Here is a 72,089-nt window from a genome sequence, read left to right as displayed (position 1 = left end):
TTTACCAGCATTTGGCCCGTATCCCTGTAAACCCTTCCAATTCACATGCCCAATGACCTAGTGGTATTATTGTTGGATTGTTAATCCAGAGACCCAGATAAATTTCTGAGGAAAAGAGATAACAAGGTGTAGAGCTGGATAAACACAGCAGGTGAAGCAGCATCAGAGGAGCAGGAAAGCTGATGTTTCAGGACTAGACCTTCTGAGGACCTGGGTTCGAATCCCACATTGACAGTCTGAAATTGAGAATCTAATGATGACCATGAATCCATTGTCAATTGTCAGAAAACCCCATCTGATTCACTAATGTCCTTGAGGGTAGGAAACTGCCATCCTTACCTGGTCTGGCTAACATGTGACCCCAGACTCACAGCAAAGTGGTTGACTCTGAACAATTAGGGATGGACAATAAATGGTTCCTAAGCAGCAATGCCCTCATCTCATTAATGAAAAAAAAACCCAGACGCCTTTTAAATGTTGTAATTGCACCAGCTTCTTCCACTTCCACTGGCAGCTCATTCCATACATGCACCACCCTCTGCATGAAAAAGTTGCCCCTTAGGTCACTTTTAAATCTTTCCCCTCTCTACGCTCTCTAGTTTCAGACTGCCTTACCCTGGGGAAAAGACCTTAGCTATTCACCCTATCCATGCCCCACATGATTTTGTAACCATCTACAAGTTCACCCCTCAGCCACTGATGCTCCAGAGAAAACAGCCCCACTCTATTCAGGCTCTCTCTGTAACTCAAACCCTCCAACCCTGGCAACATCCTTGTAAATCTTTTCTGCACCCTTTTGAGTATAACAACATCTTTCCTATGGCTCAGTCTTAAGTTTTGAGCAGTCCTGTGAAGGTCTGCGGAACAGGACAGACGTGTAGACCAAGGCTTCTGAGAAAGGAATATTTATGAACTGGGAACAAAACAGAAGTTGCTGGGAAAGCTCAGCAGGTCTGGCAGCACCTGTGAAGAAAAAAATCAGAGCTATCATTTTGGGTTTGGTGACCCTTCCTCAGAACTGAGGACCTGAAATGTTAACTCTGATCTTTACTTTTAATTCCTGAATTATAGCTTCTGCGGTTCTTGCAGTTTTTATTCAGGGAAGTAGGTTGCCTTAGCATACAGAGTTATCGTTAATCCCAGGCCAGCAGCGTTGACATGAAATCCTAATGTTACTTAAAGCTGAGTTCATTTACTCAAGTGTATAATAGCTCAGGGCTAAATCTGTTCACAGTTCTGGTCTGAACCTTGAAGTCATAAGTGATTGAAACTGACTAAACCTTAGGAGACAGGGACACTGGTGTGAGTTTTGTGTGAGTGATGTTATATAGGGGTGTATCTTGGATACTGTACAAAAGCAGTTTTATTTCTTTTTGATTTCTGAAGGACTCTTTTGGGATTACAGGTAATTCTGCTATAACGCGTTTCGTTAACACAAATTGGCTGGAACACAATTAGAACATAGAACAGTACAGCACAGGACAGGCCCTTTGGCCCATGGTGTTGCGCTGACATATTATCCTACTCTAAGATCAAACTACCCTGCATACCCTACATTTTACTATCATCCATGTGCCTATCCAAACGTTTACTTGGATAAACTGCAGAATTGGGCCGAAAGGTGGCAAATGGAGTTCAATGCGGATAAATGTGAGGTAATTCACTTTGTGAGGAATAATAGGAAGGCAGAATACTGGGTCAGTGGAAAGATTCTTGGTAGTGTGGATGTGCAGAGGGATCTTGGTGTCCATGTGCATAGATCCTTGAAAGTTGCTACCCAGGTTGATAGTGCTGTTAAGAAGGATTACGGTGTATTAGGTTTTATTGGTAGAGGGACTGAGTTCCAGAGCTGTGATGTCATGCTGCAACTGTACAAAATGCTACTGCGGCCTCATTTGGAACATTGCGTACAGTTCTGGTCGCCCCATTACAGAAAGGATGTGGAAGCATTGGAGAAGGTGCAGAGATTTACCAGAATGTTGCCTGGTCTAGAGTGCAGGCCCTATAAAGAAAGGCTAAGGGATTTGGGTTTGTTCTTATTGGAGAGAAGGAGGCTAAGAGGGGATTCAATAGAGACATACAAGATGATCAGAGGATTAGATAGGTTGGACAGTGAGAATCTTTTTCCGAGGATGATGACTTCAGCTTGTACAAGGGGGCATAGCTACAAATTGAGGGGTGACAGATTTAAGACAGATGTCAGAGGCATGTTCTTTACTCAGAGAGTGGTAAGGGCGTGGAACGCCCTGCCTGCCACTATAGTGAACTCAGCCACATTAGGGGCATTTAAACAGTCCTTGGATAAGCATACAGATAATGATGGGATAGTGCAGGGGGAGGGGCTTACATTAGTTCACAGATTGGCGCAACATCGAGGGCCAAAGGGCCTGTTCTGCGCTGTATTGTTCTATGTTCTATGTTGCTTACATGTCCCGATTGTATCTGACTCCACTACCACTGCTGGCAGCACATTCCATACATCCACCACTCTCTGTGTGAAGAATCTACCTCTGACATCTCCCCTATACCTTCCTCCGATCACCTTAAAATTATGCCCCTCATAATAGTCATTTCCACCTTAGGAATATAGTCTCTGACTATCCACTCTGTTTATGCTTCTCATCATCTTGTACACCTCTACCAAGTCACCTCTCATCCCTTTTTGTTCCAATGAGAAAAGTCCTAGCTCCCTCAACCTTTCCTCAAAAGACCTGCCCTCCAGTTCAGGCAGCATCCTGGTAAACCTCCTCTGCACCTTCTCTAAAGCTACCACATCCTTCATATAATGAGGTGACCAAAACTGAACACAATATTCCAAGTGTGGTCTAACCAGGGTTTTATGGAGCTGCAGCATAACCTCGCAGCTCTTAAACTCAATTCCCCTGCCAATGAAAGCCAATACACCATACATCTTCTTTCCAATCCTATCGACTTGGGTAGCAACTTTGAGGGATCTATAGACATGGACCCCAAGATTCCTTTGTTCCTCCACTCTGCCGAGAATCCTGCCATTAACCCTGAATTCTGCATTTAAATTCAACCTTCCAAAATGAATCACTTCACACTTTTCTCGGTTGAATTCCATCTGCCACTTCTTTTCCCAGCTCTGCATCCTGTCAATGTCCCGTTACAGCCTACACCAGCCCTCCACAATACCCACAACACTACCAACCTTCATGTCATCAGCAAACATACTAACCTACCCTTCCATTTCCTCATCCAAGCCATTTATAAAGATCACAAACAGCAGAGGTCCCAGAACAGATCCCTGCGGAAAACCACAGATCACTGAGCTCCAGGCTGAATACTTTCGATCTACTACCACCCTCTGTCTTCTATTGGACAGCCAATTCTGTATCCAGACAGACAAATTTCCGTGAATCCCATGGCTCCTTACTTTCTGAATGAGCCTACCATGGGGAATCTTAGCAAATGCCTTGCTAAAATCCATATACACTGCATCCACTGCACAACCTTCATCAATGTGTTTTGTCACATCCTCAAGAATTCAATAAAGCTTGTGAGGCATAACCTGCCTCTCACGAAGCCATGCTATTTCTAATCAAACTATGCTTTTCCAAATAATCATAAATACTATCTTTCAGAATCCTCTCTGATAATTTGCCCACCACAGAGGTAAGACTGGCTGGTCTATAATTCCCAGGATTATCCCTATTCCCTTTCTTGAACAAGGGAATAACATTTACCACCTTCCAATCATCTGGTACTACTCCAGTGGACAGTGAGGACACAAAGATCATCACCAAAGGGGCAGCAATCTCTTCCTTCACTTCCCGTAGTAACTGTGGGTATATCCTGTCTGTCCCAGAAGAGTCTCGACCCAAAACAGCAGCTTTCCTGCTCCTCTGATGCTGCTGGGCCTGTTGTGTTCATCCAGCTCCACACCTTGTTATCTCGACTTATCTGTCCTCATGTTTTTCAAAATTTCTGGCAAATCCTTACATCAACCTGTTGGAGCATATCAGCCTGTTTCACACTGTCCTCATAAACGTCAAGGTCCCTCTCCCTGGTGAACACTGAAGCAAAGTATTCATTAAGGACTTCCCCTACCTCCTCTGACTCTGCACACAATTTCACTGCACTATCCCTGATTGGCCATCATTCTGGCCATCCTCTTGTTCCTCACATAAGTATAGAAAGTCTTGGGATTTTCTTTCATCCTACCTACTAAAGTTTCCTCATGCCCCTTTCTAGTTCTCCTAAGTCCATTCTTCAGTTCCTTCCTGGCTACCTTGTAGGCCTGTAGAGCCCTGTCCAATCCTTGCTTTCTCAACCTTAAGCAAGCTTCCTTCTTCCTCCTGGCTAGGTGTTCCACATGTCTTGTCATCCAAGGTTCCTTCGCTTTACCATCCCTTCCTTGCCTCAGTGGGACAAGTTATCCAGTACTCGTAGCAACTGCTCCCTAAACAATCTGCAACTTTCTGTCATGCATTTCTCTGAGAACATCTGATCCCAATTTATGCTCTGCAGTTCTTGCCTCATAGCATTGTAATATCCCCTCCTCCACTTAAATACTTTCCTATACCCTCAGCTCCTATCCCTCTCCATGGCTATAGTAGAAGTCAGGGAGTTGTGATCACTGTCACCGAAATGCTCTCCCACTGAGCGATCTGACACTTGGCCTGGTTCATTGCCAAGGACCAAATCCAATATGGCCTCCCCTCTAGTCGGCCTATCTACACATTGAGTCAGAATGCCTTTCTGGACATTTTGTCAGGTAACAAAATCTGCTCCATCCAAACTATTTGCACTTAGGAGGTTCCAGTCAATATTAGAGAATTGATGAATAGTGAATGCTGTTTGGACAATGCAAACTTTCTACAGTACAGGGACAGTGATTTTCCTCAAGTAATTTTCCTCTAAGGTGATTTTCTTTAGAATGAGGTCACACACGAACGCAACTATAACGTTATAGGAGAACTGCCTGTAATTAGCTTTTACGTGCGTTTAAAAATTTTTGAATTGTTGTTATAAGTAAAAGCTTTGGTTTATTCTATTTTATCTTCATTTCTTTTCGAAATAAACTTCTGTTTTATTGCAAAATCTGCAGCACTGCATGCTTATTTTTCAGCAAAAAGTTGTTAAAATCAAAACAACTCAGAATATGGTCTATCAAGCCAGTTTCCTGTCTGAGGTCTGACTTGTCCAGTAATAACATCAACATCATTACAGCCAGAAAACAGAATCTTGTCTGTATCCCTGGAGAGAATGGGCACTTGAAGGGGATGCTCAATAAGCACATGAGGGAGAGCGGAATAGAGGTTCCTGTTGATAACTTGAGATGGACAAGGTTCAGGAAGAGGCTTAAATGAACAATAAATGTGAGTGTAGACCAGAATGTTGATGTAGCTTTGAGTTCAAAGACTTGACTGTTTGAAGCAGTCTTTGGACTCGAAGCATTAACTTGTTTCTCTCCCCATCAGACATGTTGAAAGTCCCCAGTTTTTCACAGAATCCCTACATGGTGGAAACAGGCCCTTTGTCCCAACAAGTCTACACCAAACCTCAGAGCATCCCACCCGACCCATCCCCCGAAACCCATTTAAATCTACACATCCCTGAACACTACAGGCAATTTAGCATTGCCAATCCGCCTGGCCTGTACATCTTTGGACTGTGGGAGGAAATCAGAGCACCCGGAAGAAACCCATGCAGACAGGGGGAGAATGTGCAAACTCCACACAGACAGTCGCCTGAGGGTGGAATCAAATCTAGGCTGCTGGCACTATGAGGCTGCAGTGCTAACCACTGAGCCACCGTGCCATCCAATTTCTTCTATTTATTCCATACCAGTGCTTCCCAAACCTTTTTCCATTGCTATGCCATTTTAACACAAGAAAATTATTCAACTCTAAATGCCAACAGAATCAAAACAGAATTAAAGCTGTGTAGTGACATTTGGTGTGATAATAACATACATAAATGATAAGTAAGCTCGAAGGGCTGAGCGGCCTCCTCTTCTTCCTTGTTTGCATATTTAATGTGGCCTGGACCCATGGTTTGGGAAGCACAACTCTACTTCAGACTGTGTCCAGTATTGTCCTGAAATCTCCAGGAATTTAGTTATTAACATTGTGAGAAAGTCAGGAGTTTATTAGCTAAATATTAAAAAAGAATTGGAGTTGGGGTTAAAGGTTGTTTGCTTGAACAAGAGGCAGGAAATGATATGATGAAACCTCCAGGAACACATCCAAGCAGAGCTGGCAATCCCAGCTCCCCTTTTAAAAGCAATGCTATCTATACCTGAAATAATAATCATGTGTGTGATCTATCGATGCTTAATGGGCCGTCTGAGTGCTTCCAGATGTTCCTGTTTTTGTTTCAAATTTCCTGCATCTGCAGCTTTTTATTAGAAAGCCTTGTATTTAAATAGTACTTGATTGCATCTCTCAGCAATGTCTCCAAGAGCTGAATGTACAATCCATTATGTTGAAAAGTAGTTTTGCTACGCATGGCAGCCATTTTTCACAGAGCAAGATCCCATACTCAGCACCCAAATTAGATAAATTAATCTTTTTTGTGGGGGAGGGGCACATTATTTATTGATTGAGGCAAGTGACTTGGACAGTAAGCTTGGTTCAGTTAATAGTAGTGGGTTCTTTTCATAGTCATGAATGTAATGATAATATGCTGTTGGTAAAGAAGTCAGTTACTTGGATGGTTGTTTTGTGATACAGAGTGATGTGTGGTTCAATTCCCACACCAGCTGAAGTTACCATGAAGGGCTCTCCTTCTCAGCCTCTCCCCTCAACTAGGGCGTGGTGACCGTCAGGTTAAACCACCATCAGTCATCTTTCTCTAAAGAGTAGCCCTTTGGTCCAGTAGGACTATGGTCATCTTACCTTTAAATACAGGTAAAAATCTATAACTCAGAGGAAGGACTGTGCCAATGGCATTACAGGACCCTTCTGAGCTTTTGTTTTGTTGTAAGCAGCTGGTTCATTAATGTCCTTCAGGACTGGCTAATCTGCCAGCCTTTACTTGTTTGATCTACATTATGTATGCACTCTACTTGGATGCAGGCACAGTTTAAAAGACATTTGAATAAGTACATGAGGGGCAGGTGACCTTATAGTTAATAAAATCACGAGGGACATTGATACAGTGAATAGCCAAAGTCTTTTTCCTAGGTTGGGGGGAGTCCAAAACTAGACGGCATAGTTTTCAGGTGAAAGGAGAAAAATGTGAAAAGGATCTGAGGTGCAACTTTTTCACGCAGAGGATGCTGTGTGTATGGAATGAGCTACCAGAGGAGCTGGTGGAGACTGGTACAATTGCAACATTTAAAGGTATCTGGAAGGGTTTAAAGGGATATGGGCCAAATTCCGGCAAATGGGACTATTGAGATCAGATTGGGATGTCTGATCGGCAGGGACGAGTTGGACTGAAGGGTCTGTTTCCATGCTGTATGACCGTATGTCTAAGACTTTATGAGATTCCAGACTCATACCAAAGTGATAGTTCCTTGTCTATCATCTGAACAAAGTTAGCCAGTCATCTCAATTGAGAATGGTATAAAAATCATTTGCTAGCACCATAAGCTGCAAAGCAACAGAGGTGGTATGGGATTTTTCTCTTATATACTGAGTGCTTATATACAGTGTGATGAAGGGTGTGATTTTATAGATAGGTTTTCTCTTTTCTGCTCACTAATTTTGCCCATCCAAGTTGCTCCTTGAAAAGACAGTAGTGAGCTGACCTCTTGGACTGTTTCCATCCCAATGCTACACATTGACCCACAATGCCATCAAACTTTGCAGGATTTGTGTGGTAACCCTCAGGTTAAACCATTACCTGTCATCTGTCTCCGACGAGAGAGGTCCTTTGGAACTCTGCTGACTTTAGTTTTACCTATTTTGTTGTGCCAATACTGCAGAGTCTAAGAAATTAAGTTTTTAAAAAATGTATTCACTCATGGGATGTCGGCATCTTTCATTGGCCAGCATTGATTACCCAATCCTGGCTGCTAGGCCATTTCAGGGGGCAGTTGAGAGTCAATCACAGTGGATCTGGAGTCACATAGAGGCCAGACCAGGAGAGGATGGCAGATTTCCTTCCCTGAAGGACATTTGTGAACCAGTTGGGTTTTTCCAACAATCGGCAACAGTTTCATGGTCATCAGTGGATACTTTATTCTGAATTTTTTAAATTGAATTCAAATTCCACCATTTGCTGGTAGGATTCGAATTTGGATACCAAGAACATTTGCTGGGTTTCTAGATTAACAGTCTAGCAATAATACCAACAGGCCATAACCACCACGCCCCCCCCCCCGCCACCCCGCCACCCCATCTATGCTTTTGTGAGGTGTTTTAAAAAAAAAATCAGTAAATCCTTTCAGAATACTAGTCTAATGCAGTGTGTATCAGAGAGGAAGGAATCCCAGCATTTTAAAAATTCTTATTTGTTCATTGGATGAGAGTGTTTCTGGATGATCAGCATTTCATGCCCATCACTAGTTGCCCTGAAGAAAGTGGTGATGAGCTGCCTTCTTGAACTCCTGGAGTCCATTTAGTGTAGGTCCATCTTTGAACTGAGGCTGTAATGAGGTCAGGAGCTGAGAAGTCCTGGCATAACCCAAACTGGGCAACACTGAGCAGGTTATTGCTGAGTAGGTGCTGCTTGATAGCACTGTTGATGATATCTTCAATCAATTTATTTATGATCACGAGTAGACTGATGGGGCGGTAATTGGCTGGGTTGGATTTGTATTGCATTCCGTCTACATGAATTACCCAGGCAAGGTTCCACATTGTTGGGTAGATGCCAGCATTGCGGCTGTACTGGAACAGCTGGGCTAGGGGAGCACAAGTCTTCTGGACTAATCACACATATTGTCCTAGCCCATACTCTTGTAGTATCTATTGGTACTTGGTATCTCACGGATTGAAATGAATTGGCTTAGGGCTGGTTTCTTTGATGCTTGCTACCACTGGAGAGTGCAAAATCAATCATCCACTCCACACTTATGGCTGAAGATTGTGGAAAATGGCTCAGTCTTATCTGTTGCACTGATGCATTGCCATCTGCCAGCTTTGAAGCCGGGGATATTTGCGGATTGTCCTTCATCACTGAGTTGTCCATTCATAACTGCATGGACTGCAGAACTGAGATCCAATTTGTTGACTGTGGAATCACTCGCTGTTTTGCACACAAGTAGCACAAGTAGATTTTGCTTTATCAGGTTGACATATAATTTTCAGGCATGCCCTCCTGCACCCTTCCTTGAACTAGGACCAATCCTGTAGCTTGATGTGAGAGTGGAGAATATGTTAGACCATAAGATTGCAGAAAACATAATGGAGGGTTTTTGTAGTGGAAATATGGGACTTTGTTGCTGCTCTTACTGATACTGTCCTAGACAAAGGCTTCTGCAACAGGCAGATTGGTAAGGATAAGGTCAAATGTGTTTGTGTTGGTTTCCTGAGTATCTGCTGCAGATCCAGTCTTGCAGCTTGAGGACCCCACTAGCTTAAGACCATAAGACAGAGGAGCAGAAATTAAGCTATTTGGCCCAACCAGTCTGCTTTGCCATTCAATCATGGCTGATAAGTTCCTCAATCCCATTCCCCCACTTGCTCCCCGTAACCACTGATCCCCTTGATAATCAAGAACCTATCTACCTCAGTCTTAAATGTAATCGACCTGCCCTTCAGCCTTCTGTGGCAATGAGTTCCAAAGATTCACCACTCTCTGGCTGAAGGAGTTTCTTCTTATCTCCATTCTGAAAGGTCTTCCCTTTACTCTGAGGCTGTGCATCTTCCCAACATCCACTTTGTGCAGGCCATTCAGTATTCTGAAAGTTTCAATGAGATCCCCCCTGACCCCCCAATCCTTCTAAACTCCAAATGAGTATAGCCCCAGAGTCCTCAAACTTTCCTCATATGTTAAGCTTTTCATTCCTGGGACCATTCTCGTGAACCTCCTCTGAACCCGCTCCAGGGCCAATACATCCTTCCTGGGATATGGGGCAGTGCTGCCAAGACACACTTGGTAATGGACATTAAAATCCCTTACCCAGGGCACATTCTGTTCCCTTGTTACTCTTAGTACTTCCTCGAAATGGTGTTCAAAATGGAGAAGTACTGATTCAAAGTGCAGAAGTGGGTATATGATAATCAGCAGGTGGTTTCTTTAACCATATCTGACCTGATGCCATGAAATGCCATGGGGTGCACAATCAAAGTTGAGGGCTCCCATGCTTTTATCAGATCCTTTAGTGCCAATCATCAAAACGAGTTTGCAAAAACAAGAGATAACAAAGTGTGGAGCTGATGGAACAAAGCAGGCCAGGCAACACCAGAGTAACAGGAAAGCTGACATTTCAGGTCAGGGTCCCGACCCGAAGCATCAGCTTTCCTGTTCCTCTGATGTTGCCTGGCCTGCTGTGTAACTCCAGCTCCACACTTTGTTATCTCGGACTCCAACAGTTCTTACTACCTCTGACCGAGTTATAACCCACTGCAAAGCCTCTTCCTAGGATGCCCACCTTGAAGAAGTTGTCTTCCTCCTTCCGTAAAGACCTCAGTTGATCTCTCTCCCACTGCAACCCTCTGGTAATCTCCTCCGCCCTGAAACTCCTTGACCACTTACTCAAACAAGCCAGATACTACAGCCACATCTAGAAGAAAGGTCCCAATATGAAACGTCAGCTGTCCTGTTCCTCTGATGCTGCCTGGCCTGCTGTATTCCTCCAGCTTCACACTGTGTTATCTCAGATTCCAGCAAGTGCACTTCCTGTAATCCTTTTGCAAAAACAAACCTGATTTCTTAAATCAAACTCCTTCCAAGATTCTGAATTCACACAAATAGTGTATATCACATCATCTGAATCCATAACAGTGAATACTCTCAGACTGAGCCTTATTGCCCGTAACATTCAAGTTGTGTCACAACAAAGTACTTAGAACCAAGATTTCGGCTTCTGTGCATTCATCTGCAATGCTTTCGTGGGAAGTAAGCGCTGCTGGCAAGACCCATCCCCAAGAGCCCATGATTACAGTGGGTTGCTCTGCCATTTTCTCGAGTATTCAATAGTCAACCATAATAGTGTGGGTCTGGAGTCTCATGTAGGAAATTTTCCCTTACAGCTATTGGACGGTTCACATTAGCCAATCAGCAACCACGTGCATTGATTTCAGGTTTTGAAAGCCACTGCTACAAATGGACTGTGGAGGCCCGCTGCAGGAAACATTAGGAGGAGTGTGGCACATAGAACATAAGGAAGGCAGACTGCCTTCCTCCAAAGGGTATTAGTGAACCAGACCAAGGAGGCAATGGCCTAGTAGTATTATCATTGGACTGTTAATCCAAAGAGCCAGATAATGTTCTGAGGACCTGGGTTTAAATCCTGCCATGGCAGATTCTGGAATATGAATTCAATAATAAAAAAAATCTGGAACTAGAAGTCTAATGATGACCATTATTCCATTATTGAATCTTGGAAAAATCCATCTGGTTCACTAATGTCTTTTTGGGAAGGAAACTGCCATCCTTACCTGGTCTGGCCTGTATGTGACTCCAGGCCCGCAGCAATGTGGTTGACTCTTAACTGCCCTCTGGGAAATAAATGCTGCCCAGTCCAGTGAATGAGTAAATTAAAAGAAATATGGGGTTTTCGTTACCAAGGCAAGCTTTCAACTCCAGGATTACTAATTGAATTTAAATACCACCAGCTGACTCAGTGGGGGATGTGAACCCTTGTCCCCACAGCATTAACCCGGGCGTCTGGTTAAACTGGCTGAGTGATGTTACTGTTCATGAAGGCGCCAGATGGACTGGCAGTGAATTGGAATGCATCAATACAATGAGTCAGACGATGTCACAAACAGGGAGAATATGATATGCCAGTTCACAGTTGAACAATTTAGAAGCTGCAGGACATCCAACTGATATCAGTAATTGTGACTATAAAGACATCGCATTGTCATAAAAATCCAGTGGGTCCTGTCTCGTTTGGTGTGAATGTGATTTCAGAGCCACACTAATGTGTGAAACCCTTAATTGCTCTCTGGTGGGGACAAGCAGACTCAATCTTCTCCTTAAAAGAAAATCCCGGTATCAGCCCAGAGAACCTTCTTGGGCTGCCTCCAATATCAGTGTAACCTTCCATAGTTAAGGAGATTAGAACTGTTCACAGTACTCCAGCTATGACCTGACTTGGGCCTTCAATAGTTCTACCAAGACCTCCATATTTGTATGCCCCATTCCCTTTGAAATAAAGGCTAGCAGTCTGTTTGCCTTCCATCTTACCTGCTGTGCCTGGTACTGGCTTTTTGACAGTCAATCACGAGAGCCACTGCTTCACCTCATCCCAAATCCCAGTGTGCTGCAGCTTTCCCCATTTATTTAATACAGTTCCAACTATTCTTTCTGCTAATGTGCATAACCTCACACTTTCCCAGATTAGGTTCCATCTGCCAGATTTTTGCTCATGACCCACTGTGGCAGCGGTGAGATGAGAATTCAATGAAATCTGAAACAAAAAGTTAACCCAAGGCCAATCATGTAACCATTACTGATTATTACCAAGAACCCATCTGGTTCACAAATGTCTCTTGAGGGGAAAAAAATCTCTCATCCTTAACTGTTTGAGTGACTCCAGGCCCCGATTCATTTGGGATAGTAAGAACTGCAGATGCTGGAGTCAGAGATAACACAGTATGGAGCTGGAGGAGCACAGCAGGCCAGGCAGCATCAGAGGAGCAGGAAAGGTTAACCTTCCTCCTCCTCTGATGCTGCCTGGCCCACATTGATAAGGGGTTGGCTGTTCTCTGGCAAGTAGGGCTGGGCGGTAAAAGCAACCTAGCTGGTGATGGTAGCCTCATCCTATGAACGAATCATTTAGAAAATGGCAAATTGAATCCAAAACTGGCTTGATGGCAGGAACCAGGGGGCAAGGGTTAAAGGTTGCATTTGTGACTGAAATTCGATAGAATACCACTGCATTCAGTGCCGAGTTCCGTGCTGTTTATTGTGTACATTAAAGATCTATACTCAAATGTAGCAGGTATGATCAGAAAGTTCACAGATGACACAAAAATTGGTGATGTGGTAAATAGCAAAGAGAAAAGCCTTAAACAATGGGACATTTTAGACTCACTAGAAGATGGGCTGAACAATAGTAAATGGAATTCAATCCTGAAAAAAAGTGAAGTGATGCATTTTGGGATGACTAACAAGGCAAAGGGGTGCAAATTGAACGGTAGGATCCTAGGAAGTACACTGGATCAGAGAGACCTTTGTGTGCATGTCCACAGATTCTCAAAGACAGCAAGACACAGAGACCAAATGGCTACAACAGTATATGGGATACTTGTCTTTAATAGGCAAGGCATAGAATACAAGAGCAAGGTGGTTAATGATGTCCTGAAAAAAAAAATGCTGGAAATCACAGCAGGTCAGGCAACAGCTGTGGAGACACAGCAGGCTAATGTTGAGTCCAGATGACTCCTCATCATTATGATGCAGCTGTACATAACATTTGTTAGGCCACAGCTGGGATACTCTGTTCAGTTCTGGTTGCCACTCTGTAGGAAGGATGTGATTGCACTAGAGAAAAGGATGCAGAGATTCACCAGAATGTTGCCTAGGCTGGAGTGATTCAGTGATAAAAAGAGACTAGATAGGCTGGGATTGTATTCCTTTGAGCAGAGAAAGCTGATGGGGACCTTGTTGAGTGGTACAATGTTATGAGAGGCATACATAGAGTAGATAGGGACAAAATATTGCACTACTTAAGAGGTCAGTAACCGGGGTCACAGTTTAAGGTAAGGATCAGGAGGTCTAGGGGATATATAAGGACAAGTACTTTCAGCAGGAGATGGTAACTGGAACAAAAACAGAAATTGCTGGAAAAACTCAGCAGGTCTGGCAGCATCTGTGGACAGAAGTCAGAGTCAACATTTCCAAGTTGAGTGACCCTTCATAGAATCCCTACAGTGAGGAAACAGGTCCTTTGGCCCAACAAGTCCATGCTGACCCTGAAATCATCCCACCCAGACCCATCCCCCATAATCCACCAAATCTACACATCCCTGAACATTATAGGCAATTTAGCATGGCCAATCCACCTAGCCTGCACATCTTTGGACTGTGGGAGGAAACCAGAGTACCCGGAAGAAGCCCATGCAGACACGGGGAGCATGTGCAAACTCCACAGTCACCCGAGGGTGGGAACCCTTCCTCAGAACTCTGATTTCTCACCACAGTGCAGCAGTGGCTCAGATTGGGTTTGATTCCATCCTCAGGCGACTGACTGTGTGGAGTTTGCATGTCATCTCTGTGTCTGTGTGGGTTTCCTCCGGGTGCTCTGGTTTTCTCCCACCGTCCAAAGATGTGCAGGTTAGGGTGGATTGGCCATGCTAAATTGCCCACAGTGTCTAGGGATGTGCACGTTAGGTAGATCAGCCATGGGAAATGCACGATTACAAGGATGAAGTAGATCTGGGTGGGATGCTGTCAGATGATTGGTGTGGACTTGATAGACAGAATGGCCTGCTTCCACACTTCTGGGATTCTATGAGATGCTGCCAGACCTGTTTTCTGTCTTAGTTTCTGATTTCCAGCATCTGCAGTCCTTTCAGTTTTTAGATGGTATCTCGATCTCTGAACCTAAGACTACTGTGGAGGCAGGATCCCTCAAGGTATTTTAGTCATATTTAGATCAGCACTTGAAATGCGATAACATACAAGGCTACAGGCCTGGGAAATAGGATTTCGATAGACAGGTGCTTGATGGTAGCCACAGAATGGATGGGCTGAAGGGCCAGTATCCCATACAATGAACATTACATGATGCAGAAAGCAGTGGAGGCAAGGTCACTGAGTATATGGGCCGATGGGCTCATTTGGCTGAATGCCACTGTGGGTTAGATGGCAGCGAACAGCACAGAGGTCAAATACAAACAAAAAATGATGTGATGTACTTAGGTTGGAAGAACACAAAGACAACATAGTGTGTGATTGTAAAGGGGGTGGAGAAACAGAGCGGCCTGGATGTATATGTGCACAGATCATTGGAAATGGCAGGATAAGTAGAGAGAGAGAGGGCAGTAAATAAAGCAGCGTTTTCAGCTTTACTATTAGGGGCTCAGAGTACAAGAGTCTTGAGGAGACATTGAATTTAGAATCCCGACAGTGCAGAAAGAGGACATTCAGCCCATCGAGTATTAACTGAGCATCCCACACCTGTAACCCATGCCCGTAGCCCAACATGGGAATTTTTTTTAACCATGGAAAGCCAATCTGCTTAGCTGTTGATAGATGAATGAGATAGTGAGAGTTAGGTTACAGATAATGTGATTTTGGATGAGATCAACTGTGACTAACAACAAATTACACACCTTTAATGTTGTTAAATGCCCCAAATGTATCAGAACCTAGATCACAGAAAGCATTCAAATGATTTTTTAAAATATCTAAGAGCTCTTGGCTATGCTGAGCTGGCACAAAGCAGCTGAGTGGGGTAGAATGGTGCTGAATGGCCTAGTCCTGCTCCTATTTATTATGCTTTTATGACTTAGAGTCTTCAGTAAAACCAAGGGAGCTAGACTTCAATCAGGTGGTCTCAGCACCGTAAGTCGAGGCAGTGTCGATATCTAACCAGTGCCTTCAACAGAGTTAGTTGGCTACTTGTGGTCGTTAGGGTCAGGGTGCCAGCATTCATAATAACCAGGAAGTTGGCTATGTCCAATCCTACAGGTCCAGTACCACTCACTGTGGTTAGAAATCAGAGTTCTGAGGAAGGGCTCCCACGCTTGGGCAACTGTCTATGTGGAGTTTGCACATTCTGCCTGTGTCTGTGTGGGTTTCCTCCGAGTACCACTGTTGGAAATCTAGATACACCACATCTACAGGGTCCCCGTTGTCCATCACGCTTGTAATGTCTTCACAGAATTCCGGTAAATTAGTTAAACAAGACTTTCCCTTCACGAACCCATGCTGCATCTGCCCAATGGGACAATTTCTATCCTGATGTCTTGCTATTTCTTCCTTGATGATAGGTTCAAGCATTTTCCCCACTACAAAAGTTAAGCTAATCGGCCTATTATTCCCCATCTTTTGTCGACCTCCTTTTGAAAACAGTGGCGTCCCATGTGCTGTTTTCCAATCTGCTGGAATTGCTCCAGACTCTAGCAAATTTTGGAAAACTACCACAAGCGCACTTGCTAAAAGAAATCCGTAATTTCTTTTTGTACTCTGGGATATATTTCATCAGGGCCAGGAGACTCGTCTACCTTTAGCTCTATTAGCTTGGCCAACATTACCTCTTTCGTGATAATGATCATTTCTCGGTCCTCACCTACCTTAGTCGCTTGTCATCAATTACTGGCATGTTAATCATGTCCTCCACTGTGAAGACTGACACAAAATATCTGTTCAATGCCTTGGCTTTTTCCTCATTTCCTGTTTTTAAATCCTCCTTCTCATCCACTAAAGGACCGATGTTTACCATAGCCACTCTTTTCCGTTTTATATATTTGTAGAAATTTCTGCTATCTGTCTTTATATTCTGAACTAGTTTACTCTCAAAATCTCTCTCACTTTTTCTTTCTAGCCTTCTTTGTGGCTTTCTGCCGACCTTTAACGTTTTCCTAAACTTCTGGTTTCCCACTGGTCTGCCACTTAGTGTGCCTTATCTTTCAATTCGATAACTTCCCTTATTTCCTTAGACACCCATGGCTGATTACCCTTTTTTCTACAGTCCTTCCTTTTCACAGGTATAAACTTTTGCCAAGCACTTTGAAAAATTGCTTCGAAAGTCCTCCACTGTTCCTTAACTGTTCTACCATAAAGTCTTTGCTTCCATCCTATTGTAGTCCCCTTCGTTTAAGCACAAGACCCTGCTATTATATGTTATCTTCTCACTTTCCATCTGTGGTCTAAATTCAACCATACTGTGATCACTCTTTTCAAGAGGATCCCTAACTATGAAACCATTAATTATTCCTGCCTCATTATACAGAACCTGATCTAGGATAGCTTGCTCCCTCATCGGTTCCATTATACACAGTTCAAGAAAACTATTGCAGATACATTCAATGAATTCCTCCTCAAGCCTGCCTTGACTGACCTGGTTTGACCGATCGCCATGTAGATTAAAATCCCCCAAGATAATTGCCGTACCATTTTTACAGGCATTAGCTATTTCTTTGTTTATTATCCACCCCAACGTGATTTTATTATTTAGGGCTTAAAGGCTACAACTATCAGTGACTTTTTCTTCTTAGAATTTCTAATTTCCAACCAAAGCTCATTCTGCATAGAACCTATATCATCTCTCACTTCTGCCTTGATGTCATCCTTAAATATCGGAGCAACACCACAAACAACACCAGGAAGACACTACAGCCCAGACAGGCTCATCACGCTACATTACATCAGGAACACCTCTGAACTGACCACAAGACTCCTACAACCACTGAGCATCAGAGTATCACACAAACCCACATCAACCCTATGCCAGCTGCTCACCTAAACCAAAGACTCATTACGGGCAGGATGTCATATAAAAGATTCCCTGCAGAGGCTGTGACAAACACTACATCGGACAAACAGGAAGGAAATTAACAAGAGCACACGAACATCAATTGGCTGCAAAAAGACACGACCAATACTCACTCATCTCCATCACATGGATAGGGAGAACCACTAATTAGACTGGAACAACACCAAGATCCTGGGGCAAGCAAAGCAGAGGCTGACACAGGGACTCATAGAAGCCTGGTACTCCATGAAGAAAGCCATCAACAGACAGAGCTCAACCCCATATACACTCCACTGCGAAGGAAGTGAGGTAATCCAGCTCAACTGACTCCAGAGTTCAAATATCAGACAGGAAAACACAACAGCGCTTCATTGGAGGCTGCACTTATGGTGTTACCCAGCAGGTAATGAAACATCTGTGGTCCAACAACGGATCAGCTCAGCGAGCCAACCAACCACAATGTCCACAACCTGAGCTACGAATCTACTCTAAAACCTTGAGCATCACCTCCATTACCTTTCTGTCTGTCCATCGAATAGTCTGATACCCATGGGTATTTAATTCCCAGTCATGACCATCCTGCACCCATAACGGCTACTAAACCATACTCATTTATGGTGATTTGTGCCCGTAACTCATCTACGTTGTTTTGAGTACTGCGAGCATTTAGGTAAAATGCTTTTATGCTAGTTTTTATATTTTTTTGAATTCTAACATCTCCATTAAAAATAACTTCTGAGTTTTCCTTCCTTTTAACTTCTTTCATAGTGTTCCAATGTAGTTAAACCCTCCTGTATATGTTAACCTGCTGCTTTCTTTTGTTTACCAGTTTTTTTTTCTATATTGATTTATAGGATATGGGCATTGCTGGCTTGTCAGCATTTCTTGCCTATCCCTACCTGCCCTTGAGAAGGTAGTGGTGAGCTGCCTCCTTGAACCGCTGCTGTCCTCCTGTTGTGGGTTGACCCACAATGCTATTAGGGAGGGAATTCCAGGATTTTGAGCCAGTGACAGTGAAGTGGGGGTATTTTGGTTTGAGAACATGGTTGGGATGGATTTGTTGGGCCAAAGGGTCTGTTTCAATGCCGTATGACTCTATGACTATGACTTTAGTCAGTTAAAGGATCAACATTACTTCATTCAACAACTACTGACCATATCAAAACCCCTAACATCGGACTACGGTGAAAAAAGGCTCTGTCCTGCAAGAAATAACTAACCAAAGCCCTGAATTTTATGCTCTCCACAAGTGAGCAATTTTGTTTGTTAAAACAGTGAAACAGAAGTAAAATTTTAATGATATTGTTCAGGTCGTCTTCATAAAGAATTTTAAAGAGAAGAAACAGTCTACAACTCCTGAACTGACAGTTCGCCAATCAATAGCCTCCATAAAAAAATTTGCAATTGCTAATTCATGCTTTGGACATATGGGCTCCATTGTAAAGGTAAGGTCAGTAATAAACTAATATCTGTCAGTTGTTTGTAATTAAGTTTTTGTTACTTGATTAACCTCGTTATCATTTTTCAATTTCACTTTGTATGATTGCAAGAGTCTCTGTTGAGAAGTACTTTCCCATCCTCTAGACATTTAAGAATGTATGGAATAAATCCTACTCCTGATTTAACTTCATAACAGTGTTTTTACAAAGTCAGAGTCCACAAATAGAGGAATGGGAGAACACGTCACCACTGTTTAAAACAGGGAAAAGTTTAATCTTATTCTGTTTATGGACAATTGTGAAAACAGGGAAGGAGATTCACTTTAAACCTCAATCTGTTTGTAACTGAAACTGGGGTCTTCATTCCAAAGTAAACCCATGATACTGAAAGATGAGATTTGACAAAAGTCTAAATATAAGAAACAAGTCAAATAAACTGATTGGAAGTCAAAAGGGGAAAATTGGATAACAGAAATGATTTCTAAAATAAAATCAACAACTCCAACTGAAACCTTCTTCTCTAACATTAGAAAATGACACATTTAGATTCATAGATATTGTAGTACAGTATAGTTTAGCCGCTGAAATACTAGCCACCCTGGTTACAGTCCAATTAAAAGTTGAAGCCAGAGAATTATGTGTGGAATTGTCCAACAAGGGACAATGGAATGAATTGCTGGCTGAGCACCAGGCACAGTTCACAATCAGATTAGATTGTTGAGGAATTAGAATTGGAAACCAATCAATGTCATGTTACACAACTAGAGCTGGAAAAGGTTAAAATATTGCTAGAGTTTATGGAGAGAGAAAGATAAGGGAAGAAGGAGTGTGAGAAGGAAAGAGGGAAATATAGTGAGAGTAACAGGGGACAGAGGATATTCCATCACTGGAAATTGGAATTTGAGTTACAGGCTCAGAAAGACCTCAAGTCAGATAGAAAATTGCTAGGGAAACTTGTCTCCACACAGTAACAAGCTAAAGCTACTTAACCTACACCCAAGTTTTGAATGTTATAGTTGAATACAAATGAGTGAGTAAATCCCTTCCCCAAGCCCACAAGGAAAACACCCAGTGTGTTCCCATGTCAATCAAGTGGGGCATTACCAAACAGATCTGGGAGCTTTAAAGGGAAGGCAGCAGAAATAGTGAAATAGAACACTGACTCAATCACTACTAAGGAAGTTATCCCAGGCAAGGGTGCAGCAAAACCCATAATGATCTATGCTGTAGAATCTAGTCACTTGGGAGAATGCCATTGGTGGATCAGTGGTTGGCACTGCTGCCTTTTCAACACCATAGACCTGGGTTTGATTCCAGCCTCAGGAGCTGTCTGTGTGAAGTTTGCACATTCTCCCTGTGCCTGTACAGGTTTCGTCTGGGTGCTCTGATTTCCTCCCACAGTGCAAAGATGTGCCTGTTAGAGAGACTAGCCATGAGAAGTTCAGGGGTTCTGGGTGGGATACACAGGGTCAGTGTTGACTTGATGAGCTGAACGGGCTGCTCTCACATTGTAGGGATTCTATGTATGGCCTACCAAGGTAAACTCTCCTAAAAGCTGTAGGGGTTTTGACATGATACAAACAAACAGCGTCCCAGTACACTGCCCTGAAAGCAAGCAACTCTATTGGTTTACCCAATCCCGAAAATCATGGAGGATTCTAAAACTTCACTCTGAGTTTGGCTCAGGTCAGGGAAGTAGGTAGAGGGACATATCTGATTCCCTCCATACAGTGTGGTTTAGTCTCAGGCACAGTGACAGTAGAAATAAATGAGGCAAGTGGCGACCCATTAAGTAAAGCAGATTCTGCCCGGCTCCCAAGGAAAGGAAGAGGCACTAGAACACAAGCTACTTCAGCAAGAGTTTAAAAAGGTGCAAAGAGCTAGGCAAGGTGCAGGGGCTCTACAGAGGGCAGTGGTGTCAAAGATGTAAGCTCAAAGAGCTAAATATACACCAAAAAAGGTATAAGGCGTCACGGAAAGGCTACAGAAATTAAGAGTTGAAGGCAGTAAGCCTGAACTGGCAGACCATTTCATGGCCCAAATTACACGATACCCAAAAGGGTTTCCATGACAACAAACAGTTGGGTGGGTGGACACCTCTCTAAGTCTGCTGATTTAATTTTAACTTTAAATTACTTTTCAAAATTAAACATTGGCTTTGGTCTGCAACTTTTCAAACTGAGCCCAGTAGCTCCATGTCCCCAAGGAACATACTCACAGATCTCTGTCGAATCCTAAGCCAATATACTCCGACCGATAAATCTTATCTGAGAAGCCAATATTAGACTGCTAGAACTGCAAACAGAAAAATGCATTTCTTGTTTTTAGTTTTGATTACAGCATCTGTATTAATTTGCTCCTACATTAGACTGCCAGACACAGGAATGGTGCAAGTGGCACTGAAAATGTTAAATACTTACAGTTTCCCTCCACGAACAGGCAGGGAAAATTATACATATCAAAAAGTTGTCCCTCAATGCATTTCTTAGTAGCAATTAATTGTTTACCTGGTGTCGTTAACCTTGAATTGGTTCTGACCCTGAATTGCATTGAAGTCTCTTTGTACAAGGCAATGTCCAGACAAAGAATGTTGAGTAAAAACCAAAAGAACTGCAGATGTTGGAAATCAGAAACAAAAACAGAAATTGCTGTTAAAGCTCAGCAGGTCTAGTCGCATCTGTGAAGAGAAACCAGAGTTAACATTTTGAGTCCAGTGACCCTTTGCCACAACATTCCTTTCTGGGAATGGAATGTTATGTGCCTATTTAACTGAGGAACATTAAGTGAAGGGTTCCAACAAATAAACAAAAGTACGCGATCTTTGACTGAGAACAGGAGAATGAATAAAAATCTCTATCTCATTCCTGACCTTTTATTGGGACTCATTAAAAAGAACTCCAAGGGTGAAAGGTGTCATAAATAGTTCAGAAAACAACTTTAATACAAATCTATATTAATATATTTAGTGACTGTTTAGAAAAAAAATTTCAAACAACCCAACTGTTATTGTAATGTCACTGGACTTAGCAATAAACCTCCAGAAGCTTTTCAGAAGATAAAGCCAACCAGACAATCATATACCTCCTGATGTTCTGGAAATGCTGACTACAGTGGGTATAAACAGCCATAGGGGCAGAGTCACTCTGAGGAGGATCCTTCTACAAAAGAATTGAGATATCCCTATACTGTAAGCTGCATTAATGGGCCACAGGCAACTGGCTATCTGCAATGCAACCCTTTGTCTCAATGGTAACTGTTTTCCTTCCCATCTCCCTTTAGACACATGATGTCCACAGTGCTAAACCCTTTTAGCCTTCTAACCATACAATTCTGATAAATTTGTCAGTTAAGGAGTCAATGTAACTTTTTATACCATCGACTGACAATGTAAAAACCTCTAGTTCTGGGCTACAAAGGAAAAGCCACAAAAAAGTCAACAACTTGCTCTTTGTACTTTATGCAAACAATCTTCAAAGCTTGAGTTTAAAGGGATCAAAGGATAAGGCTGTGGAGTTGGGATGATCAGCCATGATTACGACGAATGGAGGAGCAGGCTTGAATGGCTAAGTGGCCTACTCTCTCATGTTTTCAAGTTTAAGACTAAAGGAGAAGTTATATTTCAGCAATATTCTTCAATCAACCTTCAAAGGAATTTTAAAAATAAACTGTTAATGACTCCTGAACTGCTACCTAGCAAATCAATGACACCCATGAAAGAATTCCCAACTGTTTCTGCCAGCTTTGGACTTCTGGATTCCATCTTAAAAGCAAGGGATTTGAAAACCTGGCAATCCTCAGGTGATTTGTACTTAAATTGTTACTAATTGAATAACCTCTTCATCCTTTTCAATTTGACCGCCCCTTGCGTGATTCTAAGTGCAGCTGTGTTATAAAACAAAAACAATTTCTGAGTTCTATCGAAGAATTTATCTGTTTGGGGTCATTTTCAGATGCAGGAAGATCACCAAGTCAAGCATTAGCAGTGCTTACGATCTCTTTTCGTCTGGGGGTTGTACAATATTTTTCTTTTAGACCTCAACCGCATTATAGGAAAGAGACGAATATATTGAAGGCAGCGTAGAAATAATTTAATAGAATGGCTGCAGAAATGAGGAACTTCAGCCAGATGGACAGATTGAAGAAGTTGGGATAGCTCTCCCTTGAAAAGCAGCTGAGAGAAGATTTGATAGAGGTTTTCAAAATCATGAGCAGGCTGGACAGAGTGAATTGGGTGGAGCTGTTTCTGCTTATAAAATAGAATATAAAAGAGAATGGAACAAGCACAGACTTAAAGTGATGTGCAAACGAATCAACGGTGATGTCAGAAAAAGACTTCTCACAGCAAGTAGTTAGGATATAGAATACACTTCCCTGGGAATGTGATGGGAACAGGATCAATGCAGGTATTCAAAAATGCTTTTTCAGATAGTATAGTGTGCAGGGACATGGAGAAAAGGCAGGAGACTGGCACTAAATAATAGTCAGACTAGATAACAGAACTGCTGCAGACCCCTTCTGCATAATTCCACTAGCTTCTACAAAAGAAGGATCTAGATTTCTAGAAGCTACAGGTGGCAAGGTGGGGAGAGCACGTGAGTGTGACACTGAGATCGATCCCATGATCATGTTGAACGGTGGAGCAGGATGATTGGGCCGAATGGTCTAATGATGTTCCTACGTTCTATCACAGTGACACTGAAGCAGTACCAGCTGTGGTTATTCAAATATAATCTAACTTTCAAAGGCACACACCAGAATGTGACACATAAAAATTAATTTAAATGCAACTGAGATCATTTATTAGAAGTTAGCTGAAACAAACAATGATATGAAAATGATGTGACCACAGTACAGCAAATAATCCTGAAAATTATAGATACATCACAACGAACTGACAAGAGTACAAAACTAGCGAAACCATAAAAATGCAGGAATAGTTCTGCAGTTTTTAATACTAGCATGTAACAATTTCGAATGTGTTAAATATATAAGTGGGTGCGTCTTTACAGAGTGAAACTGTGTTATAACAAAAGGAAGTATTCCGTCACAACAACTGCATTAACCAAATAAGAATTTCACTTAAGGAGAGTACTGTGGAAGGAAAGCCCAGTCATAATAAATGAACTGTAACAATAAAGTCCTGTTAAAAAGAAATTAAATGAGTTCAGATGTGCTCCTTTAATCAGCATTATTTGCCAATGAAAATAAATTAGAAATACTGTAGTTAGTACACTCGTCCTGCACTGTAAGATTGGAACTGTATTCTAATTTTAATCAACTGAAAACTCAACAGTAGTACTTTTAAGTTTCAGCTTCCTCTGAACCTTTACATTGTTTAAGCAAGTTTGTTGGAAATTTCACAATTGAATTAAATTTAATCCGAAAAATGCATGTTTTATTCCTGCCGTGTTCCTCAAAAGTCAGTTGAATAGAAAGGCATTTAATATTTACAAGGGGCATACAGATAAAACACTGCAGATGCTAGAAACCTGAAATAATAACAGAAGGTCAGTGACCCAAAACACTGATTGTATTTCTCATTCTGCTGCCTGACCAGCTGAGAGTTTCCTGCATGTGTGTGTTACTTGTGGGTGAATGATACTTCAGTGTGACATCATCTGCAAAGCACTTAACATGAGCAGAACTAACAGAGGTGGCATATCAAATATCCTTAACAATCAATGGCTATTGTTTGGCTGGGGCATTGGAAGCCAAAATCTTAACGGGTTTTTGTGTACAGACACCCAACATATCCACATGTTTCCAGCATTTATTTCAGGTTTCCAGCATTTTCTGCTTAGCTTTTTCTTTTGGGTCTGCAGCCCTGTTGGAACCTGCACTAAAGTACTGGTGCATAGATACTTAAACTTGAATACCTGAAAAATAAATTTCCACCTTAACGTTAGCAAAAACACTAAAATGAAAACAAAGTACTGCAGATGTTGGAGAGCTGAAATCAGTTCAGAAAGTGCTGGAGAAATGCAGGTCTGGCAGCAACTGTAGAGACAGAAAGTTTTGAATTCAGTGAAGGGTTATGCTGGATTTGAAAACATTAATTCTGTTTCTCCGTTGATGTTGCCAGACCTGCCGAGTTTCACCAGGATGGTTTTCATTATAGCAAAAATGTTGCTTGCTTGTTGAATTTAGATTATCTTTCATAAACGTAAACCTCTGGCCATCAAGTATGATCAGAGGAAGGGAGGCAATTGAATCTTTCTAGAATGCTAGCTCTTTCTAGACATCATTCCAAATTTAACAGGTACAAAGCCTATTGCACTATATAGGATACTTGCTGTGATGATGCTTGGTAGCAAAGACTGCTCTGATTATTTTGACACACTACCAATTCAATGACTAGCTGAAATTTTCAAGGCTACAATTCGCAAATTCAAAATAGCTGGTGGATGTACAGTTTTCTGATACAAAATATTTCACCTGTTGGGGGCTACATTTCTTCAACATGTCTCAAAGTGTTCTTTTTAAACTAATGCCTTCTGTTTCCAGAGGCACATGATCCTTGCTGGGTGAGTTCTTTCAGGTACACCTTGTCCTCCCGCATTTAACCCAATCAATGTTTTAAGCCTCAAAAGTCTGGCACACTCAAACTGTAAGGGGCAGGGGTGATGACAAATTCTATTCTAACAAACCTTGCCAATGCAAATATCCTGCACGGCCTGGCCTATTTAGGTAGTGATCAGAAGCAGCAGTCCAACTAGATTTTACCTTCCATCACTCCAAACATCCCGTCTGGAATCAGAAAAACCAGGACCAAAGCAGTTCAAAGAAATTGCTTACTTACCACAAGACAGTAATCCGGAAAGACCAGAAAATAGGCTTGGGCACTGGGGAGAGAATGAAGTTTACTCTTGAACTTATCCTTGTTTTAAATTACAACAGAGGCTGCAAAATATAGTCAGCATCAAAAATGCAGAACTATACATTTGTGTAGAAAGAAGAGGGAACTATTTACATTTCAACTGTATATTCTACACGCAGCAGAGCACAATTAAATCCTTTTGGAAGAGACCAAAAGTTGATCTTTGCAGCCAAATCCTGGTTAAGTGATTACCGAATTAAACCAAGTGTAATTATGAAATTTCCCTAACCTTCAATGCTTCCTTATCCAGATGCACTTCAATCACTCAGCAACTAGCCCAACAGGGCCTGATTTTCCCAACTCCACAGTGAATACTTCAGAGCAAAGTGGTAACCATCAATTGTGTCACTTCAATGGGGCTGAATCCTTTGGTACACACATACCCAAAGTTTAATTTTCCCAACGAACCATTTCAAGAGTTTTGTTCTTTTTTGTCAGGGCTTTCCTAAGCTCTCTAACTGCAGGAGTGAAACAAAAATGAAATGGTTCATGTTAAGAAAAACTCACCCTTTGAAGAAATATCCATCAGAAAGTCAAACTTGCCTTCTGATATTCTCTAAGACCCAACTGTAAAGCTGCATTGTGAATACAACAGACAGTACAATTGGCACTCATAGCACAAAAGGTGTTTTGTTTTTGAAAATTTAAGTTCCCAAAGTTAAAAGAGGTGTCTCCTTTTTTTTCTTATCTCTCAACATCAAAGGGCAACATATGGCTAAGATTTCAGAGATGTTGACTTTTTTTTGTATCCCATGTCCATTTCTTAGCCACTTTCATTAAACTTCTCCATTAAAAAAATTTCTTCGATCACCATAATAAAAAGTATCGAAATTTACAATCTTGAAATCCCAGATGTATTAGGGCTCATGACTCAAAAATAAACAAAGTACAACAAACCAACAGTGTTTACGTCATATCTTCCTTCATTTGCAGTAAAAAAATTCGGATTCTGGTTCCAATCAAAACATGTCAGTACACATTACAGATGTGCGGGAGCTGACGGCACAGCAGTGTTGCTTTGCCAGAGATACTGTCTTTCGGCTGAAATGTCAAAGAGAGCTACTGTCTTCTTGCTCCAGTTTGTTAGGCTGGATGTGAAAGAAAATTTGACTGCTCTGCATTTCTCTTGCCCAGGTCAACATCCCTCTCTCACCCAATAGCATCAAACAAACCATTCTTCTTGTTTTTCCCTGGGGGAACTCTGTTGTAATGTTTTTGAGTAGAGCCTGCTATGCATAAGGCTGCTATGTTCTCCTATGTAAGGGACAGCTGCATTTTATGGTAATTCATTGTATGCAAAGCACTTTGAGATATTTGATACAAGGATCAGGATAAACGGAAGGGTCTTTTTATAAATCAGGTTTATTGCTCATATTAGCCCCCGTGTCTGTAATTTTTGTCTTGAAGACAAAAAGGCCAGCTGCATACCAAGCTCAAACTTGATGGCATTTGGTGAATTTATGGCATATTTCACTGTTGTTTCGGTTAGGTATAGCTGCCAATTCTGGACACCAGATTTTTGTAGTTGACTGAGGTTAAGTCATGATTTTAATGTCTGTCTTGCTGATTTCATGGCTGGATTTAAGATCATTTCAATGTTCTTAACTTGGATAGGGATGGGGGCAAAGAAGACGAAACAATTCAGTCTGACATAGCTGTAACTATCGATTCCAAAAAATCTGATCGATGGAACCTCGCTTCTCCTAACTGGGTAAGACTGGCATCGCAAGCTGGTTAAATGCCAGTGCTGTTTCCACAGGGCATCTGTTCATCCTTAGGGAACCAGGGAGACACAAGATGTCCATCAGTCGTTCAACGCTTTGAAGGGGCTTTCCTGTTAACTCAGTCTCTTTTGTACAACCATCGCATCCAACATGAGACAAGGCATTGTGTGAATGGAGGGAGGCATAAACTTCCAATGGGTTGCGACGAAAAGTGATCTGGACGGATGTTTGGTTTGATGACTGGCATTTAACGGCCAACTTGTTCTCACTCTGCAGCTTACAACAGTTTGAACAAGAAATGGGCACTGCGATTCCAGGTCTCTCTCGAGTGGTCCTCAGGTCATTACTATAAGTGAGTGAAGTCAGGACTGTCCCCCAAAGACACAGTGCAGTTACCCCGATGCCAGAGTTTGCCCTGCTACCATCAGCTTCTAAGAAACAGCAGGGAAGACTGGAAGGAGAGCCTCCAGACTGGGCCAAACTACCGGCTGCTGGTTCAAATGGTGTTGACAGAAAGGTTTTGGCCTCCTTGGTGCATTCCACTGGGTCCAGGATAACCCCCTGGCTCAAAACAGGCTCTTGGTTCTGGACGATCACACACATCTGGCCCTTTGAAAACATGGCCTGGCGCAGGACTGCAGTTCCAGCAATAATTCCTGCAACGCTGGTAAGATACACAAGTCCCATCATGCAGGCAACCTACAACGAAACAAAAGAAGCCAGAAACTTAACAGTCAAACCTAACTCACTTGTCAATCCTTCCTGGAATCTGCACAAAATCTATCCAATTTATTAGATTCACTGTTGAAACCAGATTGTGATCATCACTGAATGATTAACTGGGCTGGCTAACGGAGTACTATGATGCACTCAGAACACTAACAGAGCACATCGACATGTCAAAGCTAACTTTTGAAGCTTTACTTAACCGCCAGTGTTAAGCACAGCAGCAGACAAAGCAAATGTTAGTCATGAACCAGTGACAAACTTCCAAATTAATTGTCCAAGGCTCTCCTACCACACCAGATATGCTAGTGTGTTGTTAGCAACAGATAGCCAATGTCTATCTGAAACTGATGCAGAAAATTACAGGCCTGTGTAATTTCCCAACACCAATGGTGGGAAATTAGAAGATTCTGAGGGAGAGGATTTATTCACATTTGGGGAATATAACGGACTTATTAGCAGTGGTCATAGATCATAGAATCCCTGCAGTGTGGAAACAGGTCAGTATGGCTTTGTCTGGGAATGGTGCTACGTCACAAGTTTGATTAAGCTCTTTTGAGAATGTGACAAAGATAACTGATGAAGGTAGGGCAGTTGATGTTGTCCACATGGACTTTAGTAAACCACCTGACAAGGATCCAGAACATTAAGTTCCAAGTGATCTGTGGCAAGTTGGTTATTTGGATTTAAAACTGGCTTGATTTTCAAAGACAGAGGGGTAGTTGTGAAGAGTGTTTTGCTGACTGGAGGTCTGTGACCAGTGGTGTAACACAAGCATCAGTGCTGGGACCTTTGGTCTTTGTAATATATATCAATGGTTTGGATGGAAATGCTGGTGGTCTGATTAGTAAGTTTTCAGATTACATGAAAATTGGTGGAGTTGTGGATGGTTACAAAGGTTGTCAAAGGATGCAACAGTCTTGCTGACAACAGTCAAAACGTTGGATGAAGAAACAGCAGATAGAGATATTTCAGACAAGTGTGAGATGATGCATTTTGGGAAGTCAAATGCATGAGGAATGTATACAGTAAATTGCTTGATCCTTTGAAGCACTGATTTAGCGAGGGATGTTGGGGCGCAAGTCCACAGTTCTCAAAAGTGGCAACATAAGTGGATAAAGTGGCACAGAAGGCATGCCAGGGCACTAAGTATAGATACATACAGTGCAAAAAAGGTCCACTGGCCCACTGAGCACCAACAATAACTACCACCAAAGGCCCGCTAATCCCAATTTTCTGCACTTGTCCCATATCCTTGAATGTTATGATATTTCAACTGCTCATCCAAATACTTTTTTAAAGATTGTAAGAAAACAATCCAAGCCATTCTAGTCTTCCTTTTAGGTTACTTTCTTCATCTTAGGCAATATCCTACCTCCTCTGTACACCATGTAGTGCTATCCTCTAGTAAAGTTACCGGAACGCACACAATACTACAGCTGTGGCCTAACAAACACTCTATACAACTCCAACATTATCTCTTTCCTCTTATACTCTATCCCACAACTGATGCAACTGTTCCGTAGGCTGTCTTAACTATCCTATTGACATGGTTTGCCAACTTCAAGGATCTATGAATAATTATCCCAAGATCCTTCTATTCTTGTGTCCTGCCATTCAACATACCACAAAGAATAAAGGTCCCAGTATACAAAATTGGCAACATCAACTGAGCTTCTATCATCGACACACTTGATCATGTTTTCAAAAATTCTAACATCTTTGTTAGGTATGACATCCCTCTGACAAAGCTATGCTGACTATCATTACTTAAGCCATGCTTTTGAAAGTAGATATTCATTCTAAAAACCGAAAGAACTGCGGATGCTGTAAATCAGGAACAAAAGCAAAGTTGCTAGAAAAGCTCAGCAGGTCTGGCAGCATCTTTGAAGGAGAAAACAGAGTTAACGTTTTGGAAGTTCTGAGGAAGAGTCACCGGACCCGAAACGTTAACACTGTTTTCTCTTTCACAGATGCTGCCAGACCTGCTGAGCTTTTCCAGCAACTTTGTAGATATTCATTCTCTCCTGCAGAATTTTCTCGAACAGCTTCCCCACCATTGACATGAGACTCACCTGATCTATCTGTGGATGTGGTGTATATGGACTTCAGTAAGGCATTTGATAAGGTTCCCCATGGTAGGCTCATTCAGAAGGTCAGGAGGAATGGGATACAGGGGAACTTAGCTGCTTGGATACAGAATTGGCTGGCCAACAGAAGACAGCGAGTGGTAGTAGAAGGAAAATAGTCTGCCTGGAAGTCAGTGGTGAGTGGAGTTCCACAGGGCTCTGTCCTTGGGCCTCTACTGTTTGTAATTTTTATTAATGACTTGGACGAGGGAATTGAAGGATGGGTCAGGAAGTTTGCAGACGACACAAAGGTCGGAGGTGTCGTTGACAGTGTAGAGGGCTGTTGTAGGCTGCAGCGGGACATTGACAGGATGCAGAGATGGGCTGAGAGGTGGCAGATGGAGTTCAACCTGGATAAATGCGAGGTGATGCATTTTGGAAGGTCGAATTTGAAAGCTGAGTACAGGATTAAGGATAGGATTCTTGGCAGCGTGGAGGAACAGAGGGATCTTGGTGTGCAGATACATAGATCCCTTAAAATGGCCACCCAAGTGGACAGGGTTGTTAAGAAAGCATATGGTGTTTTGGCTTTCATTAACAGGGGGATTGAGTTTAAGAGTCGTGAGATCTTGTTGCAGCTCTATAAAACTTTGGTTAGACCGCACTTGGAATACTGCGTCCAGTTCTGGGCGCCCTATTATAGGAAAGATGTGGATGCTTTGAAGAGGGTTCAGAGGAGGTTTACCAGGATGCTGCCTGGACTGGAGGGCTTATCTTATGAAGAGAGGTTGACTGAGCTCGGTCTCTTTTCATTGGAGAAAAGGAGGAGGAGAGGGGACCTAATTGAGGTATACAAGATAATGAGAGGCATAGATAGAGTTGATAGCCAGAGACTATTTCCCAGGGCAGAAATGGCTAGCACGAGGGGTCATAGTTTTAAGCTGGTTGGTGGAAAGTATAGAGGGGATGTCAGAGGCAGGTTCTTTACGCAGAGAGTTGTGAGAGCATGGAATGCGTTGCCAGCAGCAGTTGTGGAAGCAAGGTCATTGGGGTCATTTAAGAGACTGCTGGACATGTATATGGTCACAGAAATTTGAGGGTGCATACATGAGGATCAATGGTCGGCACAACATTGTGGGCTGAAGGGCCTGTTCTGTGCTGTACTGTTCTATGTTCTATGTTCTATCTCTACCTCAGTAGTCATAGAAACGAGGAATCAAGAAGGCTAAAGGCGGGAGGGGGGCGCACGGGACGGGTGAGGTCCTGGAGGACTGGAGAATTCCTAATGTTGTCCCCTTGTTTAAGTAGGCTGGCAAGGATAATCCAGGTAATTATAGACCAGTGAGCCTGACGTCAGTGGTGGGGAAGCTGCTGAAGAAGATACTGAGGGATAGGATCGATTTACATTTGGAAGAAAATGGGCTTATTAGTGAAAGGCAGCATGGTTTTGTGCAGGGAAGGTTAGGTCTTACCAACTTGATAGAATTCTTTGAGGAAGTGACAAAGTTAATAGCTGAGGGAAGGGCTGTAGATGTCATATACATGGACTTCAGTAAGGCGGTTGATAAGGTTCCCCACGCTAGGCTGATGGAGAAAGTGAAGTCGCATGAGGTCCAGGGTGTACTAGCTAGATGGACAGAGGACTGGCTGGGGAACAGGAGATAGAAAGTTGTAGTGAAAGAGAGTTTCTCAAAATGGAGAACTGTGACCATGGTGCTCCACAGGGATCCGTGTTGAAACCACTGCTGTTTGTGATATACATAAATGATCTGGAGGAAGGTATAGCTGGTCTGATTAGCAAGTTTGCAGATGACAAGAAGATTGGCGAAGTAGCAGATAGTGAAGGGGACTGTCGATGAATGCAGCAGAATATAGATGGATTGGAGAGTTGGGCGGAGAAATGGAGTTCAATCCAGGCAAATGCGAGGTGATGCATTTTGGAAGATCCAATTCAAAACAGAACTATACAGTAAATAGAATGGCCCTGGGGAAAATTGATGCACAGAGAGATCTGGGTGTTTGGGTTCATTGTATCCTGAAGGTGGCAACACAGGTCGATAGAGTGGTCAAGGTGGCATGCTTTCATTCATCGGGCGAGGTATTGAGTATAAGAGTTGGCAGGTCATGTTGCAGTTGTATAGGACTTTGGTTTGACTACATTTGGAATAGTGCGTACAGTTCTGGTCACCACATTATCAAAAGGATGCGTATGCTTCGGAAAGGGTGCACCAGGAGGTTGCCTGGTATGGAGGGTGCTAGCTATGAAGAGAGTTTGAGTAGATTAGGATTATTTACGTTAGAAAGACGGAGATTGAGGGGGGACCTGATTGAGGTCTACAAAATCATGACCGGTATAGAGAGAGTGGGTAGCAAGAAGCTTTTTCCCCCAGATTACTAGGGGTCACAATTTCAAGGTGAGAGGGGAAATGTTTAAGGGAGATATGCATGGAAAGTTCTTTATGCAGAGGGTGGTGGATACCTGGAACAAGTCACCAGCAGAGGTGGTAGAGGCAGGCACCATTGCATCATTTAGGACATTGAACATAGAACAGTACAGCACAGTACAATCCCTTTGGCCCATGATGTTGTGCCAAACTTTTACCCGAGACCTAAGGTCTATCTAACCTCCACACCCACATTATACTTTCATCCACATGCCTAACTAATAGCCACTTAAATGCCCCTAATGAAGCCAACTCCAATACCCTCTCCGGCAGCGCATTCCATGCGCCTACCACTCTGAGTAAAGAACCTACCTCTGATATCTCCACTGTATTGACCTCCACTCACTTTAAAACTATGCCTCCTTGTAATAGCTACCTCCACCCCGGGAAAAAGTCTCTGGGTGTCTATCTATACCTCTGATCATTTTGTACACCTCTATTAAGTCACCTCTCATCCTTCGTCGTTCTAAAGAAAAAAGCCCTAGCGCTCTCAACTTTTCTCTGAATCCTTCCTCGTAAGACCTTCCCTCCCTTCCCGGGAACATCCTGGTAAATCTCCTCTGCGCCTTTGTCAATGCCTTCACATCTTTCCTGTAATGAGGTGACCAGAACTGGACACAATACTCCAGGTGTGGCCAAACCAGGCTTTTGTACAGCTGGAGCATAACTTCATGGCTCTTGAACTCAATCCCTCTATTAATGAAAGCTAACACATCATACACCTTCTTAACAATTCTATCCACCTAGTTGGCAGTTTTCAGGGAACAGTGAACATGAACATCAAGATCCCTCTGCTCCTTCACACTGTCAAGAATCTTTCAGTTAACGCTGTATTCTGCTTTCAAGTTTGTCCTACCAAAATGAATCACCTCACACTTTTCAAGGTTAAACTCCATCTGCCACTTCTCAGCCCAACTGTGCATTATATCAATATCCCTTAGTAACATAGAACAGCCTGCACACTGTCCACAACACGACCTATCTTCATATCATCTGTGAACTTGCTAATCCACCCTTCCACTCCTTCATCCAAATCATTTACAATTACCACAAATAGAAGAGGACCCAGGACAGATCTTTGTGGTACACCACTCATAACTGATCACCATGCTGAATATTTTTCATCCCTTTGTCTTCTAAGGGTCAGCCAATTCTGAATCCAACCTACCACATGTTCCCCTATCCCATGCCTTCTTATTTTCTGCATAAGCCTACCCCGGGAAGGCTTATCAAATGCCTTACTTAAATCCCTGTATAACACATCCACTGCTCCACCTTCGTCCACGTGTTTGGTCACCTCTTCGAAGAATTCAATAAGATTTGTGAGGCCTGATCTACCCCTCACAAATCCATGCTGACTATCATGAATCAATAAGTGCCTTTCCAAGTGATCATAAATCCTATCTCTCGGAGTCCTTTCCAATAATTTCCCATCACTGATGTAAGACTAACTGTCCTGTAAATTCTGTGGTTATCCCTATTCCCTTTATTGAACAAGGGAATGATGTTTGCCTCTCTCCAATCTTCCAGAATTCTACCCATGGACAGTGAGGGCGAAAAAGATCATCACCAAAGGCCCAGTGATCTCTTCCCTCACTTCCCATTGAATCCTTGGATAAATCCCTTCAGGCCCAGGGGACATATCTATCTTCATCTTCCTCAAAATTCCTAGTACATCTTCCTTACTAATATCGACCTCGTCGAACCAACCAGCCTGTTTCACACTGTCCTCCTCCAGAACTAGGTCCCTCTGAGTTGTAAATACTGAAGAAAAGTATTCATTAAGGACCTCTCCTATCTCTTTAGGCTCTGTGCAAAAATTCCCTTTACAATCCTTGATCGGCCCTACCCTTTCTCTGGTCGTTCTCTTATTCCTCACATACGTGTAAAAAGCCTTGGATTTTCCTTGATCCTATCTGCCAAGGTTTTCTCATGCCCCCTTATAGCTCTTCTGAGCTCTTTCTTCAGCTCATTCCTGGATAACTTGTATCCCTCTCGAGCCTTTTCCGTTCCTTGTTTCTTAAACCATACATAAGCATCCTTCTTCCTCTTAACCAGTCGTTTGATTTCTCTTGAGAACCAAGGCTCCCTCACTCGACCCCATCTTCCCTGCCTGCTAGGGACAAACATGTATCTTGACAGATACATGAATGGGCAGGGAACAGAGGGATACAGATCCTTGGAAAATAGGTGACAGGTTTAGATAGAGGATCTCGATCGCAGGCTTGGAGGACCAAAGGACCTGTTCCTGTGCTGTAATTTTCTTTGTTCTTTGACCATTTTCCAGTCCTCTGGAACTCCCCCCTTCGCCAAAAAGGAATTAAAAATTTGTGCCAGAGCCCCTGAAATTTCTTGTGTGACCTCCCACAGCAGCTTGGGATGAAAGTTGTCAAAGCCAGGGGTTTTGTCCATTTTCAAGCCTATCAGAGCCTCCAACTGAATACAAGTTGGCGAATCATGTTGCAGCTGTGTAAAATTTTGGTTAGGTCACAATTTGAGTAGTTTGTGCAGTTCTGGTTGCCACTCCATAGGAAGGACATAGTGGAACGGGTGAAAAATGGGTTTACCAGAAGGTGGCGCAGTGGTAGCATGGCGCACTGACCTCTACATCGCCAAAGCCAAACGCCAACTCTCTGACACCTCCTCCTACCGCCCCCTTGGTCATGACCCCACCCCCCGAGCACCAAACCATCATCTTCAACACCACTCATGACCTCATCACCTCAGGGGACCTCCCACCCACAGCCTCCAACCTCATTGTTCCCCAACCCCGCACAGCCCATTTCTATCTCCTTCCCAAAAGCCACAAACCTGCCTGCCCTGGTCGACCCATTGTCTCAGCCTCTTCCTGCCCCACCGAACTCATCTCCACCTGTCTGGACTCCATTTTCTCCCCTTTGGTCCAGGAGCTCCCTACCTACGTCCGTGACACCACCCACGCCCTCCACCACCTCCAGAACTTCCAATTCCATTGCCCCCAACACCTCATTTTCACCATGGACATCCAGTCCTTATACACCTGTACTCCTTGTGCAGATGGCCTCAAGGCCCTCCGCTTCTTCCTGTCCCGCAGGCCCGACCAGTCCCCCTCCTCCGACACCCTCATCCGCCTAGCTGAACTCGTCCTTACCCTCAACAACTTCTCTTTCGATTCCTCCCACTTCCTACAGACAAAGGGGGTGGCCATGGGCACCAGCTATGCCTGCCTCTTTGTAGGTTACGTGGAACAGTCCCTCTTCCGCACCTACACTGGCCCCAAACCCCACCTCTTCCTCCGTTACATTGATGACTGTATCGGCGCCGCCTCTTGCTCCCAAGAGGAGCTTGAACAGTTCATCCACTTCACCAACACCTTCCACCCCAACCTCAAGTTCACCTGGGACATCTCCAACGCATCCCTCATCTTCCCCGACCACTCAGTCTCCTTCTCAGGCAACCAGCTAGTTACTGATGTCTATTTCAAGCCCACCGACCCCCACAGCTACCTAGAATACACCTCCTCCCACCCACCATCCTGCAAAAATTCCATCCCCTATTCCCAATACCTCCGCCTCTGCCGCATCTGCTCCCAGGATGAGGCATTCCACTCCCGCACATACCAGATGTCCAAGTTCTTCAAGGACCGCAACTTTCCCGCCGGCAGTGGTCGAGAACGCCCTTGACCGCGTCTCCCGCAACACATCCCTCACACCCCACTCCCGCCACAACCGCCCAAAGAGGATCCCTCTCGTTCTCACACACCACCCCACCAACCTCCGGATACAACGCATCATCCTCCGACACTTCCGCCATCTACAATCCAACCCCACCACCCAAGACATTTTTCCATCCCCACCCTTGTCTGCCTTCCGGAGAGACCACTCTCTCCCTGACTCCCTTGTTCGCTCCACACTGCCCTCCAACCCCACCACACCAGGCACTTTCCCCTGCAACCACAGGAAGTGGTACACTTGCGCCCACACCTCCTCCCTCAACCCTATCCCAGGCCCCAAGATGACTTTCCATATTAAGCAGAGGTTCACCTGCACATCTGCCAATGTGGTATACTGTATCCATTGTACCTGGTGTGGCTTCCTCTACATTGGGGAAACCAAGCGGAGGCTTGGGGACCGCTTTGCAGAACATCTCCGCTCAGTTCGCAATAAACAACTGTACCGCCCAATCGCGAACCATTTCCACTCCCCCTCCCATTCTTCAGATGACATGTCCATTATGGGCCTCCTGCAGTGCCACAATGATGCCACCCGAAGGTTGCAGGAACAGCAACTCATATTCCGCTTGGGAACCCTGCAGCCCAATGGTATCAATGTGGACTTCACCAGCTTCAAAATCTCCCCTTCCCCCACCGCATCCCACAACCAGCCCACCTCATCCCCTCCCCCTACTGCATCCCAAAACCAGCCCAGCCTATCTCTGCCTCCCTAACCTGTTCTTCCTGTCACCCATCCCTTCCTCCCACCCCAAGCCGCACCTCCATTTCCTACCTACTAACCTCATCCCACCTCCTTGACCTGTCCGTCTTCCCTGGACTGACCTATCCCCTCCCTACCTCCCCACCTATACTCTCCTCTCCACCTATCTTCTTTTCTCTCCATCTCTGGTCCGCCTCCCCCTCTCTCCCTATTTATTCCAGAACCCTCACCCCAACCTCCTCTCTGATGAAGGGTCTAGGCCTGAAACGTCAGCTTTTGTGCTCCTGAGATGCTGCTGGGCCTGCTGTGTCCATCCAGCTTCACACTTTGTTACCAGAATGTTGCCTGGATTGGAGTGCATTAGTCATAAGGAGAGGGTGGACAAACTTGGATGGTTTTAATCACAGCATTGGAGGCTGAGGGATGACCTCACAGAAGTAAATAAAATTATGAGAAGCACAGATAAGGTGGATTGCCAGTCTTCTTCCCCCCAGGTTGGGAATGTCAAATACTAGGGGATAAAGGTTAATGCTGAGAGGAACAAAGTTTAAAGGGATCGTGCGAGACAAGTTTTTTTATGCAGAGGGTGGTAGCTGTCTGGAACATGTTGTCAGCACAGGTGATGGAAGCAGATATGATAGCAAAGTTTAAGAGGCATTTAGACAGAAACATGGACAGGCAGGGAATAGGAGGATACAGGCCATGTGCAGGCTGATAAGATCAGCTTAAAATGACATCACAGTGAGCTGAAGTGCCTGTTCCTGTGCTGAACTGCTCTGTGTGCTTTGGCTGTGTATGTGGGCGGGTAATAAAACTGGTCACAGCTTCTTTCCCTGCAAAACTGCATGAGTTTTATGCTAAAAAAATGAAGCAAAATTCCTGAATACCAATGATGCTGATGTAAAGTGTTTCGCACCTCATGTCCAACTGAACCTCTCCTGCTTTCCACCATAACACACAACGTCCCTTCTGTTGTAAAATCAAGAAATGCTGGTAACACTGAGCAGGTTTGGCAATATCCAAGAAGGTAGAAAGAGTTAATTTTTCAGGTCGAAAATCTTTCAGCAAAACTGAAGGAATATGGAACTATAAGAAGTGGGGAGGGACAAGAACGACAAAGGTCTGTTACAGAGTGGAGGCCAGAGGAGATTCAATGAGAAAAGATTTCATGATGCACAGAGTGGTAATAGATGCAGTGCAGAAACAAAAATCTACACAAACGATCCAAACTTTTTTTTCAATTCTGTTGGAAGGTCATCGACCTGAAATGAATTTTTTTCTCTCTTTACAGACCTGCTGCATATTTCTAGCATTCCCTAATTTATACTGTATTTTCAACATTTGTGGTTTTGTCTTTTCTCTCTCTCATTTACATACACAAACAGTAAACCTTCCAAAGTCCAACTTGGTTGTTAGAATATGTGGATGATATATGGGAATACCAATTTGTCCTAATGAAGTATTTATTGAAGAATGGCACAAGACTTAGCTCTTTGGGCACGTGTGCAGTTTGTGAAACTGAAGAGGTGTTTGAATCATTCGCAGTCCTCTGAAACAGCTGAGTAAGTCACCGGAAGTTAATTAAGGTTGATCAACAAATGCTGGCCTTACCCCTCAGTGCTCTTTTCCCATTTACGAATTTTTAAAAATCAATAGTTAAGATTTTAAATTAAGCCAACGGTGTGTATGAACCAATAAATACAGGAGATCTGAAATTTTCTCAGAAAGCCAACATCACTTGGAGGTGGCGAGTTTTGAGAAGATTTGTAGCTCAGGTTGAGGTTCTGGATGTGAGTTTGCTCGCTGAGCTGGAAGGTTAGTGTTCAGACGTTTCGTCACCATTCTAGGTAACATCATCAGTGAGCCTCCAACGAAGCGCTGGTGTTATGTCCCGCTTTCTATTTATCTGGTTAGGTTTCCTTGTTATGTCCCGCTTTCTATTTATCTGGTCAGGTTTCCTTGTTATGTCCCGCTTTCTATTTATCTGGTTAGGTTTCCTTGGGTTGGTGATGTAAGGAAACCTAACCAGATAAATAGAAAGCGGGACATAACACCAGCGCTTCGTCGGAGGCTCACTGATGATGTTACCTAGAATGGTGACGAAACGTCTGAAAACTAACCTTCCAGCTCAGCGAGCAAACTCACATCCATCACTTGGAGGTGATGGAAAGCTTTGTAATGACTGTGATAACAAAATGTGAAGCTGGATGAACACAGCAGGCCAAGCAGCATCTCAGGAGCACAAAAGCTGACGTTTCAGACCTAGACCCTTCATCAGAGAGGGGGATATGGAGAGGGTTCTGAAATAAATAGGGAGAGAGGGGGAGGCAGACTGAAGATGGATAGAGGAGAAGATAGGCAGTGAGGAGAGTATAGGTGGGGAGCTGGGGAGGGGATAGGTCAGTCTGCGGAGGACGGACAGATCAAGGAGGCGGGATGAGGTTGGTAGGTGGGAAATGGAGGTGCGGCTTGAGGTGGGAGGAGGGGATAGGTGAGAGGAAGAACGGATTAGGGAGGCAGGGACGAGCTGGGCTGGTTGACGATGAACAGTCTAGGCCCGAAACGACAGCTTTTGTGCTCCTGAGATGCTGCTTGGCCTGCTGTGTTCATCCAGCTTCACACTTTGTTATCTTGGAACCGCCCTAAGAGAATCCCCCTCATCCTCAAATAGCACCCCACCAACCTCTGGGTACAACGCATTATCCTCCAACAATTCCGCCATCTACAATCCAACCCCACCACCCAAGACATTTTTCCATCCCCACCCTTGTCTGCGTTCGGGAGAGACCACTCTCTCCATGACCCCCTTGTCCGCTCCACACTCCCCTCCAACCCCACCACACCCAGCACCTTCCCCTGCAACCGCAGGAAGTGCTACACTTGCCCCCACATCTCCTCCCTCACCCCCATCCCAGGTCTCAAGATGACTTTCCATATTAAGCAGATGTTCACCTGCACATCTGCCAATGTAGATAACTGTATCCACTGTACCCGGTGTGGCTTCCTCGACAGGGAAACCAAGCAGAGGCTTGGGGACCGCTTTGCAGAACACCTCCGCTCGGTTTGCAATAAACAACTGCACCTCCCAGTTGCAAACCATTTTAACTCCCCCTCCCATTCTTCAAATGACATGTCCATCATGGGCCTCCTGCGGTGCCACAATGATGCCACCCAAAGGTTGCAGGAACAGCAACTCATATTCCGCTTGGGCACCCTGCAGCCCAATGGTATCAACGTGGACTTCACAAACTTCAAAATCTCCCCCTCCCCCACTGCATCAATAACCAGCCCAGCTCGTCCCCGCCTCCCATTGTTATCTTGGATTCTCCAGCATCTGCAGTTCCCATTATCTCTGTTTATAATGACTGTAATTAGTTTTCCAAATTAAATAGAAAACTGACAATGTTTTGGCCCCAAGACTGTTTTGCTAAGTTATTTAGGTACTGTCTTGGAGATTAATCTTTCTAATGTTTTCAGGAGTTAACTATCACAAAGTTGAAACAGCGCAGATGGAATTCACTGAGGTCTGTGGTGAGCTAGATAACAATTTATGTAGTCAGCAAAAAGGAAAAGCAAAATGTCAGAGGAGAAGAAAATTGACGGTATGAGGGACTAACCAGCACTATTATCTGTGCCCCTGCTCCAGAGTGAAATCAGCACCAGGAGCTGGAAACGAGCACGAGAGGAAGTGTTTGAGGCAGCACAGGGTTTGGCCATCACTTTTAACAATGGATTAACATGAAATAAAGGAGGAGCGGTCTACGCATGCAGTGGTGCTGACCGCTTCTGGCAAAATGACATGAACAGCTCACACGCAAACACATGCTGAAACTTAGCATGGCCAGTTGACGTCACTGGCTCTGGCTGCACGCATAAAGGGCCTCACAGTCATTTCAGTATTTGGAGTAATTACACCGATTTTAGAAGACAGTTAAAAGTCGTCCACATTGCCACAGATCTGGAATCATTTACAAATGTCACAAAGGTTAAGGTTGGCAGATTTTCCCTCCCAAACGGCATTAGTGAACTGGATAGGATTTTGCTCATGTTATCACTGTAACGATTATTGACATTTAATTCTACATATTAATATCATGGAACTCGCAACATTGTGGTTCAACTTACAGCACATGGACACAAGCGGCTCAAGAAGTCAGCTCACCACCACCTTCTCAAAGGGCAGCTAGGGACAGTCAATAAATGCTGGCACAGCCAGTGAGCCCCACATCCCAAAAAGAATAATTAAAAAATTTAATGGGTTGAATTTACATTCCCCCGTCTGCTGCAGTTGGATTTGAACTTGCTCCAAGGTCATTAATTCCAGCCTGTGAATTTCTGTGTTAGTAACATAATCAACTTGTCAGTCTTGCCCAAAACTATCTTCCAATGTAACGCCACTTTAACATGTGGAAATTAAAGTGATCCCAGGCACGAGCTAGCACAAAGCAGAAATAAAGCGACCCGGTACATCATTACAGAAAATTTTCAATTCATTAGATGGGTATATGAACATTTTAAAGAACTTGTAACAATTTTATTAATTTATGTACTCCTGTAGGTTTCTGCCATATTGCCCAATGACAGAAGATAGTCCAGGACTTTTCCAACAGGCAACCCATAACCTCATGTGGTATCGACCCCACTACTATGCATGCACATACACATAACAGAGATACACTCCTTTTCTCAAATGTCCTGCGTCCACAGACTCTTACTCAGCATCATAGTTTCCAAACACCTCCAATCTCTTTCATAAGTCCCCCTGCCACTCTCATAACAGCCTGTGTTCCCAAACGGTAGTCTGTCACCCCAACCATTCCCTTCATAACAGCCTGTGTTCCCAAACGGTAGTCTGTCACCCCAACCATTCCCCACTCATTCACTCAGCAGCTCTCTCACCAAAATTTCACCACAGTTGGCTCTTTCTCAAAATCCCTCCACCTCCACTTGTTCATTCAGTGACCTCTATTGCAAATGCCACTCACTTGGCAGGCCCTCCTCAACACAACCCTTCCGCTCACTCTTATCAGGCCCCTCCTTCTCACACACACACACTTGCTCTTCTTCCCCTTTGGAGGGGTAATTTCCAGTGCCTGTAAAGCACAGTGTGTACAACAGACAGAAAGAAGCCACCATTCAGCTTCCCAGCTCAACCACTGTGCCTTGTGCTTTTTCCCACACCCACTCAGTGACTTTCGAGCTACGTTATTCAGCCTCTACCTGCGCGATTTTTGCATGCAGACAACCTGAGCTGTTGACAGTGGATTGTAAAGTTAGGGATTTTGGGCTTGTACAGTTCAGCAACATTAATGTGGAGGATCGAAGAGGGTGGAACCAGAGCCTCCAGACAGAGCAGTTTCCTCCTCACAACAGCCATTGTTGCCCTTGAGAAGGAGATACCAAATATAAGCATTCAAAAATGGAAGCCAGGGGACTTGGAAAACATATAGTGACATCTTGAAAAGAGTTCTGTATTACAGATGAGGCGGTGCTAGAGGTCTTAAAACGCATAAAAGGTAGATAAACCCCTGGAACATGATCAGATGTACTTTATGGGAAGCCAGTAAAGATATTGCTGGGTCCCTTACTGACAAATCTGTATAAACGACAGCTGCAAGTAAGGTGCCAGAAGACAGGAGGTTGGCTACAGTGGTGTCATTATTTAGGAAAGGTTGTAAGGAAAAACCAGGAAACTATAAACAGACATCAGTGGTGGGTAAGTTGATTCTAAGGGACAAGATTTACATGCATTTGGAAAGGCAAGGACTGATTTGGGACAATCAAAGAACAAAGAAACCTACAGCACAGGAAAAGGCCCTTCGGCCCTCCAAGCCTGTGCCGATCAAGATCCTCTGTCTAACCTGTCATCTATTTTCTAACGGTCTGTGCCGATTTGCTCCCTGCCCATCCATGTACCTGTCCAAATATATCTTAAAAGATGTTAACGTGTCTGCGTCTACCACCTCCGCTGGCAACGTGTTCCAGGCACCCACCACCCTCTGTGTAAAGAACTTTCCACGCAACAACTTGATTTTGTGTGGGAAATTGCATCTCCCTGACTTGATCAAGTTTTTTTTGAAGTGGTGACAAAGAAGATTGAGATGACATCAACAGTAGACATTGTATATATGGACTTCAGCAAAGCGTTTGACAAGGTTCTGCATGGTAGACTGGCAAGTAAAGTTAGATCACATGGGATCCAGGGAGAGCTAGTCAACTGGCCACAAAACTGGCTTGAAGGTAGGAAGCATAGAAACACAGAAGATGGAGTAAGGGGAAGCCACTCAGCCCTTCAAGCATGCTCCACCATTCTTCACAATCCTGGCTGCTCGTATAGCTCAATAGCCAAATCCTGCTTTCTCCCCATAACCTTTCATCCCATTCACCCCAAATGCTACATCCAGTCACCTCTTGAATACATTCACTGGTTTGGCATCAACTACTTCCTGTGGCAATGAATTCCACAGTCTCACCATTCTTTGGTGAAGAAATGTTTCCTCATCTCTGTCCTAAATCGTTTACCCCAAATCCTCATACTGTGACCCCTGGTTCTGGACACACCCACCATCGGGAGCATCCTCGCTGAATCTACTCTGTCCAGTCCTCTTAGAATTTTATAAGTCTCTCATTTGTCTGAACTCTAGTGAAAATAAGCCCAACCTAGTCAATCGCTCCTCATTTGTCTGGCATGGCAGATGGCAGAATTTCAATTCAATAAAATACCTGAAATTGAAGATCTAACGATGAACGTGAATCCATCTGGGTGGGTGCATGAAAAGCAAGAGTTTTGAGGGATATGGGCCAGAGCTGGCAAATGGGACTTGGTAAGATTGGAAGGCCTAGTTGACGTGGACAAGTTACACTGAAGAATCTGTTTCCATGCTGTGTGGCTCTATGATTCAATAACACACACTTTAGGAACTGTGGCAAAAAACCATTGTTACAGCTGGGCAAGATACCAGCTGAAGTAACTTATGAAGAGGTGTGGAAGGAAACACAGATCTTTCTTCTACCTAAAATCCTGGGACATCTGAACAAGTGTTGGGAGGGCTGGTCTCCTCCAGGACACATCACATCAAAGACTTAAAAAACAAATGAGAGTTCCCATGTCCTGGAGAAGACCAGCCTTCCAAATAGATGTTCAAATGACCCAGTGACCCAATCATCCCCAAATGCCCTTTAAGTGGGTGACTTTGAGCCATTTCAGAGGACAGTGAGGAGTGAACCACATTACTGTGGGTCTACAGTCATATGTAGGTCAGGCCAGATGAGGACGGCAGATTTTCTTTCCTAAAGGACGTGAATGAACCAGATGGGGTTTTGTGACAATAAATGGTCATTTCATGCTTATCATTACAGAGGCTAGCTTTTAATTCTACTTTCTTAAAAATTAATTTATGCTAATATAGGAGCTCAGTGGCTAGCACTGCTACCTCACAGCACCAGGGACCCCGGTTTGATTCTGGATTCAGGCAAACGTCTGTGTGGAGATCAAATATTCTCCTCCAGACTGCATGGGTTTCCTCCCAAAGTCCAAATACATGCAGGCTAGGTGGATTGGCCACGCTAAATTGCCCATAGTATCTGGGGATTAGATTAGATTCCGTACAGTGTGAAAACAGGTTGAAAACAGGCCCTTTGGCCCAATGTAGATAAGGTGGATTAGACATGGGAAATGCTGGGTTACAGGAACAGGTTAGAGGGGTGGGTCTGGGTGGGATGCTCTTCAGAGGGGTGCTGTGAACTTGATTAATTCGAGTAGATTAGATTCCCTACAGTGTGGAAACAGGCCCTTCGGCCCAACAAGTCCACACCACCCCTTGGAGCATCCCAGCCAGACCCATCCCCGTATAACCTACAAACCTCTGAACACTATGGGCAATTTTAGCATGGCCAATCCACGTAGCCTGCACGTTTGGACTGTGGTAGGAAACCGGAGCACCTGGAGAAAACCCACGCAGACACAGGGAGAATGTGCAAACTCCACACAGACTGTTGCCCGAGGCTGGAATCGAAGTCAGGTCCATGGCGCTGTGAGGCTGCAGCGCTAGCCACTGAGCCACCGTGCAGCCTCAATGACGTGCTGAATGACCTGGTTTCACACTGTAGGGGCTCTATAATTTTATGACAAATTCCACCAGTTGTCATGGTGAATTTTGAGCCTGCATCCCCAGAGATTTAGCCTTAATTATTAGTCCAGTGACATAACCACTACTTTGCATTAACATAGCTCTGATAATACTGGGAAACCAAGGACACTATGGGAATATTGTGAAAAGTCATCTTTGTCTTTTCATATTGGACAAAGAGGAAGTCAGCTTTTTTAAAACCAGGTATCCACCCAGATAGGTGCTTTAATAGCAAGTTTCCAACGGGGTCACTGGAATGGGTGGCCTCTTTCTTTTTTGACATTTTATCATGGATGAAGATTTTGAGGAGGATAACTGGCATATATCTGAATCTGATCAAGTGTCCTGATCCAGCTTTGTCCAGAAGGATACCCATCCAGAGTGGCCATGGGCCTGGACTAGCACTCTAGATGCCAGGGCTTTGAACCTCACTGCAACAACTTGGGATATTGTATCAAATAATTTTTCACTGCGCTCCAGAAAAATAACCATGGGACTATCAGACTGTTGTAAACTGACGGAGGTTTCGGGATGACTCCATGAAGCACTGTAGTGCCAGCATTATCCACGTCCCAAGGGTATGCTCAACTAAAGTAAAAATGTGGTTACAGCATGTCTTTGGACTTCATTATATACCTGTGGTAGATCTAGGACTGCCTGCACTGCGGTTAGTTGTCTTATGGGGAAACTTTGTTATTAAATGTCAATGAATGTGTGCATCTTGTTTCACTGCAGCTTCTTCCCCTGTGACAAAAGATCAAATTAGTAATAATGGTGTAAATGCACACTACCTTAATAACGTGCTGGTAGAGTTCAGTAAACGCCTGTTGCCACAGTGCCTGTTCCAGTATCACACATAGGTCTGTGTATGTAAACCAGCCTCGTTTCAGTCCTTGCGACTCAGCAACTCTGCAGAACACGAAGGCCCAGATTAAAAATTAAAATGCTCGGTAAAGAATACAATGTTTTGCTGTTTAGTGATCGTTCTAAAGAGAATGGGTCAGAGGAGCTTGATAACAGTCCATAACAATCTCAGGTAATCACAGTAAGACTAAATAAAACTAAAATACTGCAGATACTGGAAATATGAAACAAACGCAGAATACTGAAGTAACTCAGCAAGTCTGACAGCATCTGTGGAGAGAGAAACAGTTTATACTTCTAGTCTGGCATGTCATACTAGATTCAAAGTGTTAATTCTGTTTCTCTTGTCACAGATACTGCTAGATCTGCTGCCTTTCTCCAGCATTCTCTGTGTTTGTGTCATCTTGGTTCTGTTGTAACTCCCTATTATAAAATCTTATTTAATTTCCACTATAGCGGACTAAATATACAAACGTCAACATCTGCAATAATGGATTTTCTTTTGCTCCTGTGCTCCAGTTAGGAGGTTATGCTCAGAAGCGATTCCACAAATAGCTAGCTAGAAGGAAAAACCTCCCATCAGAGGAACAACAAATGCAAATGTTGTACTTGTACCATTCATAGCCTAGGTTCAGCGCAGGCTCTCGTTTGATGCCTTGTATGTGCTGCTGCTGACAATACTGAAATCATTCTTACAGTGGGTAACATCTGTTTTCTCTCATGACTGTCAGCAGTGTTAAAATTATGGCGTATGAAAGAAAATGTAAATTGATATTTAACGTTAAGATCATGAGAAGCGGTCTTTCTTTGCTATAGGATCAAGAACTAGGGGGTCAAAGCCCGAAGATAAAAGGTTAATCATTTCTGATTGATGAGGGAAATTTCTTCACTTGGAGGGTTGTAATATTGGGATTTCATTACCCTAGGTGGCTGGGAATGAATATAATCATTGAATACATTAAAGACTGTAATCGATAGCATTCTGGGCTCAAAGGAAATCAAAAAGTACAGGGATAACAGCAGGGAAGTAGAGACCAACTACGATTTCATTGAATGAGTAACAGAGCAGGCTGGAGAGACTGATGCCTTACTCCAGCTCCTTTTGTTATGTTGCCTTGGAGGTTTACAGCCAATGAACCACTTTTGCACGGTAGTAACTGTTGGAAAGGAGGAAACTCAACAACCAATTCTGAAATCACCAAATGATCTGCTGGCAGTCTACATTACATAATTTTGTAGCCAATGGCTACTATATTAGACATTTAGCTCATTGGAAATTCAGATGTAGCAAATTGAATTTAATTAAAATCAGGTAATGATAGTGCCATTGGACATATGATCCCATTATTTATTCACATGGTCTATGCATGGCAAACAACCATCTTCAGTGTTTATTTAGCTTTGTTTTTATTCATTCATAGGATGTGAATCTGGAGTCACATGTAAGCAAGACCAAGAAAGGAAAACAGTTTCTGTCCCCAAAGGGCAACAGTGAACCAGCTGAGTTTTTCCTGACAATCGACAATAATTTCATGGTTGTCATTAGATTCTTAATTCCAGATTTTTATTGAATTCAAATTCCATCATCTGCCATGGCGGGATTCAAACCCCAACCTCCAAAATTTTACCAGGGTCTCTGGATTCATAGCCTAACAATAATATTCTAGGCCATCATCACCCCAAAAGAAGGCAAGGCCAATGGTAACTGTGGTACAGTATTAATTTACATCATTGGTTGCTGAAGGGTGGTAGGTGCGTTTTACGTCACTGGCAACTGTGAACAGGCAATAAATGCTGGCCAACCAGTGACACCCAAACCCCAAGTGAATTAAAACAAATACACACATGGCTAAAGTTATACTGGGCAACACCAATGCATAACACCCAAAACCAGAGTTTATCTACATAAACTAAGTCCCATGACAACAGGACAGTAGGTTTTGCTAATATATGACTTCCTATTACTTTTCATATTACTGCCCAAATTGCAGCTTCAGAACACAATTTACACCAAGGCAAGGGCTTCTCACAAACACCCTGGACTCACCTTCCCTCCAGTCGACTCAAAAGCTCGAAGAATTCCTGGGTATTTACGTACAAGTTCCAATCCTGCAGCATAAACAGGAGATAAACCTTTAGATCAATTGTCACTGTGCAGATACTAACCCCTAAGGCCCTTTTTCAACCCTTCACCTGTTGGATACTTAGCAGCACCTTTAATCCAAAGTACAACAAACACAAGAAACTTAATATAGTTTATTGATTGAAAAAAATCAACTCTAATCAAAGGGGAAATATGACCTTGCGAAGAATGTGCCTTGCTCAAAGTACCCTTCCATTATCAAGTTAAAAAGAGATTGTGCACTGATGTGTTTTTCTAAAACAACTTCCTAAGTTACTAGGAGAGCTTCAATTTGGAACTTAATTTTTGCGTGGTGACACTTCTCATGTGGTAAAGAACATTTAGTTGTGCAGCAAGCAAAGGCTCCCATGCTTCAACACAGGCCGAGGCCTCAGACCTGCAAATCATCTTACTTGTTCGGGATATGGGGAGACTCTCAGCTGGCAGACCAAAGTCGTAAGATCACTTTTAAGTCAAATTTCTGAAGTCACAGAGTCATACAGTTGTACAGCACAGGAACAGACCCTTCGATCCAACTCATCCATGCCAACCAGACATCCCATTATCCCATTTGCTAGCACTTGGCCCATATCCCTCTAAATGCTTCCAATTCATAAATCCATCCACCTCCCTTTTAAAGGTTGTAATCGTACCCACCTCCATCAATCCCTCTGGAAGCTCATTCCATACACTTATCATTGTCTGTGTGAAAACATTACACCTCAGGATTTTTAAAAATATTTCCTTTCACCTTAAACCTACACCCTCGAGTTCTGGACTCCCCTACCCTGGAAAAGAGACTATGGCTATTCACCCTATCCATGCTCCCCATAATTTTATAAACTTCCATCAATGATCACATGCCCTTTTGTAATTACTTTAGCTCAACCTCCAAATTAGTTGGTCAGCAGTCGATTCAGAACAAACTGAACAAAAATCCACTGACCTGTTGAAAGTACAGTCACCTAAAGCGTTGAAATGTTATGGCCTAAACACACATTTCCCGTGTCCTTACCCTAACTTCCACACACCAGGCCTTGTGTGTCACTGCTACCAGTAACAACCCACTGTTAGCCACTAACAGCTTCCACTAGATGTCTATTCTCCCAGACTGACCTTCACTCACTCCTTTGTCTGCCTGACCATTGTTCTTCTCCGTCTATTGTTTACTCCTTCCCCCCCCCTTCTTTAGCATATATAACTTGCTTTCTCTCCACAGATGCTGCCAGACCTGTTGAGTTTTTCCAGCAATTTCTGTTTTTAAACTTTGAGAAACTAGGATTGTTCTCTTCAAAGCATCGAAGATTTGGAGAAAATCTGTTCAGAACTGTTCTAAATCCTGAATTTGTATAGTCAACAGGGAGGTAATTGTGCCAGTGGTGGAAGAAGTACTGAAACCTGGGCACAGATTTAAGGAAGTGACGAAAGAATCCGAGGTGAAGTGAGGAAACTCATTTTTCAAAATGTGTGATGTGTAATCTCGAACATGCTGCTTCAACAGGTAGAGGTAGAATATTTGATTGTAACTTCTACCATTAAATTGATTAAATATTTGAAGGAAAATTACCTGGTTGTGAAGAATAAGCAAGGGAGTAAGAACAAGGAACAAGCACAATGGTTTTTTTTTTCCTGTGTATTATTTTGTGACTCCATGTGATCACAAGAATTCATTCAGATTGTCTACTGATCCTTGTGCCCAAACAGAGTTTAGAACAAATTATTGAAGTTTCATAAGGATCTGCTGCTGATACACAGACTTGCAAACAGCAATCCCAAATGGATTACACAGGACAACAGCGCTCTTGGCCCAGATCTGACCGGTACTATAATCTGGTGAAGCTACACACCATTAACTTGTTACACCTGGTCTCTTGTGACCAAATGGTGGCAAAATGGCTATGCTGTATGTCGTGGAGCAAAGCCCACCAAGTCAGGTAAGATGTTTTGAGCATAACATTAACAGTGTGTACAAGATTTCCAATATCATAATTCCACTGAATGGACAGTTCAGATAACTTACAATTGCTTGCAGAAAGTTCATCTCCAACGTGTTGACCATTTGAACGTCGAGCTTGCCTGCGGCTCCCCACTCATCATTAAACACCTCTTCCTCTTCTCCTTCATCATACAAATATTTACTGGCAACCATCTGCAAGAAAGTCGAAAGAAGCTTGAAAACAAACACTAATAGGGAAAGAGTAGGAACATCACCTAAATGTAATATTGCCCATTGAAATGAAGTTCTGAACTATTCTGTATTGAAATTTGGATTTTAAAATAGAGGCAGATGGATGCAAATCAGTTTGGTTTTGTGAAGAATTTTTTTCTGAAATTGATCAGTTATTTGGATCATGACCTAAGTGTAGTAGAGCTCCAGGAGGCATGTGATTGCAGTTAAGTGCAGTGCAAAATGGATAAATGTTTATACTGTTGAGTTTGTGACAATTAGAATAAACACAATCAGATCACTACTTCAGTTTTGACTTAAGAGCAGACAGTTCAGCGTCTCCATTTATAACAATCAAGTTTTTATTTCAGGAGAATCAGTCACCTCAGTAGCAAACACAGTAAATGCTACATTTTGTTCTGAGGAAATTCTGAGGAAGAGTCATATTGGATTCAAAACGTTACACTTGTTTCTCTCTCCACAGAAGCTGCCAGATATTCAGAGTTTCTTCGGTATTCTCTGTATTTGTTTCAGATTTCCAGCATCCACAGCATTTTGTTTCTGTTTAAGTGTTCCCTCAACCAAGCTGGTTGAGCCTCTGGACATTTCAAGCCAGGAATTTCAGTGTGGTGTTGCCAGTTGCTTATTGTGTTATATTTTAATGAAAGGTTATTAAATTGGAGTGTTGAGGGAGTCAAGGATGGGGGGGGGATTTAATTTTCATCACTGATTGGGGATGGAAGCCCATGGAGCAGAGGTTGGGTCTCGTTGACAAGCTGAGCTAGGACTGTAGTTTCATGATCAGAAAGAATTTTGAAAGAAGGCCTTGGGCTTTTGAACAGGTTTAGACAATGCGAACGGATGGACCTAACAAAGTCGTTGGTGGGGCAAAGCGACATTGCCCTTGATGAGCCTTCTGGCAGATAAAATGAATTGGGTGCAGGGTCTAGAGGGAGAGTTTAAAAAGGAGAGCCAGACCAGATCAGGAATGAAATTAAGGATCAATTCTTAATGCAAAAAGGTGATACAAAATTGGAATTCCCTTCTGCAAATGGCAATTAATGCTAGGTCAGTTATCTGAGATTGATATTTTGCAAAGTAAAAGGTAAGGGGGTATGGGGAAGAAAGGTGATTATATGATGTTAGATTATTGGAGTCTGCACTTTCAACTCATGTTTCTTTTGACTCAAAGTTCAGATGGAAAGAACGGACAGGAAGGGGTTTAGTGAGAAGTCTGTCAGATAATAGCTCAAGGAATGCCCTTGCTCTTTCACATAATCCTTCACTGATTATGACTAAACTGTTGGTTCATGAGTCATTGGTTAACCCAATCATGCACTAAACATGTTCAAAACAATATGGTCCTTGGGTTTAGGCTGTAGAGCGGTAGAATAGTGGTTTTGTTACTGGGCTAATAATCTAGGAGCCTGAACTATCTAGAGACAAATCTCATGACAGTTGGGGAAAATAAATTAAATTGATTGAAATAAATAAAGAAAAAGATAGTATCAATAATTGTGAAGGTCTTTTTCTCAGGGTAGTGGAGTCCAAAACTAGACAGCATAAGTCTAAGATGAGAGAAGAAAGATTTAAAAAGGTCCCAATAGGCAACTTTTTCCACACAGAGGGTGGTGCATATATGGAATGAGGTGCCAGAGGAAGTGGTATGGTGCATACAATTGCAACATTTAAAAGACATTTGGACAGGCACATGGATAGGAAAAATTTGGAGGGATTTGGGCCAAATGCAGGTAAATGGGACTAGTTCAAGTTAGGAAACCTCATTGGCATGGATGAGTTGGGCTAAAAGGCTTGCTCCTTTCTTTGTGATTGCATGAGTCATACAGTCAGAGAGGCTGGATAGGCTAGGACTTTTTTCACTAGAGTGTCGGAGGTTGAGGGGTGACGTTATAGAGGCTTATAAAATCATAAGGGGTATTGATAAGGTGAATAGCAGGTATCGCTTCCCTAGGGTGGTGGATTTGAAGATTAGAGGGCATATTTTAATGGTGAGAAGAAAAAAATTTTTTAATGTGTCAGAGAAACTTTTTTTTAAAAACAGGGAAAGTAGTTCATGTTGGAATGAACTTCCAAAGGAAGTAGTAGATGTGGGCAGTTACAACATTGAAAAGACATTTAGGTAAGTACATCAATAAAAAATGATTGGAAGTTAAGGCTAGGTAGGTAGGACTAGTTTAGTTGGGATCATGTTTGGCATAGACATGTTGGCCCTACAGTTTCCATACTGTATGACTCTCTGAATCAGTCAGGATCAGGGCACAAGTTAAAAAGATTTTTAATAGACCATGACCAGTTTCAAGCATTTGCTGAAATAGTGAAGGTATAATTTCTAATTGTATAGTGCCTTATCTCATGTCTTGGAAACACTGCAGCCAGCATCTGTCCTATACAGTTGATTACTTTGAAAAACTATTCACAATTATGAAAAGTGTTCAGGGAGTTGATGTAGAAAACTGTTTCCTGTTTCCACAATGAGGACAGTTGGTAACAAAAGGACAGAAGAATACAGTAAATTCCTGATTCATTTGATCTTGGAGGATCTGGAGTTCGAGGTGGGGAACAGGACATATAGCAGAATCATTGTCACGAACTAACACCATCGATGAAAGAGCAAAGCTTCAGGTATGCTGAACAGGTTTAAAACTTTTGCTGCTCAGATGCACCAATGAGAACTTCAATTTCAAGACAAAAATCTAAGCTTCACTGCAGTACTAAGTGGCGATGGTGGTGGTGCAACGATGGGGGGGGGGTATGAAAACAGAGGCCCCATCTGTCCTCTCAGGTGGCTGCAAAATCTTGCACAGCTCTATTCCAAAGAACAATTCTAGGTCTCCCTGCTACAGGAAGGATGTTGTGGAGCTCAAAAGGATGCAGAAAAGATTTACAAGGATATTATTTGGGTTGGAGAGCCCTAGGGAGAAGCTGAATAGGACACAATTATTTTCCCTGGAGTGTCAGAGGCTCAGAGGTCACCTTATAGAAGGGGCATGGAAAGGGTGAATAGTCAAGGTCATTTCCCCAGGGTAGGGGAGTCCAAAACTACAGGGCACAGGTTTAAAGTAGGAGGGGAAAGATTTAATTTGAACCTAAGTGACAACTTTTTCATGCCGACACTGGTGTGAGCATGGAATGAGCTGCCAGAGGAAGTGGAGGAAGCTGGTACAATTAAAGCATTTAAAAGGCATCTGAATGGGTACATGAATAAAAAGGGATATGGGCCAAATGCAGCAAATGGAATTAAACTAATTTAGGATATCTGGTCAGCATGGATGAGTTGGACCAAAGGGTCTGTTTCCATGCTGTACATCTCTGACACTATAACATGAGCATCATCCCTGATGATATAGTCAATTTTTATTCTTCAATCCTTGTCCCTAATAGAGTTCATCTGGTAAGCAGCATATTGCTATTGTGGGAGCTTGTGAGCAAACTAGCTGCACTGCCTCCTGTGGTTACACCATTGACAATATCTCAAAAGTTCTTCATTAGCTGTGAAGGGCTTAGGGGTGTCCCATATTTATGAAAGACACTATGTTTCTAAGGGGATCTCAATCATTGCCTGAAAACACAAAGATAGAGTGAAGTCATTGTCTCACTCACCATGGATATCAGAAAAAGATCAGACGAGGAGATCTGCTGTAGGTACTCTGGATTTCGATGTCGTAGCCTTTCAATGTAGACAAGAGCAAGCATCATTGCACAAGGTGAGATACAGGCTTCCCTGTGGAAAATGCAGACATCATTAATTGTCACAGGTTTTGACTGCACACTGATGATCTTGTACATTAGGTAGTGACTAGGCTTGGAAAATAGATAGAACATGGCAGATTTACAAACTATAAATCATACCGACTTATCAATATCAGTAATAAATTTCAACATGGTCAGTGCAGTTAATGGCCATGCATTATTTCAGATATTTTACAGTTCGGAAATGCTTTAGTCTATAAACTGAAGCGTCTTCAAAGCTAGAATGTCTACAAATCAAAGCATCCTAGATGAGATCCAGGATTTTCAGACCTGTGGAAAGAATTCGACAGATGGACTTCAAAATCCGATTACAACTTTATGTAAAATTTGGAAACAATACTAAGCTTGAAGCTGATAATAAATGAACTGTTTATTCTCACCAGTAATGTTTCACTTGACTGAACGAATTAATTTCTAATGCAAATTGTGTTAGAGCACAGGGGTTTTTGTTTACAAACAAAATAAATTCATCATTTTGTTCAGATTTTCAATGGAATTTCGGATATTTTGTCCGGTAGCTCCACTTATTTGATGAAAATATCAAATCTATCAAAGCTAGAATGTTCAAAGGATAAGGCCACAACCAGCCTTCCAGGGTAATCAGGGACGCGCAATAAATCTTGTGTTACGAAAACATAGATCCCAGAACTAAATAAAATAAAAAAAACTTGCATAAGGCAGTTTTGGAGGAGAATCCAATCCTAGCCATTGAATAGCCAACTCCATACTGCCCTTGACACGTCTCCAACTTTTATCTTCTGTCACTTCTCTTTGATACAAATGCTCCAATTCAAAAAATATATATTCCAAGAAATACATGAGAGTCGAGAACAATGTGTACACTACTCAGGACTTTCAACTACGGTTGGAAAACAAGTTCGATCTTATTGGTAATTCAAGCAACTCTCAGGCCCTATTATGCAGAGAAACAATTATTACAGTACTGCAACATAATGTGTAAATATACCTAGCCACATGAGCTGCATATTTTTTCCGGAGTTTTCGAATAGGACTTGGTGCTGATTTCTGAAGCAGTTCCACCGCAATGTCTGAAAAAGAAAATATCTTTGAATCAGTTCATTTGCTGAGCAGTTCAGAATGTGAATCTTACTGAAAAGAAAGACTTTGTGGCTGAACTGTCTGTCTTGCATTCATAGGGGCAAATGTCAAATTTCAAACACTCACAGCAATTTGTACTACTAGAGAAACAGGGTTGGGATGTTAACCTTGATTGGCTGAAGCAGTGCCACGGACAAAGCAAGGGAAATTATAGATAATGCAAACTCCTGAATGATTCAATAAAAAGACAAAGTTTGAACATCATTTCTTCGCCTGCAAAGAACATGTTCCCGGTCTTGCTGCTAGCAATTGTAAATGAGCCATGATATACAGCTTGACTGCTTATCTTAAACTAGTTTCACATTTTTTAAGATTCATTTATGGGATATGGGTGTTGCTGGCTTGCCTATCCCAAGTTGGCCTTGAAAAGGTGGTGGTGAGTTGCCTTCATGAACCACTGCAGGCCACTGGCTGAGAGTTGACCCACAATGCCATTAGAGAGAGAATTCCAGGATTCTGATCCAGTGACAGTGACGGAATGGTGATATACTTCCTAGTCATCATGGTGAGTAGCTTTGAGTGGAACTTGAAGGTGGTGGCGTTCCCATATGTCTGCTGCCCTTGTCCTTCCAGATGGAAGTGATCGCTGGTTTGGAAGGTACTGTGAGGATCTTTGGTGAATTTCTGCAGTGCATCTTGTACACAGTACACACTGCTGCTACTGAGCGTGAGTGGTGGAGAGAGTGGATGTTTGTGGATGTGGTGCAAATCAAGCGGGATGTTTTGTCCTGGATGGTGTCAAGCTTCTTGAGTGTTGTTGGGCTGTACTCATCCGGCCAACTGGGGAGCATTCCACTACACTCCTAACTCGTGCCTTGTAGATGTTGGACAGGCTCTGAGGAGTCAGGAGGTGTGTCACTTGCCACAGTATTCCGAGCTTCTGGCCTGATCTTGTAGCCAGTGTTTTTATATGGTGAGTTCAGTTGAGTTTCTGGTCAATCATAACTCCCAGGATGTTGGGGGATTCAGCGGCAGTAACACCATTGAACGTCAAAGGGTGGTGGTTACATTGTATCTTACTGGTGATGGCCGTAGCCTGGCATTTGTGAGCGGCGAAAGCCACTTGCTACTTGTTAGCCCAAGCCTGGATAGTGTCCAGACCTTGCTGCATTTGAACACAGACTGCTCCAGTATCTGAGGAGTCACGAATGGCGCTGAACGCTGGCAAACACCCCCACTTCTGACCTTATGATGGAGGGAAGGTCAGTGATGAGCAGCTGAGGATGGTTAGGCTGAGGACACTACCCTGAGGAACTCCTGCAAAGATGTCCTGGAACTGAGATGACTGACCTCCAACAACCAAAACCATCTTCCTACGTGTCAGGTATGACTCCAACTACTACAGAGTTTGACTTCAATACTCATTTTTGCTAGGGTTCTTTGATACCACAGTCTGTCAAATGCAGCCTTGATAGCAAGGGCTGTCACTCTCATCTCACCTCTGGAATTCAGCTCTTTTGTCCATGTTTGAACCTGCTTTGAGGTCAGGAGCTGAGTGGCACTGGTGGAACCCAAAATGGATGCCACTAAGCAGGTTATTTCTGAGCAGGTGCTGTTTGATAGCACTATTGATGACACGTTCCATTACTTTACAGATGGTTGACAGTAGATTGATGGGGCAGTAATTGGTTGGGTTGGAATAGCCCTGCTTTTTGAGTACACAACATACTTGGGCAATTTTCCACATTGTCGGATAGATACGGAATCAGAGAGTTACTACAGTGAGGAAACAGGCCACTTAGTCCAACAAGTCCACACCGCCCCTCTAAGGCACATCCCACCCAGACCCATTCTCCTACACACTTGTCTAAGCTACCTAACCTAAACATCTCTGGACATTATGGGCAATTTAGTATGGCTTATTCACCTAGCCGGCATATTTCTGGACTGAGAGAGGAAACTGGAGGAAACCTACACAGACACGGGAAAGAATGTGCAAACTCCACACAGCCAGTTGCATGACAGTGGAACTGAACCTGGGTCTCTGGTGCTCTGAGGCAGCAGTCTAACCAATGAGCCACTGTGCCCCCAATTAACAGTGCTGTAAATGAACTGGAACAGCTTCGCTCGGAGAGTGGCAAGTTCTGGAGCACAATTCAGTACTTGTGCTGGAAAGCTGTCAGGGCCTGTAGCCTTTGCAGTATCTGATGTCTCCAACCGTTTCTTGATATCACGTGGCGTGAACCAAATTGGCTGAAGACTGATATCTGTAATGCTGGGGACCACTGGAGGAGGCTAAGATTGTTTGCACAGCTGAGAATGCTCTCAGAATTATTCAGCAAATGCTACCCAATTGAAGAATTTCAGTAGATGGTTGTTTAGACAAGCTGTACATGGTTCATTTTAAGTTTGTAAGCATTGACTACTCCAGTCAGCTAATCATAGAAGCACATGGCCTATGTATCTGATTTCATATTTTTTGAACAGTGAAGTTTTGTTGGCATTTGGCTGTGATTATTAGTGGTCATGCCACTGTCAAGAAATTCCTTTCTCTTCATCAAGAGGCTGCAATTAGTTTTTTGTAATTCCAACCGAGGGGGAACAGCCTTGGTTTATAACACTGTATCCAAAAGCTGGATAAAATGAATCATGTAAATTCATCATTGTTTTTCACTCTCTGACTACACTCCACATCTACAAAACATAAAATTCTCCAGAAATGTTCAACTATTTTACCCACCTGATTGGTAATTTTCAAGTAATTTTGCATTTGAATTCCTATTTCACTATGTTCATCCAAATCCTTCAGTGTTTTTCCATTAAGTATGTACACTCATTCATAGATTGAGAATGTAAACATAAGCGCTCAGAAGCCGAGGCCATTTGGCCCTTTCAGCATGTTCTGCCATTTGACAAGATCATAACTGATCTGACAGATTCATGCAGCACAGAAACAAACCCCTTTGTCCATGCAGACAAAGTTTCCCAAACTAATCTAGCCTGACTTGCCTGTGTTTGGCCCATATCCCCCTAAACTTTTCCTATTCATGTACTCATTCAAGTGTCTTTTAAATATCTAACTGTACCTGCATCAACCACTTCCTTTGGCAATTCATTCCACGGATGAACCACCCTCTTTGCGACAAAATTGCTCCTCAGGTTCCTTTTAAATCTTTCTCCGCTCATCACAAAAATTTGCTCTCTAGTTTTTAATTCCTCCACTCTAGGGAAATGTTCTCTAGTATTCATTGCATTGATGCCCCTCATGATTTCATAAACCTCCAAAAGGTTGCCCCTCAACCTCTTCAGTGCAGAGGGGAAGGGAGATCCACACACTTACCAACCACAGTCAAAAAATTCTTCAACTCCATCATAGGTTAGAGACATTTATTGTTAAATTGTGATCTTAGTTTTAGTCTCCCCTACAAACAGAGGTACTCATTTCAATTCCTGTCAGGATCTTGCGTGTTGGATTCTTTCATTCATGTTAACTTCAAAGGAGTTCATGGTTGAACCTATACACGTCTCCACATAAAGTAACCCCTTATTCCATGAATAAACCAAGCAAACCTTTCCTGAACTGTTTCCAATGTTATTATATCGTCTCTCAAGTACAGAAATCAAAACTACACATGTGGTCTCGCCAATGCCCTATGCAACTGCAGCAAAAACTTCCCTGCTTTTAAATTCAATTCCCTTTCCAATGAACAACATTCCATTTGCCTTCCTATTTACTTGTTGTACCTGCATGCTGTTGTTTTGTGATTCATGTACTAGAACACCCAGATCCTTTTGTACCAGTTTTGCAACCTTCCATTAAAAATAACCTTTCCAATTCTTCCTACCACAGTAGGCAAGTGCACATTTTCCCCAAATAATACTCCATCTGCCAAGTTTTTCGCTCACTCGGAGATACCTAAATCCCTTTTTAAAACTCTTCGTGTCCTCCTCACAATTTACCTTCCTATCCATCTTTGTAGCATCAGCAAGTTTCATAACCATACGCCTGTTTCTTTCAGCCAAGTCATTTATTTAGGTTACAAACAGTTGAGACGCAGTGCTTATGCCCTGGCACTCTACTGGTAGTAGCTTGTCAACTAGAAAATGACTATTCATCCCTACACCCTGTTTCTGGTTAGTTATCCAATCTTTCTCCATGTTAAAATGTTATTCCCTACATCATATCGTTTGACTTTGTGTAGAACAGCTGGTGTGGCACCGTATCAAACACGTTTTTGATTATCTATATAATTACATCCATAGGTTCCCCATTATCCACATTATTAGAATTCTTTGAGGAAGTGACAAGTAAATTAGAGAGACAACTTTACTTTTGCAAAATCCTAATGCAGTTAGGTAAAGTCCACATGGCTTTGTTAGTGTGCTGCTGTATCTTTCTTGACAATAGATTTTAGCATTTTGTCTGTGGCCAATTGGTCTAATTGAATGTTGGTTACAGAGTCATTCAGTATGGAAACAGATCCTTCAATCCAACTGTTCCATTCCAACCAGAAATCCCAATGTGACCTAGCTCCATTTGGCAGCATTTGGCCCATATTCTTCTAAACCCTTCTTATTCATATACCCATCCAGATGCCTTTCAAATGTTGTAATTGTATCTGCCTCCACCACTTCCTTTGTCAGCTCATTCGATACACACACCACCCCCTGTGAGAAAAAGTTACCCCTCAGGTCCTTTTAAATCCTTACCCTCTCATCTTAAAAATATGCCTTCTAGTTTTGGACTTTCCGACCACAGGGAAGGCTCATTGACTATTCGCTTTATCCATGCCCCTTATGGTTTCATAAACCTCTAGAAGGTCACTCCTTCAATCTCTGACACTCCAGGGGAAAGAAGCCCCAGCCTATTCAGCCCCTGCCTCTAGCTCAAATCCTCCAGTCCTGGCAAGATCTTTGTTAATCTTTTCTGCACAACCAGTTGGCTGCAATGTTTGTCTGCACAGCAATATTGTACTTCAAAACTCAACCAAGGACAGACAAGTGCATGACAATGTCTGATAAATGTGAGTTACATATATAAATTCAAATTTTATTTACATGTTTAAAAGATTAGACCACATGCATACTTGCGGATCTGGTAAATTAAATGTCAACTCCATTTGGAAGCAACTATCACATTTCCTAAGCTAAGCATAACTTGATATTGGTTATGGGAACATACAAATATTGCTTTTCTATCACTGAACTTGCACAGAATAGGAGGGCTTTCCTGAGTTGTACAGGGCATTACTGAGGGACCAAATATGAAATACTGCACACAGTTTTGGTCTTACTTAAGGAAGGCATAACTGCATTAGATGCATTGTACAGAAGGTTTATTTAATTGACAGTTGGGATGAAGGAGTTGTCTTATGAGGAAATGTTTGGCATACTGGGCCATATTGAGAGTTTTGAAGAATGAAATGCTGTACAAAGGATTCCCATGAAATTTGAAAGGTGGATGCTCTGAGAATGTCTTCCCTTGTGGGAGAGATTAGGGATCGGGGATTAAATATAAAAATAAGAGGTTTAAGACAGGAAGAAAGGCAGAATTTCTTTTCTCTCAGAGGGTAGTTAGTCTGCGTAATTTACTTCAATATTTTTATGACTGGTAGAATCTTGACCGGCAGGTCAGTCACAAAGTATGGGGCTTAAACTGGAACGTAAAGGCCACAATAATATCTTCAAATGGCCTATTTTTGCCCATAAGTCATATTTTCCTATGTCAAGGCATTATCTACACCTCAATGCACACAGCAGCATCACCAAGGTGTGAATATTGGCACCTCTGGCTTTCACTATTTTGTTTTAAATCTGAATATGCACTCCACTGGCTGAAATTGATTGGTGCTATGGGGTCTGAAAGACAGCCCTTGTCCTGACAACAGGAGAAAGCTGCGGTCAGATAGCTAAAGACACAACCACAACATCCAACAATACCACATGTAAACTTGGATAATATGGTTCAATTAGGCGTCCTATGGCCCTTATTCATCAGCCAACACTGTGAAATCTTCTCACCGTTGATGTTTCTGCAAGTTTCAAATATCAAAGAAAAATCAAAGTCCAACCATATGCATTATAACACATACACATACCGGTAACAGGGCAGGACAGAGCATCCATGTTGTAGTCCATGTCTCGACCGTAGTAGAGTCGCTTTTTCACTCTCTCCGTCAACTTGCTGTGGCCAGGAAGAAGCTGTAGTGTACAATAATATGAGTGTTAGGTGACGCAACCCTTATTACCAACAAAAACAAATTTTTGTAAAAACTCCGGTCTGGCATTAGCTGTGGAGACAACTCTCATTAATCCCATTGTCTTCATGTGTAACTTAAAAACTATGCACAACTCCACAAGAGATAACAAGAATTTCAGCCAAGCAGTCTTACAACAATTTCCATCTATACAGCATTTTTAAAGCAGTGAAACCAGTCCAAGAACCTTCACAAGGGCCACTATCAAGATAAATTTCAAATTGAGCCACATCTGATCGTGTGTTAAGGAATACCTTAAAGGAAGAATGAGTGAGAGTCTGACAAGTTTAGGGAGAATATTTAAGCTCATTCTTTTATTTATATTTCTTTGGTTATGTGGGTGTTACAGACAACCAGCATCAGTTGCCCATTTCTAGCTGCCCTTGAACTGCAAGGGCTGATGACATAGCCACCCAAGTTGCAGCAATGAAAACAGAGATGTACAAGAGGCTAGAATGGCCCCCTGAGTATTAAGCTACACTGTGACAATTAAATCCTGTGACCAGAACTGTTAAATGAATCAGCGAGTACATTTTACAGGCAAGACACTGTATGGGAACAAGGGATGAAAATTCACTAGCATTGATGAAAGCTGTCCACAGAGATTTAATTATTTTTATGGATGGGTTTCCCTTTGTACGGCATAACTTTGATTCCAGAGACAATTCAAATGATGTCTGGTGACCAACAACCACTAATCACACAGAGAAATTCTTAGGCTGGACACATGGAGCAAAAACCATCGATGACCTTTCACACGTTTAATTATTTTACTGATAGCAAAATAAAGATTAGACCGATACATGAAATTATGGTATAAATTTAAATTTCCAAAGCTCTAATTATTGCTAATAAGTGCAAATCTTGCAAATAAAATTAGTTTTACAGGGCTATAGATGCTATTTAATAATAGTTATGAATTTCGTACATCATTGAAAACCCCATTTACAACTCATTCAGCAAGGTTAACATTTTCAATGGATTTGGAGTGCAATTAATTGTGTAAAAGATGGATATCCATGTTAATTCAAATGCTTTGTAAAGGTTTCCATTTCCCGGTAATTCACCTGTGCACTCTCTGGGTTTCTACACTGAACTCCACACATAGAAACTGATGCTCAAACTACAAACCAAAGTCCAGGCCGTTATCTTGTCAATTACCCACAGACTAACTGCAGACATTTGCGAGTGCAACTTATGCAGAATTTTGAAAGGAGAAACCAGCAGAGGTTCACCAAGTTAAATACAAAGAACAGAAGACTTATTTCATAGTTATCTTGAACAGATGGCCTGTGCTGATACCATACTAAATATGTTATTTCCAAATAAACTGCCGGATTGGATGTTTCCAGCCTTCCATTTTTAAGATAATGCAACAGAATTGTAACTTTACACAATACACCAGGAATTATTCGCCATGGCACCATCTGGGCCAGAGAAGTGCACCAGCAATGTATCATTTAAAATATAGTGCATGGGAATGATTCTAAACTTCTGGATCAAACTACTGGCTTGCAGATAACGCCTGAGAATTGATAGTGCTCTCCACTGGATATTAGGAAAATCATTCTAATTCTGACATCATTTTAAAAAACGGTGAAGACAGTCTCTACAAGTACTGGACGTAGCATGTTATACAAGTTGATCATTCAGGTCACGCCATCAGTAGCTCTGACCCACTTTTTTCCCCTCTTCTGCTGACTGACTGTTTTACCGAAGTGTTAAGGGTATAGAGGGTATTCGTTCCCTCCCTTCATATCCTGGTTCACCATTCAAGCACCAGCAATAACAGACAAGATCATAATGATTTAGCCCATATCTTTCTACTAATATTTTAGAAATCTTCAGTACTGTGTGCACATCCTGTAGCACTTTGTTGTCTAGTTCAAAGTGAAAGATATCAGGTTAAACAATACAGGAAGCACATAATTCCAAATAGAAAAGTTGCCATGTCATTCACAAAAGATTCCAAGGCACTATTTCAAAGATAAGCAACAGAAAAATTCTACTTACTATATAACTTAACTCTCAACTAATCTCCCAAAAAAAATTAGTTTGGTCATCATCTCATTCTGGTTTGTGGAAACCGGTGGTGTACAAATCGTCTGCCTCACTCCAACAGCATAACAGCAACTGTATTCGATTGACTCCACATTGTTTTGGTCTTCTTACTTAAGGAAAGCATTACTGCATTAGATGCAGTCTAATGGAAGGCTAACTTGATTGATTTTTGGGATGAAGGAGCTGGTTTATGAGGAAAGATTTGACAGATTCAGGTTGCATTCATTGGGAGTTTAGAAGACATGTGCTTTGTGACATTCAGAGCATGATGAAGGGTGTCATGTCAAGACAAGTTATTCTCGCTCTTTGTACTCATTATTCAGCTATTCTGATTTAGGTCTTTATTTATTTGTAACTCCTCTGTTAGCTGTATAAGTAGCAGAATCTAGCTTCAGTAATTTCTACTCATGCCTGCTCCTCAACTTTACATCAATTGAATGGTGCGGAGGTGAACCTGTGGCTGAAGGTCGTCCAATGCATCAATTGCCTGGTCATTTCAGATGGTAGAGATCATTGCAAGTTCATCTTTCTTTCGTTTGGTGGCTTCCAGTAAAGAAGGAAATTCTGAGAGGCGGCTGCACTGGAGAATGTGGTGTCAATCCAGCTCTTTCTCGCGGCTGCATCTTGGTGGGTCCTTTGACCAGGCTGCTTCGATAGCAACTTTGTAGGTGAGATGAGTCCGTGTCCTGGATTCAAATGACCAGCCTGGAACTCCTTTTTGGTGGCTTCAGTGGCGGCCTAGACTCCATCTGGCAGCTTCGCAGTGGTTTTCATCGGTGTCAGTCTGAGTCACCTCATGGGGGCTTCGGCATAGCTCCAATCGTGGTGGGACCAGCTTGCAGCGGGAGGGTTCAGGTCCTCAAGTCCAGAGCTGTGAAATAGACTAAAATGGCCTGTCTTAAACGCTCTTTGTTAAAAAAATGTTGACTCTTTAAAATTATGCTATCTTGGAAGGGCTATTACTTTGAACATTTTATTCTTCTGTTGTTCCAATTTGTTACTACGGTTTCACACTTCTGAAGGTCCGTAAGCTGAAACTTTTATTTACTTATTTTCTTTTTCCCTAAGTATTTGTACTTAAGAATCTGTACCTAGGTACCTTTGTATCTAAGATGGCACTGTAAGTGGCAACTTGCACACTTTTCACTGTACTCACATGACAAAGTTAATTCAAATTCATGGCCATCAATTCTTTGGTTCAAGGTCATAAATTGCTAGGTTGAGTTCATTTAATTTCACAACTTGTCATAACTCACTGCTGTCAGTCTGATATTGCAGTGAAAGGTTGCTGTACCATTTGCCCAAATCATAAAGTGATCAGTGTTAGTTTTAAGCTTCTGGATTATGTTCTTTTGATTGATCTCAACCTTACCAGTTACACCCCCGCTGCAAACAATGTACTTCCATAATTTTCTGAAACATGTAAACAAGCTTGATGCAGCACCTATTGTCTAAGGAACCATCTTAGGAGTTGACTTTTGTACACTCTCAGGAGTAACAGCATTCTCCCGGAATTAGTTATTTAGAACGTGGCAGAACATTGAAATGACGCTTCGAGTCCACCAATGAACCTCTTCTGATCTGGCATACACTGGCTTTGAATTTTTAATCATGTAAGGCAGTGAATGTCCCAAATAAACATGGACACACCCTTCATAGAGAGGTCATTTAGCCCTTTGATTGCCTTAAAAGTTACTGGATTTGGCAAAGCAACTTAAGGCTCATCAAAACAATGCTGGACTCCATCACCGATTTACAGGACTGAAACTGAACAACTAGGTCTGTCATTAAAATACACTTATTAACAAGCACTTGAAGCAAAGTGCATAATGGACCATGGATTAAATAGATGTGGTGAACAAAAGTGAGAGAGTACAACTTTTTATTCTCTTGTGGGACATGGGCAATAAATGCTGGCCCAGTCTCTAATGCCTGTCTCTAACTGCCCCAAAGAAGATGACGGTGAGCGGCCTTCTTGAACCACTGTGATCCATATGCAGTAGGTAGAATCACAATGTCGTCCTGGAGGGAATTCTAGAATTGTATTCCAATGATCTGAAGGAATTGAGAGTGAGGGGAACTTTCAGGTCGTGGTGTATCTGCTATCCCTGCCCTTCTAGATGGTAGTAGTCACGAATTTGGAAGGTGCTATCCATGGAATCTATGTGAATTTCAGCAGCATCTTTTAAATGGTACACGTTACTGCTCCTGAACATCAGAGGCAGAGGGAGGGAAAGTTTGTTGATGTGGTGCCAATCAAGAGGGCTGCTTTGTCCTGGACAGTCAAGCATCTTCAGTGTTGTTGTTTGGAGCATGAACCAGTTGGAATGAATGATCTTTTCCTCTTCTTCATATCATGTAAATATTACCCCATCTCCTCATCAACATGAGTTTACATTCCCCACTGTTACTGACAGGATATAACAGTGGCAAGAATATATTAGATTTACTTTCTCCCATCATTCTCCAATGCTGAAAACTAGTTACTGACTCACCAGCCAATGAAAATAGAGTTTCTTAATTTATCTCAAAATTCACAGCACCATTTAGAAGAAATCTATTTGGATGTTCCAAACCAGCACATGAATTAATCATTACTATTTCTCTCTTGCTTCTTCCTTCATACTTAATCTTTCTGGCACTGCTATCACACTGGATTGTCAGAGATCAGGAGTACTTGGGTACACTAAGAAAGCCAATGAAACCCCATATGGGACTCCACCTCACACCATTAACACTTGGCTGAATCTTTACCCTCATAAAATTTTCATCGGGTTGGAAGGTCTGCCCGCATGGCAAACTTTTCTTTGGCTGCCCGAGTAACAAGTGACATGTTATTCTTTCCATTGCAGTTCCATCAACCATTTCAACTTCAGCCTGGCTCAACAAGGGGTGCCTGAAGCTGGGGTCACTGTGCTAATGGTCCGAAACAGCAGACACACTTTGGCAAAGTTCTGCTCCCTACTCAGCAATTCCATGAATTTTGTGGAAATGTAAGTGGAGTGCCGAGCTGCTTAACAGATACAAAAAAAACTGATGTGGTTCATTGATGTCGCAACAGATCTACAGAGCCCTTCCTAAATATGCATTACACATTTTTTGACACTGTGCTGAGGTTTGAAGAAATACTCCATGATCAGACTTGTATTCCAACTCACAAATCGAAGTTACTTCACAGTAGCATACAAACGAGAGTATAACTACATTCACACCGTTGTACTGAATAGCAAAACTAAAATTACATACACTATTAATCACACAATGCAACAAGCACTACAGCTACTTTGGCTAATTATTTACATAATTGTGCAACTGTTGATTTGTTCAAGTGTTTCATCCCATCCTTTGGAGATAGCAAGAACTGCAGATGCTGCAGTCAACCTTCTGGGTTCCAACCCGAAACATCAACTCTCCTACTCCTCTGATGCTGCCTGGCCTGCTGTGTCCCTCCAGCTCCACACTGTGTTATCCTGTCAGTACCTTTGTTGTTCATGCCACCAGCCAAACTTTCATTGTCGCCCATCCTAGCTGTTCTACTCAGCACACTCACCACCATTACCATTCAATGCTTTTTGCTTTAAATTTATTCACAGAATGTAGTCATTGGAGTGAGTGTCTATCCCTAAGAGAACTCCAGATGGTAATCATGTGCTGTTTTCTTGAATGGGTCCCTTAAGATGGCGGTTAAAAGTCCCCCTTTCTGTGGATCTGGAGTCTCATATGGCCAGATCAGAGACATTATGGAAACCTGATGGGTTCTTACAGAATGCACAGGTTTTCATTGACACAATTCCTGATTGTAGCTTCTTTTCTTCTGGATTTATTTTAATCAGTTCCATTTATTTTCCCCAACTACCACACGATTTGTATTGAGATGATTCAGGCTCCTAGATTCCTAGTCCAGTGACATAACCACTATTCTAGGACTCCACAATCTTAGGACCATAGTGTGTGTGCGTGTGTGTGTGTGTGTGTGTGTGTGTGTGTGTGTGTGTGTGTGGCATCTGTCAGTCTCGAGGCGCCATGGATCTGCGCCTGGAGAGTTTCGATTCAGCTGCTGGTGGTAGCGCAGCGTCTGTTGTGGCTGTACAGGCCCACACGGGAGTGACAGTCTCGGTTGCAGCGACTGCATTTGAAGACACTCTCCTCCAGTGTTGCCGTGTTTCTTTCTTTCTGTCGAGCACGCTTGATTTGATACTGATTGATTTGCACATATTTAGATCATGGTTGGATTAACCAATGAGCCATGAACCACCAGTTAAATCATAATCATAATCACTTAAGGATTGTCTTGTAGAGCATTGCCATTCCTTTTGTCTGACAGACTTCTCATTAAACCATCCTCTCTCTGTCTGTTCTTTCTATTCTGAGCATTGAGTCAAAGGGCCCAGCAGTTGTAAATTCAGATTGCAAACCTGATCAGCAATCTAACACCATATAGTCACCTTTCCTCAACATTCTTCTGTACCTTTTACTTCAAAAAATATCAATTTCAGATAAGTGACCTAGCAATTAATTGCCATTTGCAGAAGAGAATTTCAATTCCCCATCACCTTAATTTTACTCTTGATCTGATGTGATTCTCTTATTTTAAATACTCCTCTAGATTACCCAACTAATTCTCCCAACCTGATCCCGTTAATATGCTAAAGGGTTTACAAATCTCTGTCCCACCAAGAGGAGGACTTTGTTAGCTCCATCCCTTCTTCTTGTCCAAAGCTGTTCCAATGCCCAAAGGCCTGCTCCATTTCCACTTCTACTTTATTTCAGATCATGATCTTCCAACCTAGGTTCAGTTTGTATATAAGATCCAGCCTCTGCTTCATGGATTCCCACCCCCACTCCATGTTGATTAAATTACCCTCATCCTTGACCCGTTCAACTCCCCAAATTACAAACCTTTCCTTAAACTATTACACAATAATCAACTGGCAATACCACACTCAGAAGCTATTGATAATAAGTGGATGGTAAATACTGATAGAAACAGCCTCGGAGGCCTAGGAGCCACCAGGCCCCGATCCCAGGTCTTGGCGGCGGGCCTGGGCCGGCGGCAGTGCACTCGACACGGTGCAGCGGGTACTCCGAGGCCCAGGGCCCACCTCCTGATCCTGGCTCCCCGACACCGGGAGCTGAGAGAGGGCTAACATCAACACGAGGCGAAAACACTCACGCTGAACTCCTGGAACCCACAGCACGGGAAGGATCGAGAGTCAAAAAGCGAATCCACCCAGTCCGCCATCTTAGCGCAGGAGGAGGGGGGAAGAGGAGGGGCGGAGCCAGGAGGGGAAGGGTGTGGCTGGGTGGGGAGGGGCGGGGCCAGAAGTGAAGGGGCGGGGACAGGCGTGGGGGCGGGGCCGATGGTGGGGGGCGGGGCCGATGGTGGGGGGCGGGACAAGTGCTGTTGGTGACGGGGAATTGGGCGGGGCCTAGAGAGGAGCGGAGCCAAGATGGGGATGCAGGGGAGGAGCGAAGCAAGGTGGGTGGGTTGGAGTCTTGGAGGTGTGTGGAGAGGGGACAAGGTTGGGGAAATGTCAAGGAGAGTGGGGAGCCAGGGAAAGAGGGCAGGACGACGGCGTTGGGCATGTTGGCGGGGAGGGTTCAAGAATACGGCAAGGGCTGGAAGTGGTTCTGGGGAGAAGGGTGTGCCCAGGGAGAAATGGGCAGGGAGAATGGATGTGGTCAGATACAAGGCCAGGTAGAAGTAGATGGCAAGAACTGCAGATGCTGGAGTCAGAGACGATGCAGTGTGGAGCTGGAGGAACACAGCAGGTCAGGCAGCATCGGAGGAGCAGGTCAGTCAACGTTTTGGGTTTACACCCTTCACTAGGACTGGGGAGGGGCAAGGGAGCTGAGAAATCAATAGAGAGAAGATGGGTGGGGCTGGGGAGGGTAGGTGGGATGGCAAGAGGTGGATGTAGGTATGGGTAGTGGGAAATGGTTAGTGGGAAGGGTGGGGTGGATAAGTGGGGAAGGAGATGGACAGGTAGTATTCAGGTCAAGGAGGAAGGAATGGGAGGGTCGGACATGGGATGAGCCAGTTATGGGAAGATTTTAAAACTGGTGAATTCTATGTTCAGGCCATCGGGCTGTAGGCTCCTGAGGCGAAATATGAGGTGTTGCTCTTCCAGTTTGAGGGTGGCGGCATTGTGGCACTGGAAGAGGCTCAGGATGGACATGTCATCAAGGCAATGGGAGGGAGAGTTAAAATAGTTGATGACCAGAAGGTGTTGTTGATTGTAGCATATGGACTGCAGGTGTTCCGCAGATCTGTCACCAAGTCTACATTTGTTCTCACTGATGTAAAGGATACCACATCGTGAGTAACGGATTACAGTAGATGAGGTTGGAGGATGCACAGGAAAACCCCTGTCAAATATGGAGAGTTTGTCTTCAGCCTGGGATGGAGCTGAGAGGGGACATGTAGGGGCAGGTGTAGCCCCTCTTGGGGTTTCAGGGAAAGGTGTCGGCTGTTTGGAGTTGGTAGGAGGTGTAGAGTGGATGCAGAGTGAGCAGTCCCTATGAAAGGCACATAGGTGGGTGGAGGGAAATATCTCTTTGGTGGTGGGGTCAGATTGCAGGTGGCGGAAGTGGGCTGGGTATAGTGGGGTCTGACCGATCCTCTCATCCCCAACTCCTTGACCTGACACTACCTGCCCATCTTCTTCCCTACCTATCAACCTTCCCATTGATCAATCCCCACTAGCCCTAACTGCATCCATCTATCACCATCCCACCTACCTTCCCCCAACCCCACCCCTCTTCCCCCTATTTATTTCCCAGCTCCCTTCCCCATCCCCAATCCTGATCAAGGGTGTAGGCCCAAAACATTGATTCTCCTGCTCCTCTAATGCTGCCTGACCTGCTGTGTTCCTCCAACTCCACACTATATTGAGTCAGGTACAGGGTCAGGTAAGCGCTAGGATCAGTAACGGGGTGGGGGATTAGGTACAGGAATAGGTTCACGTACAGGCAGTCAGGTGAGGTATAGAGTCAAGTACGGGGGTGGGAATCAGGTACGGGATCAGGCACCAGGGATAGGGTCAGATCAGGTGCACACACATAAATATACATGTAAGCACAGTCTCTCTCTCACACACACACACACACACACACACACACACACACACATGCGCGTGCGCGCGTCCATGAACAGACTTGATGGATGACACAGCCAACCCCCTTGTGTGATAAGGCGGGACACCGTGGGGTTAAGATGTAGGCAGACCTCTGCCTGCTGCCTATATATCTCTCCAACCACATCAGCCCTAATCCTTGTTCTCACTGCAATGGAGGTAATGGACCTGCACCCGGTATTAGAGAGGCACAAACTCTCTGAACTGGAACAGCCCAATTTGCCACCTCACCGCGGTCCATACCCTGGACTAGTATTGGATTATAGCGCCTGATTGATTCCTCCATGGACTTCAGTGTGGACTGCTCACCTAAGACATTGAAACGGAGCTGCAGCTTGCTGCCTGTGCAGTCTGCTGGCTGCTGGCGGAGAGAGCAAAGGACCAGCCCCGGTATGTAGCCTAGTCCACTCTGTGAGTTGGGAACTGTCCTTCCACTTTTCATCACTGATATGTCCTGCTATGTTCTTCCACAGTGCACTGCCAGTGAACAGTAGAAGTGCCAAAATGGCCAGTCTGGGACAGGAGGTACCAGATGCCAATGCCTGTGTGCAAGGGGTGTGAATGCCCAATGCCCATTCATCATGTCCTGGGCTCATAGGCACCTCAAATGTTGTTCAGAGCAAACAGGAACCTGAATCTACTGGCTACACAGTCTGATTCCTTTCTCAAATTTTCTCAACGCTGAACTTGTCTGGTGAGTTTAGTAAGACAGAGGGGGCTGACAGTAAGATATAGGAGCAGAATTATCCCATTCAGCCCAGTGAGTCCGATCTACCATCAGGCCATGGTTAATATTATTGTCGAACGCATTCACCTGCCTTCTCCCTGTAACCCTTAATCCTCTTACAAATCAAGAACCTATCTATCTCTTTCTTAAAGACAATCAATAACTTGGCCTCCCCAGCCCTCTGTGGCAATGACTTCCATAGATTCACCACCCTTTGGCTGAAGAAATTCCCCCTCATCTCAGTTCAAAAGGATCTGTGGCTGTGCCCTTGGGTCCTAGTCTTTCTCCTACTAGTGGAAACACCTTCCATACGTCCGCCCTATCCAGGCCTGTCGGCATTCTGTAAGTTTCAATGAGACTCCCGCCCAATCCTAATAAACTCCATCATGTACAGAACCAGAGTCCTCAATGGATTTGTGGCATTGGCAGGCATTAATCCTGTCAATTGGCATCTCTCCACTGCATGGTGAGAATCTCACCACGTTGCTTTGTGGAAGGTGTGAAAGATGATCACTAAGTTGGGATGGATCTTGCCAGTTTTTTTTTGTGTAATTCTATCACGCATCTCACCAATGTCAATGCCTCTCAGACCCCTA

At 43.1% G+C, this 72,089-nt stretch overlaps 1 protein-coding gene across 1 annotated transcript; it reads right to left on the bottom strand.

Annotated features, from left to right (window-relative positions):
• Positions 1-23,720: 23,720 nt before the first annotated feature.
• Positions 23,721-68,911, bottom strand: cnppd1 (cyclin Pas1/PHO80 domain containing 1). The gene is made up of 8 exons (XM_048534743.2): positions 68,804-68,911; positions 61,411-61,513; positions 55,221-55,302; positions 54,104-54,224; positions 50,336-50,464; positions 48,241-48,302; positions 46,121-46,238; positions 23,721-28,248 (listed from the first exon to the last, which is right to left on the bottom strand). The coding sequence occupies exons 1-8, from the start codon at positions 68,870-68,872 to the stop codon at positions 27,529-27,531; spliced, it is 1,404 nt and encodes a 467-aa protein (XP_048390700.2). The 5' UTR covers positions 68,873-68,911; the 3' UTR covers positions 23,721-27,528.
• Between the last annotated feature and the right edge of the window lie 3,178 nt (positions 68,912-72,089).

Source organism: Stegostoma tigrinum, chromosome 7 (genome assembly GCF_030684315.1).
Source record: "Stegostoma tigrinum isolate sSteTig4 chromosome 7, sSteTig4.hap1, whole genome shotgun sequence".
Taxonomy (NCBI): Eukaryota; Metazoa; Chordata; class Chondrichthyes; order Orectolobiformes; family Stegostomatidae; genus Stegostoma; species Stegostoma tigrinum.
This window is presented reverse-complemented; position numbering and strand designations above follow the sequence as displayed.

What these genes read in the sequence shown, in the direction of transcription:
- cnppd1 (XM_048534743.2), bottom strand. Translation starts at nt 68,872, where the DNA reads ATGGCGGACTGGGTGGATTCGCTTTTTGACTCTCGATCCTTCCCGTGC. An exon ending in ATCTTTTTCTGATATCCATG is followed by an intron (nt 50,465 to 54,103) that starts GTGAGTGAGACA and finishes ACTTTCTTGCAG; the next exon opens with ATGGTTGCCAGTAAATATTT. An exon ending in TTGAGTCGACTGGAGGGAAG is followed by an intron (nt 46,239 to 48,240) that starts GTGAGTCCAGGG and finishes CGTGTTCTGCAG; the next exon opens with AGTTGCTGAGTCGCAAGGAC.